A 60,948-nucleotide genomic window follows, 5' to 3' on the forward strand; every position below is an offset into this window, starting at 1 on the left:
AAGTGAACACGAAGTTATACAGGCAAATGACTGGCACAAGTTTATGAGGAGGATTGGCCCATACAGCTGTCCATAGGGCTGGAAACTGACTGAACACCAGTTTCCATTAGTGTACTCTGTAGAGCAATACGTTTACCACCTTTAACACCAGCCTGGTCCAAAGCATCTGTTCCATCTACCTGCTTGTCTTGCAACGCTTTGGACACCAGCAAGTCAAAGAATCAAGGTCTGAAGCTCAGGCACAGCATGTCTAGTGCCATGTTTTCCTCTCTCTGCTGCTGGAAACCCTTGTGGTCTTCATCTCTCATCACCAAACATGAGTTCTGTCATCAGCTGCTCCAAACACCTCTACAAGTCACTCTGTGTTGATTATCACTATTTTTAGTACACTCTCCTTAACTTTAACTTCAGTTCTATGTAAGCACTAACATGGTCGGAGCAATCCTTCACGCTAGCCTGCTTCCATGTCCAAAGCTCTCGGAGTCATCTGCTGTCTCAGATCTTGCCACATCCCAGAGAAGGCTGTCAAGCCCTTCAGTGCTCTGTCCTCCTCCAAAGACATGATCACCATGGTGGCAGGTCACAGGGAGCCCAGCCGGGCACGCAGACATCGATGGCATTGTGGGAAGCAGCGCGCCTGTGCCAGGACTGACTACCTGTGACATGAAGATGTGGGATGCAGTCTTCAAAGGCTTTTGATCAGCGACGGGGTTAAAAAAAAAAAAAAAAAAAAAAAAAAAAGAGAAATAGGACAAAAGCGTGGAAAAATGTTAACTTGTAATATGTATTTTTACTACACTTTTCTTAAAAATAGAGTAACGGTAAAACTCTTAAAGACATTGACATTTTTTCTCAACAGGAATCCATATTTAACAGTTTTGGCTTTCATTAAATTTTGCTCTTTGGTACCTGGATCTTTTATTTACCAGCTATATTTGTTTTAACTCTTTTTATTTTATTTTCCTTTATTTCTTTTTCTTTTGTCACTTCTACTAAGGATTTTGCTTTAACGAACTGAGCAGTGTTTTTATTTTCACATTCTCTTTTCAACACTTGTATTGGCAATTATTATTTATACAAGAATGAAACTATCAGCTGGAATTTTAGCACCAAGGATCCATGATCCATTTTTCATACCTGTCCACGCTGTTTTGTGCCAGTGCTGGATGTATGGACGTGAAAATGATGTTACCCCTCAGGCAATATTACCCAACCTGAATCAAACAAAATTTCCTTCATTATTGCTGTGTCTGACTTGTGAACAGCAGCCAAATAAACTGCTTCAGGTTGAAATTGGGAATCTATCTAATATTTTCCCAAGAGCCAGGAAGCTAAACATTCACTGGGTTCAAAGTTAAATATTTTACTTACTGTTCAGAGTTTTATGACGTTATTTTCCGAGGAGGGCAATTTCAGCATTTTAGCTTGTTTTTACAGAAGGAAGCTCTAGTCAGCTGAGAGAGAATTCAGAACCAGCACTGGTCCAAAAATCCACACTAGGATTGGTTTTCCTGGAAGCTGTCATACTGTTTCAGAAGCTCAGACATTCAAGATATTTCTCACTCAATTTTCATGCAATTGACCTGCTTAATTCCTCTTTCAAAAGTCTGCTGAAGTGGGAAAAAGAGTGGGATTTAAAGCACCATAAACAGCTGCCAATGCTAACTACTGACTCATGCCAATGCTACACCAGTGCCATACTCTGAGGTAGCCCTTGGTGTCACAAATGTGGAAGGACATCTTTTCCCCATGGCATCATTCCTATGTGTTGGCTGGGGAAGCTGAGACACCAAATGCCTTCAGCCAGGCATCTCAGCTCACCCCACAGGCTGAAGTTATAGACTCAAGGTCTCCAACATTCCCAAGGGGGTTTCAGCCACTGGTAAATTTTAGGAGGAGAATCAGCAAGGGCCAGAATTAATGGAAATGGACTGTGAACCCTCAGGCTTCAAAGCACAAGAAACTCCAAATAAAGGGGCCTGAGAGAGAAGTTTTCCATGGGCAGACTATGCTGCATCAGCCCATTTTGGTCTTCCGCACTTGTTTGGACATCCAGTACTGTATGATGGGCTTGAACCTTATCTCAAAATGCTCTCCTTGCTCCTTCAGTGGTTTGCTCTTCATTCCCAGTGACAATGCAGACATGCACAACAAATTTTCCTTTATCCCTTGACAAAAGCAAGACAAAATTCCCTTTTGGTGAAAGCAGATATCCCTTATGAAAAAGTCTTTAGCAAAAATAAAACCAGCAAAAACACCGAATACTGAACAGACACATCACCGAATCCATGCTTTTGTTATGGGATCAGAATCTCAGCACCAGGGCACAAGGCTAGGGTGATCCAAAAGGATTTGTGTCGACTTGCTTGTGCATGCATATACTTGTCAGCAAACACAACAAAAAACTCTCTTGTCCAAGCTCAGTGAAGGGATAGGGCAGGAGCATATACAACAACATTGGCTGTAACCCAGTGGTTGCCATTAAACATCCTGATGCATGATTCTAATACATTGGTAGCACAGAGGCACGTCAGAGCTCAAGTGACCCATCACAGTGGGGTATGGATATTCTCCAACATGGCATGGAGATTGCTCTGAGGCAGCACCTTGGAAATAGTAGGGTAGATGGCTTCAGGCCTTTTTTATCAGCAGATGTACCAGATTTACTGCAAATGCCTTTCAGAGACTTGTGTGGCCTGTTCTTTGATGGCTGTTGTAGCTACAGATATCTACAGGTTCCCCTTTTGCCTCTATGTTACCTATGGGCTCAGATCAATTTTCCAAACATCACTGGTGGTTTTGTGGCTTGCCAGCCTGCTGCAGGTACAAGCCTTCATGCCTGCATTCTCTGGTAGCCAGTAATCAATTAACAGAAAAGCAGTGATGTCACTGTGCCATTCATGGCAGCCCACTGATCTGCAGCAGGGCAGGGCTTTGCAGGATAAAATCCACATGCAGATCCCAGCTCAAAAGATGTTAATACCAAAGCTGCTTGGGCTACAAGGAAACTGTTGGTCATGTTGCTCCAGCACCACCCCTTTATCTCCATCCCCATCTCTCCTTCGTCTGTCAGTCCCACCTACAGCACAGCAACATGTGGTAGGATCTCATATGTATGTACGTGGTGGTGGTATTATGGATAGCTCTGTGACACAACATAGCCAGCCCATGAACTCCTTGGGATGGGAAGAGAGATGAAAATCCAGCTTTGTCCAGAGCAGAAGTGATCCCACAACCAATCACACTGCTGGGCAGCAAGGAGACTTCAGTGGAGTGGTGCACACTTCAATGCCCCAGCTGCAAACAGAGTTAGGAAAGGGTGGCAGAAGGTAGCAGTGGCTGTGATAAGCACATTCCATGCATACAAATAACATGTGAAACCTGGGTGAAAAAAATGGCAATCCAAGATTAAGCTATATAGCAGTCCTAATGCCAGGGACCTCATCCTCAACAACAAAATTCTGGTTGAAAAGAAAGAGAAAGCTGAAAGAAAGAAAAGACAATCTCTTACTAGCATAGGCAGGATGGATTTGCAGGAGTCACAAAGGAATGGTGACCCCATTTCTCTTCAAGAATACATCTTCAAGGAATACAAGGAAGGGCAGAAGGACACAGGACGGGACTGCCCGTAGCTTAGGGCATGCAGCACAGTGCATCCATCTCCATCCTGTGCAAAAAACAAGTCAAGGTGGTGCACAGCTCTCCCAGGGAGTCATCACTGTCCAGAGTGCTCCTGGCTCAGGGCATCCTCTGCACTGGGGTGCTACCAAGAGAGCTCCCAGCCACGTGCAAAGGGAAACCTGTCCCCAGAGCAGGGAAATGCAGCAATCCTCACCCCGACAGGGGATACTGAGAAGCCAGTGTTTGCACTAATTGGGTAGTACACACACATATGCATACTCATATATTAAGAGAAGCTTTTGATGGCCCAAATTAGCTGTCAAGGTACCTCTTCATTCCTAAGGATCAATACTGTATAATGTAACAGCACAGAGCGTGTTCATTACTCTGCAGGGCTGGTTTAACATGCTGTCTGGATCCCTTTGGCAGCATTTCCTCCTCCGTTTGAGCTGGCATCAGAATTAATGGCATGTCGTGTTCTATAAGTCCTGACTTTTTAGATGAAAGGTGCATAGTGTTGTTCGCATCAGTATTACAGTGTAATAAATCAATGCTTTCCTGTTGGAAGGATTTCAGACAATTTCACAACTTGCTCTCAGGAACTCAAAAGATGACCTATCTGCCAATGGGCCAAAAGAAAAAAAAAACAAAACAATAATAATAATAACATCTGCAGTATGCTGTGAGTAGGTCTCTGGAGCCAAATACCGATCCCAAAGCTCCATCAAGTTGCACAAGGTAGTGCACAGCTCAAGGAAACAATATCTTGCCACCAAGAAGCTGTGAGGCAGGGACAAAGCCTGATCTCATTCAGCAAACAAGAAACAAAAGCAGACTGCTAGAGCTTCCAGTTTGAGGAAAAACGACAGGAAAGGAGAACAGGAGCAAAAACAGAGCATGCCAGGGCAGAGCAGCAGCAGCCACTGCTGGGCACTTATTTTATGACATCTTTACAAAGTAAACCATAAATTCCTCTGATCCCAGGAGCTCTTGTGCAAGACAGGGAGAGGCTGAACTTGAAAGAGAAGCCGTTTTGCTGCCTCAGAGTAGCTCAAACCGTGTGACAAGCTTTCCCCACTTCAAAACCGATGTTGTTAGGTTCGAAATCTGCATTATTAATATTTCAATGTGAGTCCCACCAGGAGCTGCCGAAAGAGCTCTCCTGGACTCGTGACAGCTCCTTGTGTTTGATTCTAATCATATATGAATGCATGAGCTAAGAAGACATCATTAAAAGTACATTAAGTTTAATTATGCTAGCAGCCACAGACATTGGGAGCATTGGCTTAATGCAGGACGCGTAATTACATCAGAACAAATCCATGGGATTCATATTTGTTAAAGAAAATGCTACTGGTCTGGTTGTGACACTACAACGGGATCCAGTTAAGGGAATGGGTTTGAGGGCTGCTCCCACCCACCCTCCTCAGTACCTCTGCACACTGCTGAGCCCTGGTGCAGCTCGTTGCACACCACGCTTCATGAGAGCATCACAAAGCCCCAGGGGAGATGGAGAGGTGCTGCCAGGCTGTGGAACCAGTCCAGGTCTCTCTGCAAGGGGCTGGCAGGGCCGGGCAACTCATAGGTATGGGAGTGCCAAGTGGATGAATGGAGTCACAACCTGGTGCAGAGGGGATGGAAATGGACACTTGCAGCGTGGCTGCTGCCCTTCTGTGGGTTCCAAGCACTATTGGTTGCAAAGCAGGTTCAGACAGTTTGCAAACAATGAAACGATAGAAACAAAACAATACAAACAAAACAAAACAAACAAACAAAAGCAAAAAAAACTAAGAGCTTCAGCGCCTCCTAGGGCCGGTGCAGCTCTCTCCACTAACACAGCAGGCAGCAGCAGGGCAGTGCCAGTGACACAGAGCTGTGACACAGGGGAGGTGGCACATCCCCACACCCAGCAGCACTGCTTCACAGCCCACCCAGTGCTTTTCTCTGCAAAGCCAACAGCTGAGCCCCCCACTCACCCACCCCGTTGGTGATGGGAGTGCAGGGGACCTTATAGGAGGCTCCATTGAGCCCTCTAACATCTGCCCCAGTGCTGACCACAGCTGCTGTTAATGCGCAGTGGCCCCTTGCTGCCTCTCCTCCGTGGGGTCAGAGCTGCCATTGGGAAGCTGTAGCACGGAGGCACAGCACAGCAGGGCAGATGGGCAGGAGTAGAAACATAATGGAGCAAAAAAAAATCTTGATGGAGTGAAAGTCCCTAGCAGCAAAGGACGGCTGCAAATGGTCTGCAATTACTGTGTAGAAAATTACAGATTTCTAGGAAGATTTCCAAATAAAGTGCCCCTGAACTTAGTTTGGAGAAAATCTTTGTTTCTGTTTAGCTTGGGTTTTTGTTTTTTTTTTTTGTTTGTTTGTTTTTCCCTCTTTTGAGAGAGAGAAGCAGAAATTCCCCACCACTCGGCCCACTTTATCCATGCCCATTTCCATCCTGGCTAACTCCATCCCATCCTCTCCCTACTCATGCAGGTGGAGGTGGCATCACACGGGTGGGACTGTGCCATGAGACAGGGTGGGACAGCACCCCTGTGCCCAGCACCATCCTGCACATAGGTGCTGGAGGCACCCTGGGTATTAGTTGCCATGAATGTGGTTTCCACTCTCCCTGCTTTTCAGGGGATTTAATTGAACAAAAGCGGTCATCAGCATTTCTAATTTCAATCTAATAAACATGGGGAAATTCCGGCTACAGGCTGTTGTGATTTTATTTCCCATTATAGTGAGCTGAGTTGCAGCTGTTTGCCAACAGCCATCATAACCCTGGCTCAGGTGAAAGGTGGGAAGAGACATGGCATGGATGCAATTAAACTTTCCTCCTCTAAAGAAATAGTTGGTTTTAAAGCGAATGGACACACTCAAGTCTTCTTCAGCTGGGGGAAGGAACACGTGGATAGGGAGAGAGGTTTTAAAGCAATCCAACATCATAATGTTCTGTAGAGAAGGCATTGATCTTTCTCAATGGGCAGCAATTGATACGCTCAAAGAGCTTTGTGTGCGTGCATGTTTGTCCCGGCACAGGTGGGCACAGTCTGTTATCTGAAAAGAAAGGATCAAAAAAACAATCAAAGCTGAGCACAAAGAGCAGCTCTTATGGGGAGAGAAGTGTCAGGACCTTTGTATTCCCGACGGCAGTTCCTTTTGGTGTGTACGCCCTAGAATAAGGTGAAAGAACAATCCAGGTGTAATTAATTGTGCTTTCAGAGGTTAACAACCAATCTGTCAGAGCTGTGCCCACTGAGGGATCATGGGGGATTATAAATTAACCCCTCTGTGGCTTGTTTGCTGTAGATACACTTTGGGAGGAGGTGAGGTGGCTGCTGTAGTGCTGGGAGCTTCAAGCTGTCACTTCCTAGGGACTCGTGGGCTCTGACAGCACTCTGCAACCCTATCAGCTATCCAGCAGAACTCAGCAAGCTGCCTAAAATCTCCATCTATGCTGCAGCATGCTTTGATGAGATCTTCACGCAACATACCTTTTGTCAATGGGCTTTGTGATGATGTGAGTCTGTGCCAGGTGAGAGGAAGGGGACAGCCTGTGGTCTGATGCTGTAAGGCATGAGGTGGGTTGCAGAGGCACTCACCTTTAATGCCTCAGGAAGGAGGAGAAAAGTTCCTTAAGCTCCCAGGCTGTGGGATTTGCTTCTCAATGATGAGAAGTTCTTCAGCTGTTGACAGAGAGCTGAGGGCTGCTGTGCATAAATAATGGAATGGTGATCAGAAGGGGTCAAAAGGTTTCCCTGCAAACTGCTGAGTAATGTGCCTGGGGCTTCACAGGAAAGCAGTGCAATGGTGGAGGTATAACTTCTGGTAACCATACTATGTCAGGTAGTGCTGTGTGCCAGGAAGAGCAAATCTCATTGTGTCTGGGCCAAGAGGAATAACTGTGCTCATGCCAACAGTCTGCAAATGGGAGAAACAGCCCTGAGTGCTTTTCCCAGAGCCAGACTGTGACAGACTGCTGTGATTTGCTTTGTTTGTCTGTTTTTCCTCCTGAAGATGCCTGTGTTTCTGAGGGAGGGGGGTGCAGTACGTTTAATGGGAATGAGCTTTGTGAAAACATTTGATTTTGTGGGGGAGCTCATTAGCTAAAATGACAACTATAAAAGAAAAGTTGTCAATGTGAGACATCTAAGGAGAAGATAATGAGTTGTGCTGCAAAGCAAAACTGGGTGGAAGAAAAAGGTACATACAGTTTCTGCAGAGGGTTTTATCTTGCAGCCTCTGTTAAATCCTATGAAAAATTGGAAAAACTTCAAATCAAGAAGAGAGGAAAAAATGCTGAGTCATACCAAAAACATCCTGCATGAAGCTGGCCAGGCACCATGAGAAAGCTGACCTGAAATGGAATAACTGGGAGGTCAGCGGAGCAAGAGATCCTACCAGATCCAACAGTATGGCATCAAGGAAGGGAAGAGCCCACAAGCAGTAATGCTCTGAGCAAACCTTGGATCTGCCACCATGCTCAGCACGCAGGTGGGAAAGGTGGGGTGGGGGAGGAGGAAATGATCATAATATAACTTGAATAAGAATAAAAAGGGGTTTTTTTGTGCTGCTTGGCTGAGCAGCAGTGAGGAGAAGGCGGCAAAAGATATTTGATATTGTTTGGAGTTTTTTATGCGTTTGTTATCTCCCTGCTAGGGACTGGTTGGTAACTGCTACCTTCTACCATTCTGATGTGGATTCCACAGAAAGGAGCAGGCTGTTTCCTACAGTGCCCTCATCTGTAAATTGAGGAGAGGTGGCGTTTGCTGGAGTGTTTCTGAAAAGTGCTGGGGCAGTGTCAGTAAGTCTCACTGCTGTCCTTATGGAGCAGAAAGGTTCCTCAGGACTGTCACCTTGCATACGACAGCAAAAGCTCTCCCAGAGGAGCAGAGGAAGATCTTTTGTCTGACCACTTGGTTTTGAAGCCAATTTTGGGTCCCATCAGTAGGGAAAACTCCTGGAGACACTTTCCTGATCTAGTTTGCTGTTAGAGCCATTGAGATCTTTATCTTCCAAGATGAAAGTGGGATAAAAGCAGCTTCAGGACACATCTCAGCATGGTAAACCAGGTGTTTGAGCAAAGTCCAACAATGCAGTCAGTAGACACAGCCTCCGAATGACAGGGACCAAGCAATGGTGATAATTGTACTGCCAGCAATGGACCGATGCTGTGCATTTAGGCTTCAATTAATTTTCTGGCTCTAAATGATCTGCCTCCTACTGCTTACAGCAATTACATCTTGTTAATTGAAAATAGCGTTCATCTTATGTCTAGGAGAGGGCTGTACAAAAGTAGGGCAACAAAATCTGGAGTCAAGGTAGCATGAAGGGAAAGGGCGGGGGGGGGGGAATGAAGCTGAAGGAGAAAGGCAGCTGGAGTAGCTGAGGGAACAACTCCGGATCTTTGTTTTCCTCTATCAATTCAGGCTGTCCTGGTTCAAAACAGGGTGTTCTTCCTCCATCCTCATTTCCCAGGGAAAGCCCTTTGTAGCTTGGAAAGGATCTTGATTCCAATGTTCTAGGAATGATCCCAGCTTCTTGCCTCTAAAAAAGGTTGTGAACGCCTTAAGAGAAAACAAGCACAGGTTTGAGTTTTATGTGGTTTGGTGTTGTTTTTCCTTAGTTGGTTACTTAAAACTCCTCTTTGAGTTTTCTGCCAACTGAACTTAATGCAGTAAGGCTTGAAGAGACTGAGAGACAGGTGACACTCTGAGTTTCAACCCCTGTCTAAGAAGTGAGGAGAGAATGGGCAGCATTAACAAGATGATAAGCCCAACTTGATCCGGAGGGAGAGAGGTGAGCCCTGCTCATCTCAAAAAGCAAAATGTTCAACTTTCTTGTTATCAGATTGAAACCCCTGAAGGCACCTTGTTCCTTCCAGCTGCTTCTGCAGCCTTGGGCAGCTCTCCTGATCTCTCCAGCACCTGGTATTCCTGGTCAATTGTAAAGGAGGGGTGATGGCCTTCATTTCTGTCCCACTATGGCTCACCTCTAAAGTGCATTTAAAAAAACCTCATAGCATCTCCGTTGCTTTTCTGACAGACTCTCATCTTTTAATCTGGGGCTAAAAGCCTGTTTGTTTGTTTGTTTGCTTTTGTTCCTTTCCTTTAATACCTGATTATTCCAGGATGGCAAGAGGCAGCAGTTCTTCGTTTTGTGCATAGGTGAAACACAAACAGTGACAAATTGATGATGGAGTAAACACATTAGTGTGAAAAATCCTCAGATGCATCATAAGGTATCTCCTCTGAGTCTGCTGAAGTGATAATGCTACTGCAAGTGGCTTCTCCAGAAAGGAAATAGTCCCCCGTTGGTTATTGGTTTGATTGGATTGCGGTGAAGCTTCACATCAGTCCTGAAATACGATCTGTAAAGCCAGCAGAAGTGTGCTAGGAGACCAGGAGAGGATTGTGGTGCAGGTTGGCTTTGCCTGGCAGCACGGGGTGAGCTGGGGGCTGGCACTGAGCGGGGCAGCAGGTGGAAAGGTGAAAGGAGTGTGCTCTGCATGGGCTTAGAAACCCAAAAGGAAAACATCTCTAGTTCTCTCCTTGCCACCTAGTGTCTGTTTGTGTTAAAGATTCCAGTTCATCCCTGAATTAAAGCAGTATCTTTACTCTTACTCTTGTGCAACTATCTGTTTTTTGGATAACTATCCAGGTGGATCTTTGAGCCCTTACAAAAACAGAGGAGAATACATCTGCCCTTCAGCCCTGACTCACCCAAACCTCGTGCAAACCATCCAGATGTGCTGTTCCAACTGGCTGGGGACATTATACCATGCTCACACCCATGGATATAAGCTTCTCCTAATTGGGTAAAAACAATCGATGGGCCTTTTGTCACAACTCCAGTTCTAGGATTTCAGCAGCTTTTAATTCGCAAGGCAATTCAGCTTTGGGCAAAAAGCAATTGCGCTGCCCTGGCTGGTGCCTGCAGTAACATGCAGTGCTGCTCTGCCCATCGGCTGCTGCAGGAGATGCACTGGGACTTGGGGGCAGGGGCTGAAGGAATGGAGGTGTTTGATGTTTGCTTGTTTATGTATTTAGTAGCTGCTGTCTCCACAAGAGCCCCTTTCTGCATAGGAGTGATAAGCTGTGCTTGGCTCCTGCTTGTCCACCCCTGCTGGCTCCTGTTTGTTGCCATCTCATCAGCAGGCACCAAAAAGCCCCACTTTCATTCCTGCTGGGCTGCCCTCCCTGCCCTGCTCCAAAATGCTGCTTGAGTGCCATGGAAACAGCACATGGAACTGCCATGCACAGGAAGGGAGAGGGAAGCAAGGTATGGGAGCACAGTACATCCCTCAGGAACCCACAGGATGACTCTGGAATGATACTCGCATTTAAATTGTGACATGGTATGAGAAGCTGTTGCAATACGTACAGTTAAGTCAATGTGCTCGCATGGCATAGATCTGTGGCTGAGGGTGGGTGCAGCACATCTGGAGCTGCACAGGCGGTAGGTGAGCCTGCCCTGATGTGCTGGGCTCCCATCCAAATTTGGCCACGGATGGGCTGGTGGCCATGGGCAGAGCTCTCTGCATTGCATTGCCTGGTAGTGGAGGCTGGGAAGGACACAGCTCCTCTTCAAGAGCTATAATTAATACTGGGAAGCTGCTGGCTGCTCTGGCAATCCCAGTTATCCACACTGTCTGTGCCGTTCTCATATCCCTTCTTAGTTGAGGGTACTTATTATCTTTATTAATTACGCACAGCAGTGAGCTTAAAACAAGGAGGAGGGAGGGAGGAATGGCCAGTATTTTCCCACTATGGAAAAGCAAAATGTTACATTTTGTACTTGTCGAAAGCAAAAATCCTTCACTTCAAGACGTGTGAGATGCATTACTAATTGCACAATTATCTTGTTCCGTGGCACTTGCAAAAAAGAACTTGGAGTGCTTTCAGCAAATTCTGGTGTTGAGGAAATAATGAATTGTATAAAAAAAAAAAAAAGTACTAAATTAAGTGCTCTCTCTTCATGAGAATATGTTCCTAGGCTTCGTGGAACTGTCTTCACAGAACTTTCTGAAGATGAATGTAGCGTGCATTAGTAAGGTGCAGAGGTCAGTGTGGCCCTGAGTAAAGAAAGGGGTGAGTAAATATGGCTCATGTGGATGATTTCCTTTTTGTAACGTGGGAAAATGCCAAAACATTCAGGTACCTCCTAGGGAGGTAAATTTTGCAGATCTTCTATTGGGAGCTCCCCAAAGGCTTGTTGGGCTGCATCCCTCTCCCGTCACACCATGGCTGGCAAAGGGTGATCCACACTCTCTGTAATATAACTCTGAAAGCAATCGTACTGATAACAGGCATTGAAAACAGCTTTTTCTGCCTCTCCATCTCTCTGCTACAAAATGCACAAAACCCAGCATGTGGGGCAGACTTGGATCTATGTTCCCCAACAGCCTGGAGCAGAGGGAGGTCCTGGTGGCACAGTGGAATGAGGAGAGCAATGTTGCTGAACTCAGCATGGAGACTCAGGTGTTTGGAAACCTCTTCTGGATCAGAGGGAAGATGAGTCTGTTTCTGTGAGATTGATCTGCAGGCACCAACAGAGTGTTCAGCTGGGCTTCTGTGAGAGAGGCAGCAAACAGTGAATTAGGTGTCAGCCTGTGGAGACATAAGAGAAATGGGGAAGCACAACGAAATATCACTGCCTTCTGCCTTTCGGTGGCTGTCAGCTGGGCTCAGTCAGCTCCTTGCTACCCTAAAATCCATGGTTTTGCCGTGGTGACTTTGTGCTCTGGTCTGGTGCACCATTCTTCTGCTTCAGCCTGTTCTGAAAGTGAAACATTCAGAAGCAACAAGCTCAAGCAACACCCTTGCTGACAGAGGCAGCCAGGTGGTAAGTTGGGACAGCTGTGCATCTCAGGGGAGGTTTGGGCCGAAAATCCTGGAACAAGTTAAACTACCCCTGAAAAATGATTGCAAGAGCTGGATGTGTGAGATAGGCAGAATGAAGAGTCTGCAAGTAAGTGGGGGGAGGGACCATGCTTTCAAGTGTTTTGTAATTATTAGGATTTATTTAATCCTGTTTACATTTACCTTTGTGCATGAAATTCATAATAACTGTGGTGTGCAACCGGGCACAGTGGTGATATACAAGATCTTATTAATGAAGACTATGGGAGGATTTGGGATATAGAAGGAGGGGTGTTGTGATGGAATTAACACCTGCTGCTTTCCATCCCTTCTAAAAACAAATTGCTTGTCAAGAGACTCAATGGAGTCCAACTACCATCAGGTAAATACACACTCGAGAAAAAGAATTGGAGTACAAAATACAATGGCTCACGCAGGCTCCAAAATGTCTTGGCTCTTTAGGTTTGTAGCCAGTGGGCTCTGCCTTGCCTCAACATGGCATTGCTCAAGGACCTTTCCTCTTCTCTCTTTCACTGCCTGATGCTAATTCCTGTATCTTTTTACAGAGTCTTGCACAAACTTAAATGCAAAGGTGTCATGAGCAGTCAGGCTGGCATGAACTGTTGTTTGCATCTCAGCTCTGTCAGTAGTGCTCAAAGTAAGAGAGTCAGATTTTAATCAGGTTTTGTGTCAGAATGGAAAAAAGGATCAACAGATTTCTGGCCTTGTTAAGAGAAGTCTCACTGGTACTTGAGCCTTATGGACCATTTCATATTAATAGAAAGGGACATTAAGTGCTGTCATACTTCCTATAGATGTGAAAGATGAGAGCTCAGAGAAGAAACTTGTTAATATTGCTCAGTGCCAACCCAGCAATTTAGCCTCTCCCTGGACAATATCTTAAATTTTCTGCTACAATATGAGGAGAAGGATCTGTACAGAGACTTGTTTATTTCCAAATTTCTGTTGTTCTTCTGTCAACAGAAACAGCCACACGACTAACCTGTGCCTTTCTTTGTGCCAGGTGTTGAGTAAGCAGCTGTATTGGAGACAGCTGAATGCTGAGGGAAAGAAGTTCCCCATTGCTGCCTGGATGGATGGTCCCACCAGTCCTGCCTTGGTCCCAGGGGATGGTCTTGCGTGCTCTCCCATGTGTCTTGACTTCATGACTGTACTCCTTGGATTCCATCTTGGTTCATCTTTGGAAGGGAGATAAGATAATCAAGAGACCAGGGACGTACATTGGGCAGCTTGGGGTAACAGGCTATAATTCAAGAATCCTGCTGAGCATCCTTGGAGTGATCTGAATGCATCACCCTTCTTCCAGCAAAGCATGGGAGACTCTGGGCAAAGGCACTGGGGCAGGAATGAGTGGCTGTGGTTCCCATGGCAGTGGGACCCCATGGTTATGTGGACCCATGCCCACAAACCCAGAGATGAGAGAGCCCAGGTCTCCCACAGACGGATGGAAAATCAAAGCTCAGCTGAGCACAAGACAGGATGACAGGCCAGCTCAGCAGCAATGTCTTCTTTCACCATTTAAGAGCATCCTGCAGAAAACAGGAATGAGAGCTTATCTCCAAGAGCTGTCACTTCCCCACACTGCCTTCAGCTCAGTGCTACCGTGAAGTCACTGTGGGAATGTGACCTTTATGGGGAAAGGTAAGTTGCTGTGGCTTTCCTGGTGTTTAATGTTCTTCATTGATTAGTTTCCATCTCCCTGAAGGGAGGAGGCTTTGACTGTGAGCCAGAGCTCAGCAGTACCCAGTGCCGTGGGTGGTGTGAGCTCTCAAGTGAGAAAACTGGCAAAGCAAAATGCAGGGAGTGACTTTCAGAAATGAAGACAAGAGAAGGAGTGACTCTCAGAAAGGATACTTCTTTTAATCTGGACTAAAGCACCACTTCCACAAATCTTCTATTGTCAGAGGTGCACAAAGTGTGACAGCTTATTTCAGCTCCAAGCCGTGATTGCTACACCTCCCCAGTGCTTCCCTCTGCCCCTGCCCATCCTGTGCCAAATGCTCATCGGTGGAGGATCGGTGGCCTTGAGGCTGTGACAGCTCTGCCCTCCCTTCTGCACACAGAGATGCAGCACAAAACAAAGAAGAGAAGCGAGAGGGGAGCGTTGAACCAAAGAGCAGTCACAGCTTTTGTTGTGCAAGTGTTTTGTGCCAGCTTAGACAAGGTAAATATAATAATAGCAGCAGATAGTGGAGGAATACTGAGTATTAAGAAGCAGCTTTGAATTAATCTCAGCTTTATTTATTTATTTTGAACAGCAGCAGCGCACCTCCTAATGCCCTTATCTTTTTGGGTGCACCTGCAACTGTGAAAGATTAAAACTTGCAAAGCTGAAGCTTAAATAGAGTAAACAGTTTGGTCTCAAACAGTCCAGAATGGGGGGGGGAAAAGGAGGAAAAAAAAAAAAAATTAAAAAATATACTCTATATTTGGTCTTTGGATTTGTTGCATGTGTAGAAGAGGAAGGCGTGGGGAGCTTATGGATTTGTACAGAGCTGGAAGGTGCCTGCTGAGCAGCCTGTGTGGTGGTGGTGCATGCAGAGCTGAGGGAGCTGCTGCTCTCTGTGCCTTGATCTGCAGGGTCGCAGCCCTGGGGAACCACAACCAGGGGCTGCCCACCATGGGCTGGTGTGCTCCTCACACTGAGATGGAGTGGGGAAAGGGAGGATTTTCCCAGCTTTTGGGGGATGCCAAGTCTGGCTGCTCCAGGGTTAACTTTTAGCCAAGATCTTGCAAGCTTTTGGGGGCTGTTTGTTTAGATCCCTGGAGATCTGTGCTACTCAGTCCATTTTTTTTTTTTTTTAACTATTTGCAGCAAAACAGGGCATGTTTATCAGGAAGTGGAGAGCCACAGCAGAAATTCCTTTCCTGTGAATAAGATTTGATCAATAGATGCCTCTTTACAACACTGACCACTTCTTCCATGCTCCCCAAAGTCCTGTTATGAGCACAGAGCCCCAGAAGAGCTGAACAGGAACCCCCCTGTGCACACAGGCCAGGCTTTAAGGTATCATTTGGAGTTCAGCAGCAGGTTAATCTGCCTGCAGAGCCAGATCCACTCCCAACTTTTCTTTCAAAAGAGTTCACATGCTTTCTCCAGGCTCAAAAAGCAAAGAGTGAGAATAAGCTCCAAATCCATCCTCATTAATTTTCTCTTCTTCCCAGTTCTTGACTGCTACAACATGCCCTGGCCTGAGCTCTCATTTGTCAGCATTTGAGGCTGGCTGGCAGCTTCTCAGCTCCCATCAGCAGCACAACACAGTCACCCCCAGGAGCCAAAAGCACCAAATGAGGAGGGACAGCAGCAGCCCTACCCTCTGCTTTTCAGTAATGATCCAATTTACTTGGGTTTTATTTTTTTGCCTCTCCCTTTCTTTCTCCACTATGAAGATTTATGGTGAGGAGGGTGCCCAGCTGCATCTGAGCACAATAATCCTCCTGCGGTTGGTGGAAACCAAGCAGCTATTCCTACAGCTTGTTAGCAGTCAGGAAGATGGAGGGAAGTAGGAGGAATCTGGAGGGTGAGGTTTTCAAGTGCCTCACTCGTCACTGCTGAACCCAACGCTATTTATGGTGCAATTATCACCGCAGACAGACTCCTTTATCATCCAGCCAATATTCTGGGTACAAATCCTATTGCAGCACAGCCACTCCATACATCATCCAGGCACAGCGACAGCCAGGTGCAGAGGTTGGGAGCAGTGAGCAGCTCTGCACAAGGCAGGGATGAGGGAACCAAGTTGCTGCTTGTCCCCATTGCCCCACTTCTTTCCCCAAATCCTTTTTCTTTAGGGAAGAAGTGATGCATTTCTCCTTCTTAGTGCTGGCATCCCTGCCTGAGTTTGGCTGTATTTCTTGAGGGAAAAGTATGTCTGGAAGAAAGCTCCCATGCAGCCCCCACCTCTCAGGTTAGTTGGGGGCAAGGCTGGAGCAGGAGAGGCCATGAATAGTGCCAAAGCTGGTACGTGCCAAAGCAGGGATGATGGAATAAGACTGTAATGTAGATTCTCTGGTGTCTTAGAGGCACTGAGCATCCAATATACTTTCATGAACCTGCTTTAACAGGGAGTTGGTCAAGATGAGCTCCAGGGGTCCCTTTCCCCCCCCCAACTCTGTGATTGTGCAATTTCCTTCCCCATGATGCTCACATTTCTCTTCAGTTTCAATGCCTACACAGGAACAGGGATTCTGGGAGCCCCTTTCCTTGTGTCAAACGTTGGAGTTAGGAGGTGGAAGCCAGCAAGGATGCAAGCAGCTGGTTACTACAGAACCAGACCAAGCTCTATAGTAACACACACCTGATCCCACTGCAGCACAGGTCACCCCACCTCATCCTGCTCATCAGCCCCACCAACTCTTCTTTGTCACTGCACAGAGCCAGGCTGCATTTACTCAGGGATAAACCTTAACACCTGCAAGGAGTGAAATTCTTGTGGCACAGAGCTGTAATAACCATTGCTCACAATGCTCACTTACCTTCTAATTGCTGAAGACTCCTTTTTCACATTTTTGGTGCTTGAAAAGGGAAGAATGTAATTTAATACCCCGAATGTTCTCACTTAATTGCAATCCCCATAAGCCAGCCACACAAAACTAAACAAATTCGATTAATTTATTTCAATTTGCACAAGTCTCCCTCTCAGACTGTAATTAATGGAGAGAAACAATTAAAGTAAACACAGCACAGCTGAGAGAGCTGTTCTTGCTGAAAGTCACATTTTATTTTAATAGTGCTGTATTTATATAAGTTCTACACTTTTAACAAGTTTCCCATTACCTTGGTGTTTAATCAGTGCTGTAAATATTTTGCTTCAACTGAGATGGTTTTTGTGAAGCCGTAAATCAACAGGGAGGGAGAAAGCAAGGAGAGTGCATTGCTGTAGGGGGAATGGGGAGACGGGGGCTGTGGCTGGAGCCTTGGGTCTCAGCATTATGACACTGTGTGGATATAGATATAGATATAGATACATGGCCCCCATATAGGCTCCCTCTCTCTACACGCTGGCACTGCCCCACTGAGCACTGAAAAGCAGGAAAGATGTGATCTATCTGACACTGTTCCAAAGTGTCGTTGCTACAGCATGAATAAAAAAAATAAATAAATCAGTGCTGCTTTTCCCCTCTTTCTTCATTAACCTTTAGGTATAACACGCTCCCATTTCAGTGCAAGCGCAGTCTTACCGGAGAAGATCTGAGCTCTAACAATCTCATGTTGATTTACTGCTATCTCAGTCTAATTAGTTTGGAAATACGCCATTTGTTAAAGAAAGAAGAGGCGCAGCCTGTCGCCTGCTGTATTAATTACTTGCCTCTTTAGCTAATTGCTTGCCCACTCTGTTAGGGAAAATTGTCACTGACGTTTGGAGTTGAAGACTGAAGGGGAAGGAGAGCTTTTGGAAGGAGGCTGGGGGAGATGGGATGGCGCTGAGAGGCGGAGGGCTCGGTGCTAACGCTGCCTGAGATCTCTCCGGGGATGAATACCTCTGGTACAGGACATTTCCCATCAACTGAGGGGTGCAGGATGGGTCGGGTGGGAAGAGGGTCAGTGGAGAGCTGGGTGACCTCGGGCAGCACGGCGCCTCTTCCCGTCCGCCCAGCCGCGCTCAGCCTCCGCCCGCCCCCTGGTGGAGCAGCGCGGTACTGCATGGCATGGAACGGCACATGGCGCCGTGCACTAGCGGTACCCTGCCCGGTGCTGACGCTGTTTTACACTATCTCAGATCCTCGCCCTTTTTTCCCTCTTTGCTACCATCTATCCCCTCTTCATCGTGTCCCTCTAACTTGCCTCCACCGCTGCACCACCTCTCCACCCGTCCCCAGATGACCCCATTACCAACTGTGATCACCCCATTTCAACAAAGGAGCAACTCAGAAGCAGACACCACCAACAAAACATCTTTATTTCAACGATGATAAAGAACAAATAATTAAAAGAGAGGACACTAACACAACCCCCAAAGGCACTCTAAGCGAACTGGAGCAGTTTGCATGAGTCCCTTCCTGTAGTACACCATGCAGATGTGGCTCCAGTGCCCATTGCAGACATAGACCAGAGCCATAGAGGGACCCATGGTGGTCATGGGGGTGGCTCAACCCACCCTGCAGAAAAGAAAGGCACTTCTCAAAAGGCAGTGCTGCTCCACCCCCCCCACACAGAGCCCCAGGGATGAAGTGGTGAAAAATTTTAATCCCTTAACGCAGTAGGTAGATATTAATCCTTCACCTAAAGCCACTGAAATTATGAAGGGGACATGAAAATTCCAAAACAGAGCAAAGCCTCCCCTGCCTGGGGAGAGGGAGTAATTTTTTCCCTTTAGATGGAGACAAGCAATCAGGCACTTGCAGCCAGGCACTTGCTCCCCTGCACAGGGTTCACAGCATCAGCCACTGGTTCCCTTTGACTTCACTGTGGGCTGCTTCAGGAGGCCCTGAGCTGTCCCAAGTTCTACAGTCAAGGACCTAGCCTCTGCTCCTTTATTCTAAGGAGGCAGAAAGTTCACAAAGAAACGCTGAACATAGTGAAATCACACTGCTCGAGAGGCAGAAAGTCACACAAATCACTGCTGAGCTTCATTCTTCCATCAGCAGTGAGTATCCAGAGCCCTGCTGCCTGGCGGAGAGAATGGAATCATGGATTTCAGATAATTTCATTGAATTTTTCTTCTTTTTCTCATTAGAAATTATGTCCAACTCTCACCCAGAGGCTGAGCTTCCAGCTGCTGAGGCTGGAAAAAGCCAACAGGGCTGTGTCACATCTTCCATGACTTTATACCTCCTGCCACGTGCAGCAGGACCTCTACCCAAAGCCCTACCTTTCAGAGAGGATGAGCCCCAGCACTCAGTCCTCTGCCCTAAGGATGGTCCACCTTAAGGCCAAAGTAGTTCAGCAAGGGATTTTGGCTTCTAAAGGCACAACCCACCTTTCTGGCATGGTCTCCTCTTGTGGTATGGCAAATCTATGTCACTCCAGTGCCACCAACCACCGCGTAGGGGAACAGCATGGATGGCACTGAGTCACTGCTGGCAGCAGCACTGATCTTGCTAAGGTTGCTTTTGGTAGGACTCTCAAACCACAAAGAAATGGTGAAGAAACCCAAGGGGCTGCATTCTCCCGTGCAAAGAGTTTGGAGGATCAGATGAGGCCCTGGGGGCTGTGCTCAGGAGAGGGCTGCAGCAGGGCCAGAAGGACACGCTGCAACTGGGCCAGGCGGGCATGCAGTGAGGTGCTGGAGAAGAGCCTGAGCTGGAAGGATGGGTCAAGGGGCAGGATGGAGATCAGCCACCAGCACCAGGTTGGGCCATCAGCAGAAGCCTGGAGGGGAGAGAGGGAGAGAGCTGAATAAGGAAGAGTCATTTAGTAACCAAGATCATCCCATCCAACTGTCCACCTATCATTAAATACCACCCAATAAACCACATCCCTCAGTGCCACACATTTCCCCTGAACCTATGAACAGAATCATAGAATGGCCTGGGTTGAAAATGCCCTCAAAGTGGTCACCCACCACTAGACCAGGCTGCCCAGAGCCACATCCAGCCTGGATTGATGCATTAGTTTCACAAAAACAAGGTCAAATACCCCACTAGTTCTGAATTTCTGTTGCCCTTTTCATATTTTAGTAATAAATGTTTAAAAAAAAAAAAAAAAAGAACTTCCATTAATTATTAATTATATACATAAACTACATTATATAGCTAGATTATATGCATCCGAAAACAATTCCACTTCACCCAATGTGGCCCAGGCAAGCCAAAAAGTTGGAGATCTCTGCCCCCACAGCATTACCTGGATGTCCTCTTCCTTCTCTGGCAGTGGCCCATGCTGCAACAAAAGGTGCCTGGAGGCAACGTCCCCGTGGTCCCAAAACCTCTGTGCCAGCTGGTAGGTGCTTTCATGCAGGCTTTGCAGCTCCTGCAGCTCCTCCCCAGCCACCTGGATGGAGGGAAGGGGAGAACAGAGAAGGATGGGTGAGGAGCACGGTGCCCACCAAAGGCACCCACCACAATGGGGGCTCCTAACCTGGTCCTGCTCTCACCTTCTTGTCCTCCAGGTACTCAATGTCAGCTGTGTTGTAGCCATCTCTGTGTCCACGTCTCAGCACCCGGAACCTTCGCCCACCGATGGTATCCACCAGCGACCTGCCGTCTGCCAGGAGCTCCAGCTGCCGGATCTCCAGCATGCAGCCATAGTCTGCAAAGCTGGAGGAGAGAGGGAGAGGAACGGGGCCTGAGCAGGGTGTTGACACGTGAGAGCTGCCTCCTCCTGCATGCAGCATCTCCAAGGAGAGACGTGGTGCAAAAATCAGAAGCTAACTCTGCTAGCACTCATTGCAAGAGGGCAGGGAACAATGAGAACTTCCTTGGGTTTGCCTGACGCAAAAATGGCTAAGGTCCTCATGCTGCCTTGATGTCCAGGTATGAATACCAATAAAAAGTTCACCAAAGGCCATAAGAAGTTATTCATCCCATCTCTCTCAAGCAGGAGGACTTAAGCCCCAGGAAGACTTTGTATAGGAGTTTAATGGAGTCCTGGGGTAGGAGCCTAAAGGCTGAGCCCATCTGAGATCAAGGAAAATGCGACAAAAAGAAGCCCAGTGTGCTACTGCAGCTTGTAATGGGCGGAAAATGAGAAGGATGGCCACTTTAAAGGAGACAGAGGACACGCAGGAATGGTGAAGCTCAGAGATATCCTCCCCACAGATACTGCCTCTGGGTGACACAGGATATGAAGTTGCCCCACGTTCTCCCTCTATTCCAAATTTTAGAAACTTGGGATTGGTGCAGACAGGATTAAACAAGTTGTGGCAGAAGGCAGCAGCCTTGCCCTGGCGCTCACCTTTTCCCATTCTCATATATGCACATGCCAAACCTCCTGGTGCCAGTCTCCTGGCACCGCCGGATCATCAGGCGGTAGCGGGGCTCAAAGATGTGCAGGGGGCAGGCCACACCAGGGAAGGACATCGTGCACACAAAGATGGGGATGTTCGTGGTCAGGCTAAAAGAAAAGAAGGGAGACTGCTCTGAAACCCTCCCCCCCAAAAAACAAAACAACAGAGACTCTGGGTCAGCTCCCATGAACCCACAGAAAGCGATGCTGTGCTATAGACCACCATGGTGCAGTCCTAGAAATGGGACATGCCACCTGAGAAGCCCCTCCCACACCCAACACACAGGGCAGATCCCTTACTTGGAGAGCTCAGCCATCTCAGCCCGGTGCAGCTCACGGCGCTCAGCCAGCTGTGCAGGGAAGGCAGCCAGCATGATGTCCTGCAGCAGTAGTGTGGGGCTGTAACTCCCTGCCTTCAGGTACTGCAAGAAATGAGAGATGGGTTGGACAGAGCAGGAGAGGAACCCTGAGGCTCTGAATCATGCTCACACGTATAGGAGCTGAGGGTAATTTCAACTTAGAGCTGTGAAGAATGAGGTCCATCTGGGAAGGGGGTTGGGGGCTCATGCAGCAGGGCTGCATCAGCCTTACAAGACCTCTGGACTCAGATCAGACCCAGGACTCCATCCAAGACAGCATCCTGTCATTGACACTGATGTGGTCCATCCATGTATGACAACCTGATTTCCCCAACAAGCTCATCTGAATCTCTTTTCATAAAAGATGAAATCAAATTCCCAGGCTAGCAGGCTTTCCATCCATTTCCATTTTTAAAAGTAACTACCATTAACTTTCTTCTCTCTGCCAATCTCCCTCTCTCTGATTCTCAGTCCTATTTACAATCTCACTCAATCACTGGGACATCTCATGGAAACAAATTTCCTGGTCCTAATTATCAGCTGTCAGGTCATTCCTGCATGAGCAGAGCTGACATCCCTGGGATGGGCACTGAGTCCTCTCCCACCCATCTGTCCCCACCCCAGGCAGGGGAGCCCCAGCCCTCCCCCAGCCCTCACCTCTCGCAGGCTCTGCTTGCAGAGCGGGCAGTTGGGCCGGTGGTCCAGGCAGCGCTCCAGGCACTCCTTGCAGAAGGTGTGTCCACATGGCGTCGTCACCGGCTCAAAGAACATCCTGCAAAGGAGCCTCTGTCACTGGATTGAATGGGAAAGAGCATGGTGATGTCCAGGAAGAAGATCAGAGGGCTGGGAATTCCAAATCCAACTTGGGTTCAGCTCCACAAAGCACCTGCTGCATGCTGATGCAAGCGAGGATGGAGCTGCAGGCACAGCTCCCAGCCACTCCCAGCCCCATACCTGCATCTCATTGCAGTCCCCTTTGTGCAAGTAGGAGGCTTGAAAAGATTCCACAGTAAGATCTTAAGGGATTTTGCTTCCAGCAGGATCGAGTGTTTCCCACATCAGCTCCTGCAAACTTCAAGGGGAATCTACAGTGATGCTGCAGGGCTGAGACACTGCTGGAAGCTCTTTCACACTGTGCTTCCCAAGCCCAGGCAGCACACAGCTACACAATTCGCTTTCACTAAAGCTGTGTTAGCCAATCTTTGCTTGCAACTCTTGTTAATTAAATGTGAATATTTATTCAATTCATTAGAAGCCTGATCTGAGACTGTTGGATTTGCACAATGAGTGAGATGGCAACTATCCAAGGTCAGAGCTCCCCATCCCTGGGGGTCCCCATGGATCCCACCAGTGTGCGAGTTCCCTCTTAGCTCTTACTTCTGCCAAACCTTACTTTACAGCACTGGGGACTGCGTTTGATATTAAGAGGAAAAGAAAGATGCAAACCAAGAAGCAGAACCAGGTGGGTGCTGATTTTTGCATGGTTCTGTGTGGAGCCAGGAGTTGGACTCAATGATGGATGGGTCCTTTTCAACTCAGGATGTTCTGTGATTCTAATTTCTCATCCAAAAAGCAGCCAGAGAACTCACCTGATACAGAGGGAGCACTCCAAGTCAGAAATGCTCAGCAGGTCCTCAAGGGGCAGCAGGTTACTCATTGCTGCTGTTTCCTCTTCATTAGCTGGTGGCAAAAGGAGAGGAGGAAAGAAAAGAAAAAAAAAAAACAAACAAACACCTGTTTCAATACTGAAAATTAAGCTTTGCTTTCTGACCTTGTTCTGAGGTGTGTGGAATCAATGCTTACACAAAGTGCTTCAGAATTTGAAAACAAAACCACTGGGTGATGCAACATGAACCCAGCCAACAACCCATCCATGTTCAGCCACAGCTCATACATCGGGGGCAGAGGAAGGCAGCATCTCTTCCTCCTCCTTCTGCAGGGAAACTGCGGCACCAGAAGGTGAAGCAGCCCAAAGAAGCCACCAGATGGAGGTCTCTGCTGTACTGCCACAGGGGATCACCACTGCTTTAGGGACAAGGGCACAGTGGTGATGGGTCAATGGTTGGACGAGAGGATCTTAGCGGTCTTTCCAACTTTAAGGATTCTATGATTTAGGCAACTCAGATGCTTGCTGTCCTGCACAAGATGGCACTCACCTTCCTGCCTGTCCTCCCTCTGTGCTGCAGCCCCTGGAATTCTCTGTTGTCCCACGGGTGTTCCCTGGCCATGCTCAGCCACCACATCACCCCTGCCAGCCTCCAGCTCCTCCTCCTGTTCCTGGGCATAGCAAGTAGAAAGAGCAGACTGAGTTTTTCTTAATAGCTCCTAATGGTCTGAATCGTTCTCAGATGTGTTTACCAAGCGAAAAAAAACACCATTAAAACTGAAATTTTCTAGGGTTTTTTTTTTCCTGAATGTTATGTGACTTTTGTGTTTTAAACAGCAGTCTGAAGTCTTGTGAAAAATACTGCAGAACAAAACTGGAAGAGGGCTGGAAACAGGAGGAGCCTCCTCAGCTCTCTCACCACCTGCTACACAAAACCATGTGCCCACGGGCATGGTTCTGCACAGCTGCCCTTTACCATTCCCATCATTGGGAAACTTCAGTTTGGTGTGTACCAAAAGGATGTCAAACCCCATTGCAGCCTATATTACCTGAGCTTGTGTGGAGGAGGATGCAGGATCCCCTTCATCCTGCTCTTCCTGGGGACCGGATGAGCCCTGGTGGGCAGCACATGACTGAGGAGCATCCTCCCATGTGAGGACCTGCAAGGAGAAAGCAGGGCTCAGCAGGGTTTCTGGGAGGAGATGTGTGACCCAGAGACTCCAAAGCAGACCTGGACCACCGCAGCATCACGGCTGCTTGTTCCAGAGCTGGCTGAGTTCAGCAAACTTACATCAGGGAACATCCCTGAGCAATGGGAGTGCATGGGATCCACCACTCTGCAGACCCACATACCTTCTCCATCTCTCTCTGCGCAGGCTGGAAGCAAGGACTGAGCATCAGGCAGTGCTCCCATGCCAGCAGGGCTTCGGCTCTCCGTCCCATCTCCAGGAGCACCTTCCCTTTCCTGTAGAAGCTCTGGAGAGCACAGAAAAACTTATGCTGACTACAGGCCAGCAGCCAGCTGAGAATGTGCCCCTTGTGTGCCCCAAGCCCTGATGTTGATGGATTCACTCCCACCGTACAGAGACCTTGTGAAAGGGTAAAGGGCTTCTACCTTGAAGCTGCACACTGATTGCCAACACGTGCAAAGAAGCCCCCCGCCCCAGCCTGCAAATCAGCATTCTTTACGTCCTCACCAAGAGCGCGTGAGCAAAGATCCTCCAATTAACACTGCAGAGAGCTTGTGTCCCATATTAGCAATTAATGAATTTGAGTAGTCTATTTCTGAAGCCAGTAGCTGTGAGAACTCAGGATTGCCTGTGAACCACATGCTGGACCCAGCAACGAGTAACTGGTTGGATTAAGATGTATATAGGTTGCTCTGAAAGTAATGCTTCCTATTTATATCCATGGAAACCAAAACAGATACAAAGAGTACAGTAACAGTATTTGATAGAGCAAGTTCTCAGCTACAAAGCACTATTTTTCACTACCAATAGTTATACATTTTCACCAGTGATGAACAAGAGCCTGCATGCTGCGTTCATATAAATCTACACTAGCAGAGGTGATCACTGTTACTGTTTCTACTGCTGAAATGCACCACTCACTGCCACACTGCTTACATTCACTGGTTGGGCTCCATAAATATTCAGCAAGCACCAGTGAAATGTTCAGTGAGTGTCGGGGCCAACATAATACAATAGGAAGCATTACTTTTGGAGCAGCCCTCATAGATGAAAGTTAAATTATCCACATCTGCCCCTGCAGCTAAAAAGTCCTCTGCCTTCTGTGACCAGCAAAGGGGAAATCCCCAAGGGGGAGAAGAAAAGGGGGACATCACTTCCCTGTGCAGTGAGGTGAGGTTCCCAAACACCACCGCACCCCCAGCTGCTCTCCTCTGCTCACCTCGCACTCCATGGGCTCAGCCCTGCACACGGCTTCCAGGTCCTGCAGCGCCTCTGAATACCGCCCCAGGGCTGCCAAGGCCTCTGCCCGGCACAGACGCAGGGATGTGTCCTCCAGGACTGCAAAGAGAAAGGTGGGTCCTGGTGCCAAGAGCCCCTGCAGCACCACTGCCGTGGGGCTCAGTTTCAATCACAGTAGGATCTGGACCATTGCCCATCTTTTTGGGATACAGTATGTGCTCCCCATAGAGGTCACCATGAGGGTCTCCATGATGGAATTCAGGGCAATGTGTCACCCAACAAGCCAGCAGCTGGGGACTGCCGTTCCAAAACACTGCAGCCTCTTGGAGCCACCACTGCTGTCCCCAGACAGGGGCAAACCTATGGGTGCAAGGAGGGCTCCCATCCTCCCCACCAGGTGGCTCTGAGTTCCCACGTGCAAGCAAAGGCTGAAACAGAGGAAAGGAATTAGGGCATCCAGGCTTATATCAGCATGGTATCACCAATGGGATCTCAGCACCAAGGGGCACTCACAGAACAACACCCCAAAGTGCACATGGGGCTGTACAGGCTGGGCTGCAGCTGGGCACCACGTGCTCCTTGTGAGCCTACGTGCACATGTGTCTGTGTGTGCTGTGATCAGATCAGCATGCAGCACTTCAAGAACTGGCTGTGCCGGAGTCCAGCCCTCTGCACACGTCTGGGGATGAGATACTGCAGCTCCTAATGACGTGCAGAGGTGAAAACACGAGCACAAAGTCCAGGAGCTTATTTTCCACATCAGTGAGCACATTCAAACATTTACAGACTGTCAACAAAGTGACTGATTTAGCACAAATAAGACACGTAAAATCAGGCAGCAAGTTCTGCATTTCTGTGACACTGCAGCTATTTTTGCTGTATGATATCACCAAGCATCAGGGACGTGAGCCAGCTGGCAGCACAATGCCAGAGGAGCCCTCCTGTGTTACACAGCACTATTTGGTTCACTTTGTCAACCTGCTATCTCCTGTTTTTCTATTCCCTTTGGCCACATGGTGTCCCAGCGGGCTCAGTGCAAAGCCCACAGCTCCTGCCCTGAGCAACACTGAGCCCCAAAGCACCACTAACTGGCACAGCCCGAGAAGCACCTGCACATACTGGTCTTTGGGAGCTGCCACTGATCCCTATTTCCTCATTGTCCCAACCTGGACTTCCCCCAGCCAACAGCAAGCTGAGCACGCAGCAAAGAAAGACCAAGCACAGCCTGCAATAGATCACTCTTTCTACTCACAGCTAATTGCAAGACAAAAGTCAGCCCATAGCACAGTAAAGGAGCACCATGCACGTGTTTTTGCTCCGAACAAAGGGCACACAGGACCATGCAGTGCTTTGGGAGGTTGCACAAAGGGACTACAGCTCACTCCCTGCTGGCCCTTTGCTTAGGGGTACACCCCAAACCTCTGGGGCTCATCCCACAGCAGGTGACGAGGAGGAGATGCTGTGCTGCAGAAGCAGAGCTCGGTGCCATAGAAACACTGCTCATTCTGAGAGGACCTTCATGCCTCTGCTCCCCAGCCCCCCTGCTTCCCAGCCGTGTTGTGTAACCCCACTTGGAGCAGCGTCACTCTCCAAGAAATCCACTTATGGACACACAGTAAAGCAGAACAACCTCCTGGGCCTGATCCCAGCCTTGTAGACGAATGTCTCCTCAGTGCCAGGTGCAGAAGGGGGTCAGGGGGCCCTGCTGAGCACTGGGTGTGCTCAGTTTCTGTCCCCGACTGGAGAAGTCTCAGTTGCTTTCCATCACCCCTACCCCCCCAGGTGCTCTTCTAATGATACACTGAATACTCTGGGAAGCTGTGGAACTCAGCTTTGTCAGCTCAGCTGTTAATGAGACCTCCTTCCTCTCCAGCTGCTGCTGACACCAAGGACACATGGCAGTAGGACACCAAGCCCTGACCCTGGGGATAAGCAGCCACTATGGCCTGGGGAAGGCCGTGTCCCTGTGCTGCTGGTGGTCTTCTGCAGGGGTGGGGATGACCCAGAAGCAAAGCCCTGCTTTTGGTGGTGTTTCTGCCCTCCCAGTTCCTTTCCAACACTTCTAGCACTCCTAATGAGTTCCCCAGGTGCTCAGCTGTGTCAGACAGAGGTCACCCATGGTGCAGGGACAAAATGACCTGCACTGGTACCCACCTGCTCCAACAGCACGTCCTCATCCCTGTACAGCCCCTCCTGTGTCATCATCTTGTCAGCCCCTCGGGCCCCATGCTGCTTACCCATCTCAATGCCCTTCTGGGCCATCCTCAGAGCATCCTGCAGGTCCCCACGGGCAAGACGACTCCGGATGCGTGCTGCCAGCCTGGCTGAGCGGCTCCCCCTCTCCTCGCACTTCTCCAGCAGGTTACAGAGCACCACGTTGCATCTCACCGACTCGACGCCCAACAGCTTCAGCCGGCGATGGCACACGGGGCAGCGGGAGGGCACGGCCCCGCCGAGGCACGGCTTACAGAAGGAGTGCCCGCACGATACGGTCACCGGCTCCCAGAGGAGGAGGCGGCAGGACGGGCAGCGCAGCACCTCCGCGCTCCCGAGGGGCTGCGGAATGGGGCTGCCCACCCGGGGTGGGGTGGAAGAGGTGGAAGGGTCTCTGCTCATGGCTATAGCCTCCGAACGCCGAGACGACCTCGGGGCCGCATAGCAGAGGCTCAGCCCGTTCTGCCCCGGGGCGCCCGGCGGAACGCTGCGGTGCCGGAGCTCGGCGGTACGACGCCCCCTCCGCCCGAATCGAGGGCCGCCGGGATCGCCATTGGCTGCCGCCGCCGCCGCGCCGCCCCGCCCCGGCCGCGTTTCGTAACGGAGTCGGCGGCACCGGGGGCGGTGCTGTGAACGACGTGGGGGGACCCGGGGTGGTCCGGTGTGAGGCATCGCGGGGCGCCCTGGGGGAGACCGGGGAGCCGGTGTTTGATATTAGTGCCTGGAGGGGGTCCTATATCAGTTCGTAATACCGGGGTTCCGTTGTTGGATTCTGGGGAGCAGCCCCGGCCCGCTGCGAATGTGTCCCCGGGAATGTGGGGAGGTTGGGGTGCATCGAGCGCATCTCCTGCACTGCGCAGACCCCTGCGAGATGCTTTAGGGGAAATGGGCTTCCTTTCTCTGCAGGTGGATCTGCAGACCCAGAGCTGAACCAACCCAAACTCTGTGATGAAAATCCCCTTCCCGGTCCCACGCTGAGATGACGACAGCTCTCCTATTGCCGGTGCTGGGAAAAACAGCCAAAAGCAGCTTAGTAGATCAGACTTTATGTAAGGATGATGCACATTCCCCACCGGCTCTTTTGTCTGTCCCTAAAAGCCAAACAAAGGCAGAGCAGGCTGGGAGAGATGCTCAGGGAGGGAGGTCACCATTGGGGCGGGAGCGCTGGCAAAACCAAGGGAGGGGCTGGCAGAGCTGGGGCTGCAGAACAGGTTTGGTTTCAAAACCTGCTGTGATTTCATTAAACAGCACATGAGCGCTCTGAAAATTTCAAATCCTAATTACTGCATGTGTGCTCCAAGGGCTTTGCATTTTGCATAGAATTTCTGCAGATAGGGGAAGCTCAGGCCCTGTTCAGCAGCAGTGCCCCTAGGCCCCCTTACCCCAGAGCTTTGTTCAGGTTGAATATTAGGAACAATTTCATCTCAGAAGAGTGGTGAGGCAGTGGCACTGATGCCCACTGATGGGATCCATCATCACTGGAGGTGTTTGAGAACCTTGGAGATGTGGCACTCAGGGATGTGGGCAGTGGGCACAGTGGGGGTGGGCTGGGGTTGGACAACCAGGGAATCCTCACCCACCTCCAGATCACCTCTGGAGCAATGCCTGTTCATGAGCCACACTACTGGGGGTGATTTTAGCCAACATGACCTACGTGGCAGTGTTGTGCCCACAGAGTGCTCCCATCACCTGCTGGTGTGGCTCAGCCTGGAGGAAGCAGCTCCTCCTGGCTCCCTGGAGAGCCGGAGATTGGTGAGGGTGACAGAGGGTGACCTGTGCTGTCCCCAGGTTTTCTGTTCTGCACCTCCTGATTCACACCACTGCTTTTGCATAATGCACATAACAATCCATCAGCAACAACACACCATCAGAATCCAGGCTTGTCAGCACCACTGCAAGGATGGATTGTTTTCTTCGTTCCAGTAAGTGCTGAGCAAGTGCTGAACTCCAAATGCTTTAGCTTGTCACTGGGGTGTTTGTGCTGACTCAGGACAGACTGCAATAATAATAAGAGGTTTAAATACTTAATGTTAACCATTCTGCTGGCCGGGTGAGGACACTGAGTTTTGCAGAAGGCTGCAGCAGGGCTCAATTTGCAGAGCACAATGGGATGTTTTTCTCTGTAAATGCTAAAGGTGGGACACTTGTTTGCCTGCTTTTAGCGCATAAATGCTTCTTGCAAGCAGTGGCATTTGTTTCTTTCACATATCTGAGGTAAAGGAATGGCACGGAGGTGGTAACTCTCTCGTATGGGGCACACAGAGCTGTTTCTCTGGGCAGGAACACATGCTATGCACACCGTGACCGTGCTCTACACTTTCTCTGCTCTTCCCATCACCTCCTGCATGGATGAGACTTCCATCAGACCTGAAAATCCTGTTGTGCAGAGACAAGTTTCCCCATTTCTAAAATGCCAGAAGGAGGAAAGAGTCGGCGTCCCAGCCAAGAAATGGCAAAGGGATTGCAGTACTGCCACAGCACAGGGATGCAGCACAGCTGGATAAGGGCCAGAGCAGCCTGCATAGGATGAGGCTCTGCATAGGATAAGGCTCTGGGCCGTGTTTCTGCACCTGTGCAGCCCTGCTCCTGCCTGGATCCTGGCTCATCTGCATGCAGCACCCTTCAGAGTTCGGCCAAGGAATGACTTCTACACCTCAGTACGTGCAAACAGCACGCAGGGATCATTTGCATCACACGCCTCCCAGCGTGTCAACAAGCACAGCAGCTTCCTGGAATTTTTGCCATCTTTGCATCATCCTGTTTCTCTGTCCAGGTCATTGTGCAGCTGCCAGGTTTCTCTGTTTGCAGCACGCAGTTCAGAGCCAGTTCTGCTCAGTGAAGGAAAGGAGGGAGGTGGTGGAGGAGGCAGCTGTGCTCACGGCTGTAACACACACCTTTTCTTTCAGCTCTCTGCAGGAGCTCTGTGCCTGCTTTCTGTCTGGTGGCTACAGCACTTTGCCACACTGTTCTGCACTGACTCGATGCTGGGCAGACAGCAGTCACATCAATTACAGTGTTGTTCCTGAGCCCCAAAACTCAGCTGTTCCTCTGTAACAAGGATCAGCTGTATGCAAGGTTGGGAAATTGAAGAAAGCTTTAATATTTTCCTTTAAAGAAAACTTTAATATTTTCTTTTCAGAGTCATACAGGCTGTGCCCGGGGCATCATCATTCCTAGAGGAACGTGTTGGCTGTCACATGGACAGGGCAGACAGTGCTGTGATGTAATGCTTTCCCAGTGCTCATGTAACTGGGCATCCTGGAGATAGGAGAGGAAGGAGGGGGAACTCAGGTTTGTATCTGGCCTGTATCACTCATACAGACTCCTTGGCAATGAGGGGGGCAGAGCATTGTCACACATCTTGCAGCAAGTCCTATAGAAAACACACATAGGTGCTCTTTTCCACGGGCACAGATGCAGAAACACTGAAGTCAGAATTATCCCCATTCTCTGGGTGGTTGCCCTGGGATGTGTGGCAAAACTACAGTGCAGGATACCCGTGGTGCAACCACGGTGCATGGTTACAATCAGCTCATTGGTGTTCCAGGAACAGCTGCAGCCCACCATCTGCAGGAGCAGCATTTCTGCCTGTGCCTTCTACCCGTGCTGGTTTGCCCCCTGGTCTTTGGATTCTAGGTGCCCACCCAGCACAGCTTTGGAGGGCTCAGAGTGCTGTTTCTCCATGGATTCATCACCCTTAAGCCCCTTCTGGTGGATCTGCTGGAGGAAATTGCATGTGTTCCTTCACAATCAGCCCAGCACTGCTGCTTCGTGGATGTTACGAATGCATTGCAGTTGGGTTTGGAGAATAAGAGCCCCTCTTTGCTTCCCTGAAAGAGCAAACATGGGAGTCTGAGGAGAAGGCAATTGCAGAAGAGAAAAGAAAAGAGTGCTGTGAAGGAGTGCAGGATTGCTACACTCAGAGCTGTTTTTATGAAAAAATGAATCCAGGCACTGCAGTGAATAAAGCTCCAGTGGAACTTCCAGCTTTTCATTCTAACATAGCAACAAACAATTTACACCTATTTAGAATGAGAGGACAAACTGTAGAAGAGCTCAGCACAAAGTATCCAGGGAGCCAGAGTGGAAGGAGAAAACTCACCCTCCCAATGCACCCTCCGCTTGTGAAACACGTGTTCTGATGTGGTTTTCCTTTTCCTACTATTTAGCCCTAAAATAGAAGGGTTGGTCTGTAGGAAGTCTCTGCCCGGCGCCCTGCAGGGATTACCAGATCATAGCAAGGCTGCAGGAATCGGCTTTTCTGGGAAACTCGGGACTTCTGACTGTTTCCACTTCTTGATGGAATGAAAAAAAGCTGCTCGCAATTTTCCATGGAGGTCACTTGGGAACAAAGGAAAGATTTCTGTTTGATCTGTACCTCGGAGAAGCTCTTTTCCATACAGGACAGTTTATGTAACAACACGCCCTTGTTTGCTGAATGCAGCCCCGAAGTGCAAGATGGAAAATTTCGTAGCAAAACAGAGGTCCAGCCTTTCTGATCTGAAATCTTTCATATTCAGAGAATAATAATAATAATTTAAAAAAGGAAAAAATGGGAAAAAAAAAAACAACACTGTAAGGGGGCATTTCTACAATAAATGATGCAGAAATCCATCTTCTCTCCATGCCCAGGGTCTCATGGCAGCTGTGCTTCTGCATGGTTTGTGCATGGTCCCTTCAGCTGCTCCCTGAGCTCAGGCTGCACACCTCCTGCTGCCTCGGGGAGGTTATATAAAGAGGAGAAGATGTGTGTAAACAAGGCTTGCTTAAGTAACTCCCTGGCTGCCAATTTCTCTTGCTGTCTCCTTTTCCTACTCCACCCTCCCCTGAGCTGGATGGACATGATGGGCACTCGGCACGTCTCTGTCCATGCTCTGCTCCCTGCCATCCAAGGGCACATCCAAGGTTGGACTTTGCATAAGTTTTGAGCAGATTCAGTGGTTAAACACCGCAATGGGGACAGATTTGGTGTCCAGCAGTGCTTGGGAAGTGCTCAGCCATCACAGCCTGGGCAAGCCAGAGGTCATGCCTCTCTGTCCCCAGCCACTGCCACCTATGGGGCCATACAGTTCACTCTGCTGAAGGTCCTCAGCATCCCCAAAAGCCAGTTGTTTTGCTTGTGTTTTGCCTCCTGCAGGAAATGTTACTAAAGCCCTTGATACAATTGGCTGGCGTTGATGCTTGTGCTATAATCCCATTCATGTCACCTGGATGCAAACCAGGGCTATGACATAATGAGGAGTTATGGACCGTGGGTGATTTGAAATGGTTTGCATGCCTGCCGCTTTCTGGGGAAACCTCATGGTTTCAAACCAAGGCAGCACACTGTGATGTCCAGAGCACAGTGCAGAACATGGGATGGAGAACCTTTGGGGCTCCTTTGGTTGCTCACACAGCCGTTCACTGGAGCTGTTTTGAGCCACAAAACAGATGCTGTATTTGCACAGAGCTCTGTGCACTGCCCCAGGAAGGGCCCATAAAACACAGTGAGCTTTTCCCTGTCTTGTTACCCACCGGCACCCAGCAACACAGGGATGTGCATATGCTGGATCTGAGCACACGAAGCTCTGGGATTTGGGGCAACATGAGGATGGGTACTATGAACATTGAACCCCAGAGATTCCCACCCTGTGGGAGCTAAGCCCAAAGGCACTGTGGGCGTTCCATGTTTGGATGCAGGCTGTATCCCATGCATGAGTCCCACGTACCAACATAGAGGGCAGTGGAGGCTGCAGTGCCCTATGGGGCTGCTTTACATTGAGGTGTCCTTGTTTCCCTGACTGCAATGCACTTAGGCTCAGCCTTCCAGAACCCACTTTAGCTGCTGGGTTGGTCTGTTTGTCCTGTCTCCATGTTTTCCCTTTAATCTCTGCGTTGGTTAATTAAGACAACATTCCTCAGCATCACTCCTACTGTTTGCTGTGGTTATACAAGAGCCGGCTGCATTTGTTCTAAGAACGCAAAACTTAAAGCAGAAAATTCTGTGGTTTCAAGTAAAATCTTCCAGATTTTGACTGCTAAACCCAAGTTTGTCCGAAATAGTCACTATTGAAGGCGAGAGGTCGTTCGGAGGAAGCCTTACCCAACACCCCGTGAGTTGTTACGAAACCCTCGGCCCCGCTGCCACTCGTCCCAGTCCCGGTAGATGGCAGTGACAGCTCATTTTTCCCATTTTTCCCTTTTTTCCCGGCTCTCCCAGCCGCGGCAGAGCACGGGGCAGCCACATGCTCAGCATCCTGTTAGCATCCCCCAGTTTGGGGTTAATTTTTCCCCTGCGAGTGCTTTTGGTGTGGTTTCGATCAATGGGAAATGCCATCCAGCCATAAGAGTTTCTCTCCATCCTTTTTCACGATCTTGAGCCAGACCTGCTCCCCACCACCTGCCTTTTCATAGCTGTTTTGGGGACAGGCAGCTTGTTGGGATGAACAAATAACATCTCTCTTTGGGGTCCAAATGCTTTTATTTGGCTACCAGTGGCCAGCCCCCTCCAGCATCCCCAGCTCCTCGGCATGCCCAGCAAGTCTACTCCTGGGCTTCCTTATCATCGTCCTCAGCACGGCCCTGGTCCTGGGGCTGGAATAAGAAGAAAAGCAGCATGGTGAGAGAGGAAAGCTGGGTGCTACTGGGTGCCTCCAGGTTCTGAATGCCCCCCAAAAGCAGCATGCATGCAGTGGTTGGTGCTGGGGATCTTCGCTTGGGGCACTCTGGATGCTTACCTCCTCAGTGCTGCTGCTGCTACTCCTGTTGTCACCATCCCCAACTCCCTGCAAAGAGGAAAGGGCAAATGTCACCAGGGGCTCTGCTCCTCCCACCTTCTCCCCCCCCATTTGCTATTCAGGATGGGGAGAAGTTACACAAATAGAAAGAGCCAGGCTCTGAGCTAGCTGTCAATGGAAAAGCCACGTGAGTTCAGGCTGCAGATGGCTCAGCATCAACCACCAGCTGTGAACACCACGAGTCAGGCACCACTGTCCTTCACAACCAGGATATAAATCAAATCTTTTGAGGCTTTCAAAATCCTCCCACAACTCTTGTACAAAGCAACCATCCCCATGCCACCAATACCCCTTTCTGGGGCTGGCCCCATCCTACCACACACCAGTACCAGCATACCCATACCTCATCCTTTTCCTCCTCTGACTCCTGTTTTCTTTCCTCTTCCTTCTCCTCTCTCTCCTTATCTTCCCGTCCAAACCCTACAGTGGGCGCAGGAGGAGGGTCATTAACAGTAGCACCCTCAGGAGGGTCCCTCCCCAGCTCCCATCCCACACTCACATTTCAGGATCGTCGACATTTCACCACAGCCAAAGGGCTCTGGGGCACGAGGTGCTCACTCCTATGGCACACAGAGGAGAGGGAAATCACGGGATTTTTTTCAGGGATGAAAATACTTCCTTAGTCCCTGCTGTTTGTAGAGACCAAGCATGCAGGGAGATACCTTAATTCCACTTCCAAACCCACCTGGGAGCAGGTGGAAACCACAGAAATATTCAAAATATTTTAAATTAAGGGTAAGTAAGGCTCCATACTTCGGGGTTCTGGAGAAGCAACAGATGAGAGACATCCCCCAGGGATGGGATGAGAGCAGGAAGGGAGACGGAGGCAGCAGCAGTAAGAAAACTCTGAGCATTGATTAAGTGCCTGAGCAGTGACAGACGGTGAAGAAAGCAGCTCAGAAGAAGGCAAACAGATTTCTTTAAAAACAGAAAGAACAAACAGAGCCCCCCTCCCCCCCCAAAAAAAAACCAGCACTGGCAGCTTAAACCCTCCTTCTCAGACACAAAGAGCAAAATTGGCACCTGTGGCAAAGGAAAGGCAGCAGGGCAGGGAGCAGGGCCATGCTGCAGGCGGGGGCACTGGGGTCGGCCCTTTGCCCCAGCACACAACTGGAGAGCAGTCTCTGCTCATCACTGGTGGAGGGAGGCAGGAGGTGAAGGCTTTCAATTAATGTTTTTAAGCCCACAAAATGACACTGTTTGTGCGCAGTGAAGCACAAGGCGGCCTCTGGGTTGATAACACTGATCTGTGTTTTCCAAACACGCTCCAGGAAGCCGCAGGCAAAGTGCAGGTTGGGGCTGACAAAGGCACAATGGGTGCAAAGGTAAAAATCTAATTAATAATGAATAGCAATCTACTTCGCTTCCGTAATTTAGAAGTGCAGCTCTTAATTAGAAATAATTACTTTCTAATCTAAAATCATTAAAAAGAATCAAACATTAGCGAAAGGAAAGGCAGCCCCTAGGAAGATGCAGCTGATTCCCTGACGCTGAGTGCCATGCACCAAACAGCAGCTCCTGTTCAGCCCCAGACCCACGGGGCTGCCTCTGCTTTGTACCTCCATGTCGTTCACAGCCATACAGGGCTCCCAGCCTTGGATGGAGCTGTGAGCTAAAGCATGGGCAGGTGAAGCTCAGCTGTGCTGAGCTGTGATTTCCCTTTGCAGCTGACCAAAGCATTGGTGCACATGGAACAGATCGCTGGGAAACGAACCAAGCATTCTTAAACCAATCCCATGTGATACCATGTGCGGTCCCAATGCCTCCAGTCACAACTGAGGAGCACTGCAGCCCTTCCCAGAGAGAACAGGGCATGATGTCCCATCTCCATCCATGAGATGCCCCACAGCAAAGCTGACCCAGGGCTGCTCCTGCCTCACCCTGCACATCAAAACCACACTTCTACTCCCCTCCTCCAGCCCACAGCATCAATAAGCTGGTCTGTAAACGCCCACAGCGACATCGATGATGGAGGAAGGTGTCCTACCTGAAGCAGGAAAGGTGAATGGGCTCCTTGGCATCTGCTGGCAGCAGGCAGTGTGGTGGCTATTTGAGCATTGCGGTCTCCTCCCCAAGTCTCATTTTGGGAGCAGAAAAACTGGCTTTGCCACCCGCCCCGGACAGCACGTGACACTGAGAACGTGACCAGTCACATTCACGCCTATAGAGCCTGGCAGACATTTCTGCCTCCAGCATGGGCAGAAGCACTGAGCTTGACCCCATACCAGCTCTTCAGGGCACTCCATTTGGAATACACCAAGGGCAGAGCCCTGTCAGATACACAGGATGGAACTTGGAGGTCTCCTTAGAGCCAGAAGGCAAGAACCTTCACCGCCAGGTCTTTGCTGCCTCTTCCCAGAGCATCACAGCCCAGGCAGGGCTCCTTCTGCTCATCCTTGCTGTTGGCTTCTGCTCCAACATATCATTAAGCAAATAGCTGTCAGCAGAGAGCAGTTACCAGCAAGTCTAAACACTTGCATAATGTGCTTCCCCTCTAATGCAATGCCCTCGTTTCTAATAGCACCAATATGGGATAATAACAGCAACAATAATGTCAAGAAGGGCTTGTGTACCTGAAAGCTGATTTGTTTTCTCCACCTAATAAAAGGTATTACCTCTCCCACAAGATTTGCCCCATTTAAACCCTTCAAATCTACAGCAAAGTTCCTCCCACAGTAATTACAACTGTAATTGTAACTCATGTGCAAGATGACCCTGGGTACCCTGCAGTAGAGATGCGGCTGCACAGGGGTTACCCACCCCAAAAACCTGCCCATGGATGCACTGAGCTTTCTGGACTAATAAGAGTCCATGCTGGCCCCAAATACAGAGCATGAGTCCTCCCAGCAAGGTTAGATCAGAAGTAAGAGGTAGGCAAGGCACACAGAGATCAGGGTCAGGAGGAGCACGAGGAGCACGACACCAGGTCATCGAAGGGCAGGGAGGATGCTCACTGTCAGGATCAGCTGGAATCCAACCCTGCGTGTCCGAACAGCTCCTGCCATCCCCTGATGAGGATACTCACCCACAGGCATGGTGCTTGACCTTGTTTTGAAAATCATGACCCTATTAACAGCAGTCGCTGCTCCCTGCCTGCCCTGCCAGGCTTGTGGTATGATGATGGGGCACATCCGTCATCCTCCAGCCACAGTCAGGAAGGGCACAGCCCTGGCATTGCTGCAGGGACATGGGGACACAGAGCACCACCCCAGGGCTGTGGATCCTAGGGGCTGCCCCAGCCAGGCCACAGCCAACAGCGCATTGTAACATGAATTTGGTTGTTATCATGTGATGGGACATCAGTGGTCCCAGACCACAAAGCACACCTGAGCTCTGCTCTCAGCCTACAGCAGGCATAGAGCTGCCCACAGATGGAAGGGAACATGGCAGCCGGCACCCAGCATCTGTGCAATGAGCTGCTGTCAAAGTGCAGAGCTGCACTCCCAGAAACATTAATTAGCACAGGACTGGGCATTTATGTCCTCCCACGCTGGATTCGATTACTGTGCTAAGCAGCCTTTGGCTACAGAAGACCAATCTTTCTGCTGAAATCACATCACTACAGACAACTGTTTATTTATGATCCAGCGTGTGTACCTGGGGAAGAAATGCCACAGCCTTCCTCCTCCTGCCACAAGCTCTCCTCTTCCTGCTCCTGAGTCAGAACATTTAATTCATGCTGTGGGTGATTCACGACACCTGGACACCCGTCCCCTCACTCACAGCCACCAGCACTGCTGGCACCAGAGCTGCTGCTACTTCCAAATGAGCAGGACAACCACTCGCCCCTCCTGCGTCAGAGGTTTTGCTGCTGCTGAACGTGTGTGTGTTAATAATGAAAAGTGAGTCCCTGGGAATGTGGCTGGGCCAAGGCTGGGAGCACGTCGGGAGAAGCAAGCCTTTTTCATGTTTTAAACCTTTCCACAGCAGCTGCCAGGAAGCAGCATTTGCAGCTGCAAGTAACAGAATCTCTCCTAAGGAAAGAAAATAACTGTGGGAGGCTTTTTCCCCCTCCCAGCTCCTGCCAGCATCTCAGCTATCTCTTATCTATTCTCAGCCACCTCTCATCTCTCTGAACACCACCAGAAGTTCTCAAATCACTGCCAGCTCTCATCAGATTCACGAGCAAGTCAAGGCTGAGCAATAAGACCTCCAGACAGTTGGATGGTGAATTCTGATGCATCCTTTGGGTAGCAAGATTTCAACAATTGTAACTATTTCTGTTGGTAATCTACTGTGGTCCTTGCAGAGGTACACAAGTGAAGCTGCTGCACAGTTGGGCATTGGCTGTTCTAACAAAAAGCAGGTGAGAGTGCGACTGAAAGAACTGCATTATTAAAAAAATAATAATTAAAAAAAAACCCTTTCCTTTAATTATTAAACTACATAGAAGCACTGCAGGCCAGCTTAAGTAGACAACCTGCAAAATAAATAAATAAATAAATAAATAAATAAATAAATAAATAAATAAATAAATAAAAAGTAGCTGCTGCTTCATAAAGCCCTGTTATCATCATTTTTTTCCTCTTCTGACATTTCTGTAAATCTTGGCTTTGTGGTAGGAGCCAAGGTGACATTTTGTGCCAATGCAGTAATATAGAGCTCAGATGTGGGAGCTCTCACACCCCAGCCTGTGTTTAGTGCCTTGTTTGCTACGGAAGGGTGCCCTGCCATGAGAGACCCCAGCTGCCCCTGCCCCACAGCAGCACGCAGCCCTGCCCCAGAAACCAGCCAGGGGATGAGAAAAGGCAGCACAGCTCTTCCCTGCTGCTCTGTTAGTGCCCCTTGCCACCTGAAACCCTTCCCAAAACGAATCCTTTTCCAAAAATGCTATCAATGTAAAGAAAAAGTATGTAATTTATTGTAGCACAGATGTTCTTTCCTAATCACATTCAAGTCTAGCATTCTTTAAAAAGCAAAATAAAATACTTTGATTTGATCAGCCTAACCAGGACTAAGGCAAGGGCTTTTCCATGCATTTAAAACCAGAGCAGCATTAGCAGAGAGGTATGCTAACACAAAGAACATCTCTCTGTTGCACAACAGAGCAGAGAAACTGCTCTAAGCCTTCAGTACTGCAGAAATCTGCAAGACCTACTAAAGCCCAGACCATTTTAAAAATAAGATCTGAGCATCACTCTTACCAATGAGGCAGGTGTGACACTCAGTCACCTCTGGTTTGCTATTCTGGACTTCTTTAAGTTCCATTTAAGCTGTGCATTTCTGCTCTTGTGATTCCAACAGAGGCTGTTCCCTCCCAGTGGGAAAGCTCAGAAGATAGAAATTGTAAAAAAGAACAAAGCAGGGAACTTTCATAGCACAAAGGAACAGATACGATACGTGAAGCAGCTTCTGAGACAAATTAGGACTCCTGCTAACAGAACCAAATTGCTTCCTCTTTCCCTGCTTTAATAGATCTTAGAAGAAGGAGCATTACATTATAGTATTTTTATACATAAATTAGAAAAAAAAACAGTATCTGAGTCTGAACAGTCTGCAGCTGACATGTCAAGTAACATTAAAAAAGGGGCATCCTACGGCTTAATTCTCTCATTAGATTGCTCAAACAAGAATCAATCCCTTCTAGCCAGTTCTCATTTATTGCTATAAAGTAAAGTACCCACATTCTTAGGGCCAGATCAACATTTTTCCAGTTTGTGCTGAGGCAAGCATTCTGCAATAATAACAGCACCCTAGTGAGTCCCAATCCCACATCCCTGAGTCATTAGCAGACACCTTCAGGAAGCTGGGGCTTCTCTTCTGCAACAGCGGCTCAAGAAGGAACCCTCTCTGTTCTATTCTTTCCAGTCTCGAAAAATAATCAGGAGTGATAATCAAAAATCTTTATCTTCTCTTGCATCTTGTATCCATTTCAGCTCAAATGCTGAGCACTCAGAAGCCTAGTTATGTCTCTCTGACTTAAAAATCAACTATGATTTCAGCTAACTCTTAAATTGCCAGCTGCTACTCCTTTCTCCAGCACTGTCTCCACAGTTTAGAGAGTTTCTCCAAAGAGCTTGTTAACACATACAGCAGAGACACTCCACTCCAAGCCTATGGAAACAGGGAAGCAGTCTGAGCTTGAAGTCTGTCACATCCTCCACCAGCCTGGACTATGCTAATCACATCCCTCAATGAGCTGTAAGAGCTGTCATTGTCAGACTGCACTTTATCATTGCTCTTGCAGTAGCAGCCATCAGTTCATCTTTTTCCTTTTTAATATCAGCCATTACGTCAGTCTCCAGCATGGAAAATACGAAGTGAGAAGGTCAAGAAGGTCTTAATTAGATGGGCTTTTATTGCTGGCATAGTTCCGTTCTAGCCTCAATAAGAGAGAGCTGCAGTACAGGCAGCAAGAGCTGGAAGGCATCTTGGATGTACGAAGCACTGTTTGAAGCCTAAAAAAAAAGGAAAAAAAAGACACATGAATAATTGTGCTACCAGTCAGCTTCAGTAACCTCATACTCATTGCAAACAGCATTGATTGATGTACATAAGAAACACAACCCTACTGCTTATTGGGTCTTTACAGCTTCCTTCTAGAAATCAATTTAATGTAAGTTTTTGAGGGGCTTTATGTCACTCAGCAAAAAAGCAGCTGGCTTAAAAGCTGCTACACAAGATCAAGTGTGATCTAAAGGCAGGATACTACTTTGTGTAAGAGATAAAAAGCATTTCTTTCAAAGAGAAACATAAGCATGCTGCATCAGGAAGGAAGAATACACCAACAGAAACATCCATTTCCCATCCCACCTCTGAAGTTTACAAGCACTGAGGACCAACTTAACAGCTGGGATATGCTGGGACTCTTGCATGCTGATTTATGAGCTTGTCTAAGATTTGAATTCAAGCATTGTACAAAAGTGCTAGAAATCCAAATATCTGAACAAACTACTCTGCATCTTCTGACCCACGATAGCTATCAGCTGGGACAAGCCCAACCATGCTCACTCTTCACTAACATTCATGTCCTGTGAAGATCTACAGGCATTTACTAAAATCTGTAAGTTATCAGATAGTTAAGTAGAATCTCAGGCTACAGAACTTTGCATGCATAAGGACAGTGAGGTGGAAAAAAACTGTGTATCTATTTTTTTGAGTATTAGCCCAAAGTTTTAAACTTCAGCATAACTGACCTCCAAAAACACTCCAGTGATTAAGGGATTAAGCACATCTGCCTTCTCTTCGACCTGCAGAGACCAGACATGTGTTATTTCTATTGAAATTTTTATCACATTATTTCAAGCAAAATAAAGCTAAACCCTCTGTAAGGTTACAGTCACCACTGCTCCCCTGACAATATGAAAGCTAAGGCACAAGGTGCAGAGGATCTGCCCTGCAGCATGCAAATAAGAACAAGGATAACAACACACTCGGTGCAGGCCCTCTATGGATACACATCTTCAAATGAACTGCAGGCAGTCAGAATGTAAGGATACCATCTTCAGTAACACCTACATGTTTTGTAATATCTACAACAGAATCACAACCCTCATTTCCTTCTGTCTCATCAGTATTGTCAGCACCAACCTCCACCACCACTCTGTGCCAGGCTGAACACCTCTGGTGGCATTCAAAAGCTCAGCACACATTCAGCTGCCACAGTCTGCAAAAGAGTAATCTGGGAGACCAGACTACAAAGCAAAAACCTGCATGCATAAATGAGGAAGCACAACAAGTGCTTTATGGTGAGGATTCCAATGCTGTGCTGTAATCAAGTAATACATCTCATCCCTAAGAACTGTAATGCAATCCTTACCCCTGCAATTGTTAAGCACGTAGTAAACTCTTTGGAGAAAGATGACAGTTCCTTACACAGCACCATCGTCACCCTGTGGAAGAAGAGTGGAAAGCTATACAGTAAATATAGTCTACAAGGAACAATCCTCTTTTAGTATTCATGTAAAACACAAATACCTTGTTTCCACGTACATAAAGTTAAATTAAACCAAAACTGGTACACAGCATTTCAACAGTTTATGAAGATCCAAAAGTTCCCCAAAGAAATGGGGGAAAAGAATGGTGAAAAAATAAGTAATTAAAATTGAAAATGTGAGAGAGCTTTCAAAAGATAGACACAGCAATTCAAAAAGGAACAGTACTAATTCGCTTTATTACTAACGAGTACCATTTTCTGAAGTAGAAAGTCTTGTGCAGTTCACATCCTTATGCTGCAAAGAAAAATCCTCCATGCATTATTTGTATGATCAGGCTATTAATTAGTGCAGCAATTTCACAGTACCATGTACCTAACAAGCTACACGACTAGCAAAAGGGTACTTACAAATCACTTTTATACAGCTGTTTTTGTCACGTTTTAAATTTCTATTTACTAACTAGCAGAAGTTTGGGGAAAACATCTCTCTTGGCTGTAACAGCTTTTGAGCAGGGTTTCCTTTCTTATCAAGAAATGTCTTCAAGCTAGATAAAAACAGTTGAATTACCCTATGGGTGGCATCCCTATCTTCCAGCAATGAACATCCATTCAAGAGCAGAAATCAAGAGCCCTGCACCCCTTGGAATTGCAAAGCAGCCTTGAACGGTTTCATCATAGGTTATTACATGCTACACATTTACGAAGAGCTAAACTTACTGTGAAAGGGACTTGGCTCTGTCTGTGGCAGTCACCTCCTGTTTCTGACCATGCAGAAACAAAGCTGCGGTTTTGTGGAAGGTTTCAATGGAGTATGCTGTCAGTTCAGCCAGACTTCTTATGGCAAATGCATGAATATCCTGTAGGAGATGGAAAAAACCTCCCACATCATACAAAAACTAGCAGCCTTTGTTGTTTAAAGCAAATAAATAATACAATGCACTGTCTGCCTTTTCAGATCCCCACATCTGTGCAGAAATAGAAACCCCTTAGTTCCAGTAATCACAACTGTAACTCAGTTGCCAGATAAACACTGTGATCAGATATTGTCTTATTCCATTGGTCAGTTACCTCTACTGATTTTTTAACATCATGGTCACCACCTCCAGGTTCCACTTCCTGGTTTTCTTCACTCTCTTTTTCTTCTTTAGGAAGACTGCTGTTGAACTGTGCTATCCATTCATGAGCAGATGTTCTCACCTGTATGATGATAATGACTAAAATGAAGCCCCACTGCACACCACAAAACACAGATCTCCCTAAAGGAAGGAGACAGCTACACCAAACAACCACAATAAACTATCCTTGTGCCTTCTTGACTTTGTAGGTCGGCTACATGCATGTAGTAGAAGACATTCATTTCCCTAACACCAGGTGCTGGGATTTACCAGCAGGGCCATGATTAACTGAGGAGCTTCAAAAACATGCCTGCAGAATGCTGCTGCCACTTGGTGGATCTGAAAGGTAGTGAAACAATGGCAAGAAAGGCGTATCTTCTTCATACCAGCTTCTGAACATAGTAAAACCAACTGATTCGTGCCAAGAGGAGGGCTGCAAATCAAAATGGTAGGCTGGTTTCACTGCTGCCGCAGTGGCTGATAGCTTACTGCTCAGTTTTCTTTGCCACCAGATATTACTGCCCAGTGATAGGGCAAAGACCCACTGGTGCCCACTGATTCAGAGCCACAAATACTACAGAACATGATTTTGCCTCATAAAGTCAAAGGAAAAGACCCATTTCTTTTAACTCCAATTGTTAAAGTGTCTAAAACACAGCTTGTCTTCATGCCTTTTCACAAGCAAAGCAAGACTGAGAAGCAGGTCTTATGAGAAATCTCTCCAGCTTTTAGAGAAAGCGAAACAACTCACCATGATCAGTTTATCTGGCTTTGTGGAGATATGCAATTCTGCAAACAGCTCTGTTACTTCCTTGGTGAACTCCTCATCTCCTGAAGGAAAGAGAAGGCTAAAGAATCCCCAGAAAGGATAGATATAGGAAACAAGCAGGACTTTAACGCACAACTAGTTTTGCACAAGTCTCTTGACTGTTCTTCCTTAATCATCAACTCAGGCAAGGATGCATCACATCTGGCCTTTTAAATATAATTTATAATGTAAGTTATGGAAAGGTGGAGTCACCAGTGCCAGAAGATTAGCTTTTGCTCTCTCAATCCTGGTTCTTTAGCTAAGGTAATTCAATTTTTACAGGCAGGCAATCTATAACACATCAAATAAACACAGCATTTTACAATGCACTAAGTTGTGCTTTACCTTGGAGAGTCTGAAATATTCCTTAAAGCCTCCAGTTCTCCAGTTATATATGGCAGGGCAGATGTTAACAGTGGGAGAGAGGCACTGAGATCCATCACAGAAATATAGAAGATACATTAAATGCTAAATGCTAGCAAGTGCAGGTGTGAGCCCTCCCTGATGAACCATTTAGGTAAAAGAAATGCAAGAAATTTACATTAATACCTGCATAATCTTCAAGAATCAGATGGCTTCTCTGTGTGGAGACACCTCTAAGCCTTTTGGTCCCCTGGCTAACTCTCCTTGAAAAAACAAAAAAATTTGCTCTCCCCTAGGTTTAGACAACCTATTCCAAGTCTTTCCCTTATGAACAGGGAAACCCAGTGTCTCCTTGTATTATGAATATAGGCTCAAGGTCAGCTGTAATAACAGACCAGAAGTCAAGTAAATCTAATCCTGTTCTGGCAAGAATCGAGTGATTTCTGCTACAGAATTAATTCACAGAAGCCTTCCAGTGATGAAGGGCATTGCTACCAGTCATGCTCCTAGCCACAGATGGCTTCAGAATTAAGCATCTAGCAAAAGAATAACTTCACATTCATTGCTAGCACTCTCACGACTAGTTGGCTCTGTATTGAGAATTTCATTTGGAACCAGCTTCTCCTTCCAGAACTTTCACCTAGGATTTTTACCTTTCTTTTCTTCCTCTTCTTCTTCAAAGAATTCAGCTAAAGAAAATGCTTCATTAAGTTGCTCCATTTCCTCTTTCACTGTGTCCAACTCCTCTCCAGAGAGGGCACTTAGAACCAATTTCACCTAGTTAGGGGCAGAACAGCCAAATATAGAGTTATAAGTCCAGAAAGAAAAAGAAACAAAATGGAAGATGAAGTATCTCATTTACACTGTATGTAAAAACATTACAGATCAATACTAATGAGAAAGTGGTGTTTTCCTACATGAAGGTTGAAGAGGAAAGACAAGTTAGGTAACAGCAGATTTTTACGAGTTATTAAAAGAATTCCTTTATAAAAATCTGAATGACTTCTGAATGCATATGCTGACCAGCCCTTCTCCTTGCCCTGAAACACTCTGCTGTGCCTGCAGTACTACTCTCCTCCAGCAAACAAGCCCCCTCTTGATAAGGTTTTGAAGAAATGCAGGAACTGAGGTTGATTAGGCAAAGAGAATGGCTCTGGGAGCTGAGGACAGGACAGAATGCTCCCAAGGAAAACAGCAGATCATAATGCAGGAGTCAAAGTGAAGTTGTACAATCATCCTTCAGTAAAAAGTCCTGAGCACTTGATTTTGCATGTATGTACATACATCTCAGCTCTTTTTTTCTCCTCCTCAGCTGAACTCAAAAATGGAAGGAAAATTGCTCAAGGCCATTACCTTTGATTCACACTCTCTAGAAAGCATCTCTAAGGCCTCCAGATGTGAAAGACCCTGAAACTCATCAAACAGTAACCCATAATGGGCTTTCTTCTCTGTAGTCATGGTAACCTCAGTAGCTGTCTGCTGCTCTTCTTTCTCCTTTGCCTCTCGTAAGACCTGAAAAAAAGAAATGCAGAGGACTCAGCTCAATATCAGAAGATACAGAATTGGGTAGGAGAAAGCTTTAGGTTCAACAGAAAGAGATGGCTGCTTAATGACAGGATCTCAGAAGAAGAAAAAACAATAAGAAACCAACATGTTGATATGGAACAGCCGTACCTGAGATAACGTAGAGGTCCTGTTCATTAGGCCCTTTGTTTTTTTGAATCCAGGGTCTCCCTCAGCTATCACATCCATTGTCTTTTTCCCAATGAATTCCAAGGCATCTAAACCTCCAGTAATAACACTTTTTCCCTGTGAAACAGATTTAGGTATCGTCAGTGCTTAAAAGTCACAGAAGACCATATAGCTGAAAAAATGAGACTGAGGCCATATTATGTTAGGCAAGCCAAATTGGTCCTTGTCACCCCAGAATTCAATGCTAAAAAAAATCATCAAAAATAGAGTAAGGACAGGGAAAATGCCATGATACACTATTAATCAACAGTTTAATACAACACTCAATCAGCTACATGAATCTGACAAAAAATATTATTATTCTGTGAAGGAGCTGGTTCTCAGCACTCTGAGATATTTCGTTTCTGACACTCCAAGCAGAAAATGCTACAAACGTGGGCTTCAGTTGCTTGTTTTTGCTTTTAAGGTTTGAACATCTGCAGCTATTTCAGATTCATGGGAAACACTGACAAGACAGCAGGTCACAAAGGCACTGTTTCTAAGGGTACTGGACTCTTTGAAGTCTATTTCTCACGGTCACAGGAGCAAGCTGATTTCCAAGCAATTTGGGCTGGTTTCACGAGTTTCTGAAGAGGAGAATGAGTTTCACATCTAGACAATTCTCTGAAAATATTCCAGGAATGAGTCTGACTCTCCATTTGACTGAATGCCCTGAAGGAAGGGAGCACAGATAACAGCACAGAGGTGACATGCATGGGAATGGATGCCCATCCTTGAACTGTGTGATGCATGCTTGTTATACATCAACACTTCATATACAACTAAACAAAACTAAAGATAACTTGCACATCAATTGCCAGCATGGCATGAGATAATGCCTGTTTGAAGGCTGACATACTCTCTCACTAATTATCACACAAAAGCCAAAATTAAGTTTCTTGATGCTTCAGACCACGCTCTCAAACTCATTTTCGCCTGCTTTCCCAACTCACTCACTGTGCTTTGAACAGCAGTAGAGATGGTTGATAGAACTCCAAAAGCTCCAGCAATAGGAAAGGAACTGCCATCACCAGCTGCATCTGCGCTGCTAACATCGGGATTCTCACTTCCTGCATTAGAAGGCAGAAAAATCAGCTTCCCCACTCCCACAAAAAGATCCTTTCAGCTGCTGAGTGCAGAAAATTAACTAACAAAATGTGTCAGCCAGAAGCAGGGTTAGAACTGGAAAGAGGACAGGAAAATAGTCTCAGTTCTAACACCAGTAAGCAATGTGCTGTTTTTAGCACTTTGGTATCTACACCAACATGAGAGATAGAACATGATTGTCATTTAGGGGCTGATTGTATTGAGATTTGTTTCAGTGTTGTTCTTACGCAATAAAAACTGACCTCTGGCAGCATCTCTGGTCTCTGAAGAGATTTCACTTGGACTGGGGATCCCAAGGGTTGTTTCTGCTTTTTCTATGACATTCGAAATACCTTGACCTAGAAAAGACAGCAGCAGTGCTTCATCCATGTGGTATATTTTATCCCTCATAAGAACAGAGGCAGCATCAGATATGTATATTGTTTTCCTACTATTCTGCCTTATTCCCTATACAAAACAGTTTAATCCACACTAAAACATACCGCTATCCAGACTCTTAACCTTCCAGCGTAATTAATTCTGATTTCATTCAGGTTTTAAATCAACTTGCAAAGTTTTAAAACATCATATTATTCAAACACCTCGAAAACTTGGTAGTTTTGGTTGAGTTCCTCTCCTTAATCTCCCTGTACCTTTTGGCGCGTGCTTTCCCATTACTTGAAGAATTTTCTTGACATTTTCCAGTACTTGTTTCTATAACAGAAACCTCATTCTCAAGAAAAAAAGAGCTCATAAGCTCCTGAAACATGACACATGGTTAAAATATTTATCAAATACCAGAAAGAGACTTACCTACAGTAGCTACAGTAGCAGATGCAGTTGACAGAAGGGATTTCCCCCAGCTTCCCCAGTACCCCCATCCTGACTGAGATGCAGGAGATTCTGAAACCTTTATCGAAGAAAAGCAGAAGAGAGCAATTCAGGTAACAAGAACACACGCAGCCTCTGGTGGGTAACTTTCACAGTGCTTTTTCTTTTCGAATGAACAGCAATGGGAATTTTCAGAATTCTTCTGTGCACAAAGACATGAAACTTCAAGTCACATCATTCAGACTGAGAGCAAACACACACCTTGGAAGTTTCAGCTGTGGGCTTTTTTGTGTCAGCAGACTGACTTGGGGCTTTGGGTTCAGGTCTTTTCCGAGTCACAGGCACAGGTTCCTTCTCTTCATTGCTCTCAGTGCTGCCAAGTTCTTCCACCTTCTGCTCACTTTCGTCCTCGTAAGAGGTTTCCTCTTTCAGATTTTCACCATTGTCTTCTTCAGACATGACTACTGCATTCACAGAAAGCAAAGCAGATAAAATAACCTCTCGCTTTCATGCTGTGACATTAGTTCAAAAGCAGCACACCTGTGCTTTAAATAATTCAGCAGACCTCTGGCAGAAATCCCATCTTGCTGCCACACGTACCTGCACAAACAGATTATGCTTTTAAGGGAGCTTCTACGGGAGAAATGTCACACCTGGAAGCTTAAAGTCCCACAGGAACAAGTGGCCCTATCTCACCAACACACCTTCTCTGCAAGAAACGCTGCCAGCTCTGAAAAGCAAACAAAACACACAGCAGGTGATTAAATACATGGCTTGATTCACAAAAAATAAAAAAATAAAATAAAATAAAATAACAAAATAAAATAATTGTTTGGGACCAGCTGTTTTGGAAGGGGTTGGATACCAATGGGGACAGCTATTAGAAAACAGGCAGGGAGGGAGGCAAGCAGCTGGTTTGCTTTTATATTTAGGGCTGAGTTGTTTCGTGGTGCTCAAACAACACGGGGTGTGTTACAACGGACGGGGGGACACGGCCTCTGCACCCCGCAGGGGCGGATGACACAACAGCACAGGCTGCCGACACCCGCACAGCGCTGTCCGCACGGGTCCCTGTGCTCCCGCAACCTCCCCGCTGCCCAAGGAGCCCCCCGGGTCCATCGGGACTCCGCACCCCGCAGAACCCCAGCAACGCTCCCAAAAGCCGCACCGAGGCGGCCCGCGGGAGCCCCTGCCTCACCAGCCGGGCCTCCGACGCCGCGCTCCCCCAGCGGGCGGACCGCACCATCGAGAGGAGGTGCAGAGCGGCGCCAGCTGGCTGACACCGGAAGTGAGGTGCATCCGGAAAAGCGACCGAGCAAGCACTTCCGGGTTGCTGGGCCGGTGGCGGCGTCTGAGGTGAGGGTTCGGATCGGGTCCGTTCGGGTCGGGCCGTACCTCCCTGCTCCGCGGTGACGTCAGGTTTCCTTTTGCGACCTCAGAACGCGGGGAAAACGGTGAGGCAGCTGCTGCCGTGAGACGTCGGGGCGCAGGCCTTAGCTCGGTGTTTCGGCGTAGAGGTGCGGTGAGGAGGGCGGCTTGTAGCGTGACGTCATTCCCGCCTGACGTCATTCCCGCCTGACGTCATTCCTGCGTGGTCTGACTTCACTCAGGCAGCAGCGTGCCTGGCCGTCGTGCTGCTGTTGTTGTGTGCGTGGCTGGGGACACTCAGCTATTCATTTCCAGTTTGTACCATTGATTGTGTTGAGCAATTAGCAGGAACACGCTTGTTCTCACAAATCCATCGTGGGCTCTCACTGCAGCACTTCTCCCATCTCTCCCCATCCTGCCAGGCATCGAGGGCCTGCACTCCCCAGGTTTCCTGTGCCCATTGCTTTTCCTCGGAGCTTCACTCCATCGCATCTGATTGAGCTGTAGATGTCTCTGCACACTGCAATGGAGCCAGACCAGACGGTCTTTCAAGTTCCCTCCCAGCTCAAACCATTCTGTGATTCTGCTTTGCCCCAGTCACGCAGTTCACACCTTCATCTCTGTGTCAGATGCTTCCCTCAGATCTGAAGGGGGCCACACAGGACAGCCACACCCTCTGCACTTCAGCCCAAGCTGCAGTCAGGATGCAGACTTCCTGCAGAAGTCATCAGTGAGCACCATTTGGTGCATGTTGTCGCCAGTTAACTTGTTTGGAAACCATCATAAAGCCAAAATACACTCCCACACTGTTTGCCAGGGGCGGTGGGAGGATGGAGCATGCTGTGAGGTGTATCTCGGTTTATTGCTTTGCATTTCTCCATGTGTGAGATGATGTTATGATCAGTGAATGCAAAGCCGTATAACTTTCAACCTCTTGGGTCCCAATCTTGCAATGCTTTATAAATGTGTGTAATGTTAAGTAGTCTCAGTATTTCCACTGACCTCAATGGGACTACTTAGAGTACTTTAAGTTAAACACAAACATTTTTTCAGGATAAGTGCCAAAGATGACTCATATAAGCGTACGCATCATGGATTTTTATCCTTTTACTGCTATTTGTTGTTACAACTTCGAGTCTCCTGAAGGTTCAATATGTTGAGCTCAGCTCCAGGTTTCATTGTAAAGTAGCCAGTTTCTATTCTGCACATTTCATCTTGCTTAGGTTTAATGCTGTCTTGAAGCATTGTAACGTTGGCACTGCTCAAGCTTTATCCTTTTTGGATCCTTTATCAGCTCCAGCAGCTGTTTTGCATGAATGTGATGGCTGAAGAATACGGATTTCAGAAATCATTTTATTTTTTTCCCAGCATTCAGCAATGAGAGATCGTTGTCTGCTTAACAATAATGGGTTTTCCAAAAGTGAAATGTGACAAACAATTTAGAATAAATCAGACCTCGAGGAGTTTAATAGTAAAATTCAATGACCCATCACCAATGTTTTATACATTATGCAAGCTCAGTGCAGACATAGCGGAGAGCATATGCAATTACTGAAGATAATTATCTTATTCTTATGAGGGAAAATGTTGCTCAGTATTTCTTCTGTTAAATAATTGACTGAGGTTTCTAATGTCGTTTTGGAAGGAATGTCGCAGACATTTGGAAATCTAATAATTTAAATTAAATAATTTAAAATGGCAAAAATAACACAGGCTGAGTACAGGAGGTGCTAGAATTGTTCTCTAATAAATCTGAAACATTATTAGTTGGGAGATTATAGTTTGGAAAGACTGGAAGCTGTACCACGTTTGATTCAATAATGAGGGACGGGGTTTGCGTTCACTTTGTCACTATCAACAGCTGGAGCTGCAGCAAATCTTGCTAAGTCAGGCCAGATGTCAGCCATCCACAGAGCACTCACAGCCCACTGCCTGCACGTAAGGAGCCTACACGAGGTTACCCAAATAAGCCAGTCTGCTGTGGGCTTATTTGGGCTTTCTGAGGGCTCAGAAACTCTGAAAACGCCAGAGGTCTGAAAAAAGAGAAAGGTTAAAAACCCCTCCTTCAAACAAAAGGGTGGTGGTTGGTCAGCAGCAGTCTTGGTGGTGTGTTTTCAGACCTGTGCAGTCTGTGGCTGTGATGCCACTCTCCAGGCAACACAAGTCAGTAACACTTCCCCCAAAGTCTAACTGGTGGAAAATATGTGTGAAAGAAGGCTTGGTATTTTTTCTTAGCTGTTTAGCTGTGGTAAAGTATATTGTTCAGCACGGTGGTGCAACAGTTCTTGGTGCTGGTCTCATCTTAAATGAACAGGCAAGAGGAGCAGCGGAGAAAGGAAAGGAGAAAAAGAGGGCAGGTGAAGGGATTGCTGTTTGCAGAGGAACAAGCAGAGGGCCTGGTTTCTCGTTTCCCTCGCAGGATTCAGTGGGTGAGTTGGTCAGTCAAGCTTGAAGGAGAGTTGGACACAGCTGTCTCTTTTGCCTCCTTTGTGAAAATGATTTGGCAATAGCTGCAACAGAAATGGGTCAGATACACATTTCTCATCGGACGTCAGGTCCAGAGTCTGGTTTGACCTTCAACAAGTTATCTTTAACTGAAAGAATTCCAAGTCTGGCAAATTCCTATTCAGCAAATTTTCCCGTTCCTGAATATGCTTAATTTGTCTCTGCTGGAAACACAATTAGTACAATCAGCCATACATATTTATAGCAAATTATTTTTCATAAGTGATGTGAATTCTGTCTGCCTTAGGCTGTGTTAGCGAGCGGTTCTGGAAGGACAAGAACTGTCTGCATTATTTATTAAGAAAACTTACTCCTTTGTATTGTGATATTTATGAAATTCAACTCTGCTTGCTTTGTTATTGCTAGAAGAGAAGATGATGAATTTGAAGTCACGCTGTCAGTGGGGTGAGGTCAGATATTTTTTAAGATAACATTTTAGCCTGTGGCTTCTGTACTTTGTGAATAGTTTTCTATGGCACTGGAGCGGTGTAGATGGAATCATCACCTCAGGGAATGCATATTGGATTAGAATTTCTTTATGAATCAGGCTTCCAGGAAAACTGATTACAGATTTTCTATTAATGGTGTAATCTCATTTGGTCGCGATTTGGTTTTATTCTGTCTTTTAGAAAAGAAAATCTTTGTGTGCAGAGAACCTCAAGTTAAATTCTCCATTCTAATGCCTTCAAATATCTAGTGCACACATAAACCTCAAGGGAGAGTTCTGTCCCTAGAGAAAATAATTTTTCAAACAGCTGTGAAATACGGGGCAGGGTTTGGTGTGGTGAAGATAATAAGCAAGGTGTGACTGCTGAGGTGTAGCAGCATAAAGCAAAGGATTTTCAGTAGGAGTTTACTGTACAACAACAACAGCAAAAACCAGAATGCAGCAGCAGCAAAAAAAGGTTGCCCAAAAAAGGGAAGTGTGTTTAGACATCGGTGTCCTGCTATTCAGAATGGGACTTCCTCCCTTTGTAGGTAGCTGCCACAGTAATTCTCCCTGCACAAGAAACGAGGAGCGTGTTATCTGGTATTTAGACACATAACATTGATTTTACCTTAAAATCAAGTAAGTAAATGTGCAAGTGCTAAAAATCAAATGTGTGAGTGCTTTTATTCCTCGATGCTAAAGGAAAAACCAGCATTGAAAAACACAGGACGTGAAGGGACTTTGATGGCGGTGTGGAGGAAGGCAGAAATTATTTCCTCTCTTGCTTTTCTTCCTCTATTAAGAAAGCGCTTCTTTTTTTTTGCTGTTAACAAATGCAGGATCCACTTTCTGATCCTGAAGGTACTTAATGCAGTTTGAGTAGGCTGTACAATTTTTTCTTCTTTTAAAGCCACGTTTCTCTTATTGATTACTGTTCCCGATATTACTTACTTGGATGGGAGGAAGAATGTGTGGAGGACTGAAGGTTGTGCTGATGCCTTCTTACTCTCATTTCATTACTGTGTTCTGAGCAAAGCTCTGATTTGGAGCTGCTTGGCTGGCAGTTTATATTATGCTGCTGGAAATCTGTTTACTGGGAATGAGATTTGAATACACCATGAGCATGCTGCCATTAATAAACTTAATCGTGTTTTTTTTTCAGTTGGATTTGCAGTTTCCTCTCACAATATTGATGGTCTTGAAAGTGCATTTGGATCCAAGACGTTTTCTACCAGTGAACAAATTAAGAACCTCCTCTCTCTCTCAGATCCGTACAGACAATTTAATATCTTGTGACCTCATTTCTCCAAATTAAATGAAAAAGCATTTTTCTCTTAACTTTCCATGAAGCTCAGCTATTGCCTGTTAATTTTGACTGTTAGTGCTGATCTTTCGATTGGACTTACACTGGAAAATGTAGCTTCTAATGGGACACTTGCTTTTGAGTCTTTCAATGCATCACTTCATCCAGTGCCTCAAGCTTTAGCAAGTTCCCCAGCACACCATGATATCATAGCCAAAGAGGGAACCAGTATTTTAATTGAATGTAAAGTGAACATCAGCCAATATGAATATATTCTTTGGTATAACTCCAAAGGACACCTGCTTCAACAGAAAGATGAAGGTGAGCTTTTCTGCTGTTTTATATCCTTGCGCGTTCCGCTTTTATACAGTACATGAAAGTCTCTGGAACTTTATTGTTTTCTCTTCCTATCCTCCCATTTTTACAGTTGGGAAATAGGAGGGAACAAGGCAAAGCTCTGGCATGTGGTGGATCAGGCTTTGTACCCAAGTTCTGAAGTCCTAGCCCACCCATCCTGCTGTAATGCCCTTCTGTCATTTCGCTCAAGAACCATCACAACGTGCAGTACACAAGAACTGAGTGTATATCCTACCAGATTGTAACTGATGTTATTATTGCTCTGGTTCATATTACATCTTTTCAAACACACGAATTAAATACAAGTCTCCAAAATCATGACCTTTTCAAGCTGTCAAGCCTTGCTTTAATTTTGTTACAGGATTTTATAAAGCATGAGGTAACTGATTACATTTATTTTCTGGTTTATGCACCACTGAGATTGTGGAAACCAACACAGCTTGTAATGGCCAAGGTTGAAATGGATGCTATGTAACCCTTTCCTACAGAGAGAGAAATAGTTTCCTACTGGCTCTTGTAGTTCTGTCCCTCCAATTTTTAAAATTAATTCTAAAAAAGGCTTTTGCAGATCTGTGTGGTATCCTCTATTAGTATTAATGAAGGTCATTGAGCTAATTGATAGGATCTTCTCAGAGGCCGTTGTACTGCTTTAAGTATTCAGTAACCTCTGTGTAGTTATAGAGCCATCTGGAAATTAGTTCAGAGTAGACTAATTAGGAGAATGAGTTATGAAAACAATTTCTACCCCAAGTTATAAACCCGTAGGAAATACTGCATAAAGCTTCTTTTATTGATTTCTTTTTACATAAGGTTTGTGTATCAGCACTGCATGCTCAGCAGAAAGCTGTGTCTGAAGAAAATTCTGGGTCCTTTTGCCAGCTGAGCCATTTAGACTGCGATCTTTTTCATGGGTCACTTGACTTTTGACTCAGAACATATGGAATATTAGATTCTATAGAAGACAGTCCTTCCACGTAGTGAATGACAGTGAGAAGTTCTATTTAAGAATTAGGTTCCCTGTCAGATAGAACTAGTGATGCAAAAGCACTCCAAAAAATATAGGTGAGAGAAAACAGAAGAACCAGAGTTGCAAATGCACAAATAATTTACCATTAAGCAGTAGGATGGCTAACTGAGTTAGAGCTTTGTCACAAGCATAAACAGGAAAATTTAATTCTTCACAGAATCACAGAATCACCCGGGTTGGAAGGGACCTCAAGGATCATGTAGTTCCAACCCCCCTGCCGAACAGGGCCACCAAATTCTTGTCCTACTGTGTTATGTTAGAAACAAAGGGCTTACTGTAAAGCTTGTGGAGCAAGCAGCAGCATGTCTCTAGCTTACCTGATTGTTTGTGTTTCATTAGCTCACTTCATTTCTTCTGAACCTCCAGGTGGACGGTGGAGAATTGCTGGTAATTTCCTTAACATCACAAAGGTCAACTTTGCTGACCGGGGACGATACACGTGTGCAGCTGTTCATGGTAACAACACAGCGTATTCCACCGTCACCCTGAGAGTCACCTTCACCTCGGGAGACATGAGCATTTACTACATGATTGTGTGCCTCGTTGCCTTTGCCATCACGCTCATTTTAAACATAACTCGTCTGTGCATGATGAGCAGCCACCTCCGCAAAACAGAGAAGGCTATCAATGAGTTCTTCAGGACGGAAGGGGCCGAGAAGCTTCAGAAGGCTTTTGAGATAGCCAAGCGTATCCCCATCATTACATCTGCCAAAACGTTAGAGCTGGCCAAAGTCACTCAGTTTAAGACCATGGAGTTTGCTCGGTACATCGAAGAGCTTGCCAGAAGCATTCCCCTTCCGCCGCTGATCCTTAACTGCAGGGCGTTCATGGAAGAGATCTTTGAGGCTGTGCGAGTCGATGATCCCGATGAAGTCGGCGAGGCAGAAAAACAAACCCAAGCCTGCGGTACCCAAGCTGCAATGTACCCCATCAACACGGAGATCAAGCGCAGCGATTCGCCGGCCGCGGATTCTGACGATGGGTCTGTGAATGAGCAGGGCCAAGAAATAGCTGTTCAGGTGTCCATCCACCCGCAGGCAGAAGCGCAGAGCATTGACACCGTTTCTCATGACAGCTGCCAGTTAGCTCCTTCTGAGGAGGGCACCTGCTGAACCCAGCCACATCTGTTGTACAGGAGCACGGGTGTCTGGGATAACGTGAGAAAGGGGTGTGCAAACAAGCTGCCTCACCCCTGTGCACAAGAGCTGTTTTTTTTTCCAAATTGCAAGGTGCCAGAACTACTGCTGATGTCTGTATTTCCCCTCAGTGTTTCGCTGTGTTGGTCTAACAGTTTCAGATCCGTAAGAGAAGGGTGTTTGAATTGTTGTTCAGTGGATTTTCTTTTTGAAGCAGCTTGTTTTACTTCAAGTATTTACAAAGCAGTAATTCTTTCACCAGCTCCTTGGTACCCTCTGATACTTCTGTGTTAGAAGTAGCCAAGCTGAGCAGAACAAGATGCAGTAAGATCTTTTGCTTTGTAGGCCTGTTCTTCCTTCACAAAGTGGAAGCAGAATTCCTTAAAGCCAATGTTGTTACCCCAATGAATTGAGTTGTGGGCTTTTTTTGAATTGCCTCACACTGCGTGTAGCCCATCAGAACCATGGTGAGCTTGAACAAATCTGTTTTGCGTAGCGTGCTTCTGTGTTGCTATCAAAATGTACTGTGTTTAGAAAAATAACTGCACCGAGATCTGCTGCTGAATTAAACAAAGTGCTGTGGCAGCTTAGAGAACAACCAGGGGATCTCTGCTTTCTGTGCATCTGCATCTGTGCTCGAGCGTGTGGAAAGCAAATTGCTACAAACCTTGTCACTTAAGCTTGGTGCTGATTGCCAACTGCCTTACCCTGGCTCTGTCTTACAGAGTGGAGCAGTCGGTGGTACCACTGGAACTGTCTTTTGGCTCTGCTGATTTCACTCGCTATAGAGAACCCAAAGTTTCATGTTGCATTTGACGTTGTTGTAAGAATGACAGTGATCGTCCAGAGGCGTAACTTAAAGGGAAATTTGTCTACAGTTAAGGTATCTCAGGCAGTTATTTCTGAACAGTGTAATAATGGAGGGGAAAAAGCAATGCCACTGACTTTACTCTGGCTACTGCTTTCAGGAAGCAGTGGGAGAGAGGGCTTAGCAGAGGGGCTGGCTGAGCTGCTTGCCAGCCTGTTTCCAGAGCAGAGTGGTTGAGAGTGCTGCCCTCTCCCATCTGCTGAAGAGGAAAGGCAACTGACATCCATACCTACACATGTACGTGCTGCACCAAGGATCTCCTGCACGGCTTCCTTCCTCAGCTCTGGAGCTGTGGCCTCATGGAAGCCACAGGCAGACAAGAATCAAGTATTTTCTTTCACACGTTGGTGCTGATTTTCTTTCTCCCTAGCATTTATAAGTTGTATCACTTAAATAGCATTATATATCCTATCGAGATTCAGTAGATGTAAGGGTTGTAAAAACTCCACAAATTAATTTTTTACAACTACTGGAACCATTCTGCCATATAATTTAAACAACTTGGCAACAGGAGCACCATTTAATTTCCCACAACTCTTTTTTCTTTTCCTTATTATTACAAAAATGTCAGTTGAACAAGTGATTCTGGAAGGCTGTTCAGGATTCTTAAGAGGATTTGACTCTACATTTACATGAGTAAGCAGGCACAGTGGTAATAACAGGGTGGAGCTTTCTGTTGTAGTGCATCCTCCTAACAAAGGGCCTGAGCAAATTACATTTATCACATCATATCAAATGATGGGAAAGTGAAGCATCTATTACTGTTTTAAAATACCTCCTGGGGAAAGTTCTGCTAACAGCCACCAGTAAATGCAGCCTACTTGGCTTTGGTATATTGGGTAAGAGCTGTGTTTTTTGGTGAGAATGAACACTGCTAGCCTTAGTTGCAGTAGTGCTCTGACCAACCTGGTACCTTTGCCAAGACTGTAGCAAACATCTGCTTCAGGGGAGGAAAGCTTGCTATAGACACGATAGATACTGCCCTCTGCAGTAACTTCTTGTTAGTTTCCATGGTTTGGTGGCACTTTATGTCTAGGTGAGAAATTTGTGTAGTTTTGTGTAAGCTGTCTGATTTTTAAAAACGTTTTTGGTGATCAGTGTTAAACTCTTGTGAATAAAGGGCTGGTTCTAGAAGCCCTGCCAAGATGCTGCTGGCTTCATTTCTGTCTTACAGTGAGCTCTGCAGATCTATTGCCTGAGCACAGATCTGGGGGTTTGTACCACTTTGTCCTGCCTGAAAGCTGATGGCCACAGGAGAGGGTCGTCTCTTTAATCTCTGTTGAGCCACAGGCCCTTGGCGTTGTAGCTGCTCCTGCCAGTTTTCACAAAACAGCTCTCCTTGCTTCTGTGAAGCTCTTGCATTCCTTGTGGCAGTAACATCTTTGACATTTCCCCTTCCCCTATACGCAGTGTAAAGACGCAGCTACGAAATCAAAGCTCCATTTAATTGCTTCTGTGGAAGCAGTTATGCAGTTGTGATTGACAGATGTCTCGTCAGAAGCAGCAGCTTGCAGGCAGCAGGATGATCCTGGAGGTGCATCAGATGGGTGTCAGGAGAGGAGTTTCGGGATTAACTCAATCTGTTCTCTGATTTTTATTCTTTATTTCCATAGCTCCGAGTTCTCACTGAGCGCCGTTACGCGCTGTCGCCATGTGTCCCCATTTCTGGTGGAGAGGAAAGAATCCTACATCCAGGTCCTCAGAAATGCAATTGCTGTGTCAATTGCTGGATAATAAAGCCAAGTGTTTTCCTGAATTATTGCAGCGTTTTGTTTCCCAAATTAATTCCATCCCTGAGAAGGAAGCTGTATTGCAAGAATTTCAGTAAATCAGTGACACTTATTAAATGTAGGAACTGATCCTACCTCCACTGAATTCAATTAGAGCAGATTAGGAGCCTCAGTGTATTTTACAAACAATATTACAGGGTTTTTTGTGCCTCTGAAAGCAAGGAGGATGGTGGTGTTATGCAGTAGATGTGATTTCCAGAGAAGGAAACCTGACACTGGTTTCAAACAACTTGTGAACTCTTCTTACATTGACTAGCTGTGTGCATGTAGGTCTGTTTGATGTGACTAACTGAAAATTAACATTGAAAGATTGTATAAGTGACAGTGTTTCTAACGTTTCATAGGTCACGGAGATTCTACAGTGGTTTCCTTGGTTTAAACTGAATTCTTCGACAATCTCAAGGCTATTTTATCTCTTCTTTATAACTGCTTTTTATTTAAAATAACATAAAATCGACTCATTACCCGAGAGTACCTAAAAATAACTTTGTAGTGGTTATTTGTATCACTTGGATTGTAACGTCACTGTTTAATGTAACTGCATAGGATTTCATACTTTCATAAAATGAACTGGTAGATTTGCAAAATAAATGAAAAACAAAAGCTTTGTTCTCTTTGGGGTTACTTTTTTATCACTGGGGAGGAGATGAGCAGCAGGCGATGGGAGGTTGAATGCTGGTAGCCACTCTGATACCAGAGTGCCAGGACACTCAGTCATCTGATAGACAGCTTCTGCTCCGATGCCTTTGGGATTGATGTTTTCTGTGTCTCAGAGCCCCCAGCAGCTCTGTGTGGTTGCCAGCTGCACATACAAATGCTTACAGACCCAGCGTGGCTTCAGCAAGGCCTGTGCATCCCTCAGTTTTACTTTTTCAGGGGAAAAAGGTGATCATGAAGAGCAGAGACCCTCAACCACAAGCATTTATTTTCTGCTCTTACCTCTTCTACATCATTTTATAGTTCTGTGTTTTTTTAATGTTGCTCAAAAGATGGTGTATTTGGAGACAGCTTGTCTCACAAGTGGCAACTTGGTGCAAATGTGAAGTATTGAAAGCCTTGAAGTGATTATTGTTTTCCTCCTCATTTTGGTGACCAGGCTTGGGTTCCTATTGCACTGCAACAATTCAGAGCATTAAACTGTGCCAGAGGATGATCCTGAGGCCCTAAGTGAAGAGCTTTCTACCATTGGTCACACCAGGAAACCCCATTTCCCACCTGAGTGCCTGATGTTGTGTGAGAATGCATGCCTTCTGTATGGGCTTCTCCTGAAGCTGTGGGTGCCAGCCTGCAGCACAGAGGAGAAGTGCCCCTAATACAGTTTAAAAACTGCAGTCCAACCTCCTCATCCAAAATACAGCTTCCTGAGAAACCTTCCATAGTAAAACCTTTGGAGCTGTTTGAGTGTGAGAGCAGACTTCACCCACTCGATTTTTAAAGGGTAGTCTCTAGCTGCCACTCTGCACAAGGAAGATAATAGAATTAAAGCTGAATCTTGGAGATTTTACTACGAGAATCATTCGCTTAAAGGAAGAATTATTGGACCCATACTCGTCAGGCTGGGTCAGTGTTGAGTCAGCATCTGCTTT

At 46.8% G+C, this 60,948-nt stretch overlaps 4 protein-coding genes and 1 long non-coding RNA gene across 11 annotated transcripts in view; 2 read left to right on the forward strand and 3 right to left on the reverse strand.

The window, feature by feature from the left end:
* The window catches only part of GRIA1 (glutamate ionotropic receptor AMPA type subunit 1), a 166,610-nt gene extending 165,853 nt beyond the window's left edge, over positions 1–757 (forward strand). For all 3 annotated transcript variants that reach the window (XM_052684646.1, XM_052684645.1, XM_052684644.1), the window contains exon 16: positions 1–757. This exon is cut by the window's left edge and continues 1,992 nt beyond it. The gene's annotated coding sequence lies outside the window, so the exon portion shown is untranslated.
* Positions 758–18,372: 17,615 nt separating this feature from the next.
* On the reverse strand, positions 18,373–28,836 carry LOC128081425 (LON peptidase N-terminal domain and RING finger protein 1-like). The gene is given in 15 exon segments (XM_052684647.1): positions 18,373–19,809; positions 20,284–20,430; positions 20,534–20,696; positions 21,334–21,492; positions 21,685–21,806; positions 22,401–22,515; positions 23,333–23,423; positions 23,900–24,020; positions 24,399–24,509; positions 24,703–24,825; positions 25,759–25,877; positions 28,016–28,517; positions 28,519–28,683; positions 28,685–28,752; positions 28,755–28,836. Coding segments are annotated over 15 exon segments (2,268 nt in total). The 3' UTR covers positions 18,373–19,629.
* A 5,597-nt stretch (positions 28,837–34,433) lies between these two features.
* LOC128081456 (uncharacterized) lies at positions 34,434–36,840 on the reverse strand. The gene is made up of 5 exons (XR_008207194.1): positions 36,756–36,840; positions 35,268–35,328; positions 35,112–35,188; positions 34,709–34,756; positions 34,434–34,565 (listed from the first exon to the last, which is right to left on the reverse strand). It is a non-coding gene; the product is annotated as an uncharacterized LOC128081456 (long non-coding RNA).
* Positions 36,841–40,345: 3,505 nt separating this feature from the next.
* FAM114A2 (family with sequence similarity 114 member A2) lies at positions 40,346–50,091 on the reverse strand. 2 transcript variants are annotated; one of them, XM_052684657.1, is made up of 15 exons: positions 49,974–50,091; positions 49,179–49,308; positions 48,840–49,042; positions 48,561–48,657; positions 48,011–48,106; positions 47,619–47,731; positions 46,605–46,739; positions 46,284–46,442; positions 45,584–45,707; positions 44,511–44,590; positions 43,713–43,841; positions 43,362–43,501; positions 42,528–42,600; positions 41,905–41,958; positions 40,346–41,166 (listed from the first exon to the last, which is right to left on the reverse strand). In XM_052684657.1, the coding sequence occupies exons 3-15, from the start codon at positions 49,035–49,037 to the stop codon at positions 41,065–41,067; spliced, it is 1,500 nt and encodes a 499-aa protein (XP_052540617.1). In that variant the 5' UTR covers positions 49,038–49,042; positions 49,179–49,308; positions 49,974–50,091; the 3' UTR covers positions 40,346–41,064. The 2 variants fall into 2 exon arrangements, with proteins under 2 accessions (XP_052540617.1, XP_052540616.1); XM_052684656.1 differs by lacking the exon at positions 49,974–50,091 and adding an exon at positions 49,777–49,880.
* MFAP3 (microfibril associated protein 3) lies at positions 49,834–59,974 on the forward strand. 4 transcript variants are annotated; one of them, XR_008207187.1, is made up of 4 exons: positions 49,834–49,934; positions 54,044–54,505; positions 55,935–57,587; positions 59,186–59,974. XR_008207187.1 is itself a non-coding variant. In XM_052684671.1 (3 exons), exons 2-3 carry the CDS (start codon positions 54,226–54,228, stop codon positions 56,678–56,680), a joined length of 1,026 nt encoding a protein of 341 aa, XP_052540631.1. In that variant the 5' UTR covers positions 49,834–49,934; positions 54,044–54,225; the 3' UTR covers positions 56,681–59,974. The 4 variants fall into 4 exon arrangements, 2 of the variants coding, with proteins under 2 accessions (XP_052540631.1, XP_052540632.1); XR_008207186.1 differs by having other exon boundaries at positions 55,935–57,171; positions 57,430–59,974; XM_052684671.1 differs by having other exon boundaries at positions 55,935–59,974.
* Positions 59,975–60,948: the final 974 nt, after the last annotated feature.

Source organism: Tympanuchus pallidicinctus, unplaced genomic scaffold, assembly GCF_026119805.1.
Source record: "Tympanuchus pallidicinctus isolate F22 unplaced genomic scaffold, pur_lepc_1.0 scaffold21, whole genome shotgun sequence".
Classification (NCBI taxonomy): Eukaryota; Metazoa; Chordata; class Aves; order Galliformes; family Phasianidae; genus Tympanuchus; species Tympanuchus pallidicinctus.

What these genes read in the sequence shown, in the direction of transcription:
- MFAP3 (XM_052684671.1), top strand. Translation starts at nt 54,226, where the DNA reads ATGAAGCTCAGCTATTGCCTGTTAATTTTGACTGTTAGTGCTGATCTT. An exon ending in GCTTCAACAGAAAGATGAAG is followed by an intron (nt 54,506 to 55,934) that starts GTGAGCTTTTCT and finishes CTGAACCTCCAG; the next exon opens with GTGGACGGTGGAGAATTGCT.
- FAM114A2 (XM_052684657.1), bottom strand. Translation starts at nt 49,037, where the DNA reads ATGTCTGAAGAAGACAATGGTGAAAATCTGAAAGAGGAAACCTCTTAC. An exon ending in AGAAGAGGAAGAAAAGAAAG is followed by an intron (nt 44,591 to 45,583) that starts GTAAAAATCCTA and finishes TCTTTCCTTCAG; the next exon opens with GAGATGAGGAGTTCACCAAG. An exon ending in AGCCAGATAAACTGATCATG is followed by an intron (nt 43,842 to 44,510) that starts GTGAGTTGTTTC and finishes ATCATCATACAG; the next exon opens with GTGAGAACATCTGCTCATGA.